Source organism: Zingiber officinale, chromosome 1A, assembly GCF_018446385.1.
Source record: "Zingiber officinale cultivar Zhangliang chromosome 1A, Zo_v1.1, whole genome shotgun sequence".
In the NCBI taxonomy this organism is placed as follows: domain Eukaryota; kingdom Viridiplantae; phylum Streptophyta; class Magnoliopsida; order Zingiberales; family Zingiberaceae; genus Zingiber; species Zingiber officinale.
In genome coordinates, this window is record NC_055987.1 from 36,916,825 (window position 1) to 36,988,913 (window position 72,089).

Genomic DNA, 72,089 nt, shown 5'->3' on the forward strand with positions numbered 1-72,089 from the left:
CGTTCAAAGTCATCAAGAAGCTCCGATCGGGAGCCTACTACTTGGAAGATGAGGATGGACGAAGGCTAGAGAGGCCGTGGAGCGCAAACCACCTCCAGCCCTATCGGGCTGGATGAAAGGTGCGCTGATGTAATATATTTTGAATATTTTGTTCGGATGTATTATTTGGTTGCAGGAATGAAAGCTATAAGAACAAAGCAAAGGCATAATTCGGGCGCACAAAGCGGGTAGCAGAATGATGTCGTGGCAGAGACCCCGTGCAGTTCGACCGGAGGTATATTATCCGAGTCATAGGCTCGATGGAGAAGACCTCGTGCCACTCGGTCGGCGGTATATTATCCGAGCTCAATGCTCGATGGCGAAGACCCCGAGTCGTTCGGCCGGGAGTGTATTATCCAAGCCAAATGCTTGATGGAGAGGAACCTGTGCCGTTAGGCCGGAAGTATATTATCCGAGCTATAAGCTCATCATTGAAGACCGTCGAGAGGCGACGTTAAACTCTAGAGTCGGACCGGCGACTATAAACCCCCTGGCTTGAAGACCGTCGAGCGGCGACGTTAAACTCTAGAGTCGGGCCGGTGACTATAAACCCCCCGTCTTGAAGACCGTCGAGCAGCAACATTAAACCCTAGAGTCGGACCGGCGACTATAAACCCCCCCGGCTTGAAGGTCGTCGAGCGGCGACGTTAAACTCTAGAGTCGAACCGGCGACTATAAACCCCCCGGCCGGAAGACTGTCTGGCATAGACGCGACAAGTCATGCGGGCCCCGGCTCAGCGATAAACACTAGCAATCGACAAGCCTTGTCCATAGGGACAAAAAAGTGATAACGTACTTCCGTCTGAATACATCGGCGAGAAGGTACTAAAGAGGTCGGCATGTGAACCGAGCGGCCAAGCGGCCGAGTTACCAAAGGTACTTCGCGACCATCTAACGAGAATTCCATTATAAGAAGTGGGGGTGTCCAGCCGAGCGGTCTAGTTATAAAGAATACTTCATTAAAAATTCCTTGGGAAGGCCGGGCAAGAAGAGAAACGATTAACGAAAAGAAAGAGGGAGGAGACATGAACGATTGTAGTTTGCGGTCTGATCGGAGGACACAAGTATTGATAGAGTAAGTTAATAACAAGACGGGATATATCCATTAAAAGTCCGGCCCTTAGGGCCGGTCGGAAGAGTTACAAAAAACACTACAAGAAAATCATAAATGCTCCTCACTCCAGGGGCTCGAAGATGGGCTCCGGAACGGCTTCCAGCAGGCCGGCCATGCCTCGGGGGGCGGGTTGGAGGTATCCTCTGGGAGATGGCCCTTGGCCTTCTAATAAACAATGGTTGCTCGGATAGCCTCTTCGAAGGACAGAACTAACCGATCACTAAACTTTCCACCAAATGCGTCCGATCGGAGGTAGTTCCATCTCATCACCTCGAAGCGGTCGGACTCTCCGTCCTGGTATTCCTTCAGCGCCGCTCGGGAGGTGTCGAGAGCGTCCTGAAGATCTTTCAGATCTACTTGCAGTTTAGCTTCAGTGGCAGATCGACTCTCTTTCTCAACAGATAGCAGGTCAGTCAATTCCATGACGCGTTGCTCCAGCGCCCGAACTTGCACCTTCATTGCGTCCAGATCAGCAATAGCCATATTTTTTCTGTTGGTGGCCACAGTGATCTGGTGGTCATGGGACTTGACTTGGACTTCGAGTCTAGCTACCCTGTTTTCCAGGCCGGAAGACTTGTGTCGCTCGGCCGCTAGCAGTTTTTCTATTTTGGCCAGCTCGGACTTGAGCATGGCGTACGAGGGCCCCTCAGCCGGCGCCCCTCCAGAAATTTGGAGTTTCTTCAACTCCTCCTCCAGTTCGACCAGACGATTGCTGACCGCAATGTTTTCCACCTATTGCTGCGTTCGGATGGGATAATGTCAGGAACCTTGTGAAGTTGTCATAATAGCGTGTTAGGAAACATACCCCGGTGGCTTGCTGCATATGGCTGTCGGCTAGCTGACCGGGAGTCATCAGGACGACCCGACCCCTCACATCTTCCCACGTCTTGGCGAGCGGGCCTCGAATAGTAACTTGATGCTCGGGAGCAGTGGGCTGATCCGTCGCCAAAAGAAACTCCTCGGTGGGAAGACGGAGGACGAATTGGATCACTCGACGACCGCTCGGATCCGATTGGGAAGAAACGGTTCGGCTGGACGATTCGCCGATCGACGCAGAAATAATGTCCGAGCGCTTGAGCCGAAGTCGGACCTGGGGCACAGAACTAACAGGTGGCGCTCCAGTCGAAGCTGCTGGCTGGTCGAGTTGGGAGGGAGTCCGATCAGAAGAAATGGCCTCATACGCGGCGGGTAGCGGGTCGGTCGTCTCTAAGGGGGCGTCGACTGGCCCAATCATCGGCTCAGCATGCGCAATGGTTGTCCGACGGCGCTTGCGTACTATCAGTGGGGAATCGCCTGCCAACCGCTCCGCGTCCTCAGATGTAGGCTGCTGATCGGCCGAAGAAATAGCATCCCCTGCCACTCCAGTTGCGGCGACCTGATCGGCAGACTCTCGGGCCTCAGTTGGGGTGCCTTCACCTTCGTCTTCATGCGAGCCGACCGACGCGATGCCTAGATCAACCATCTCCTTGGTTACCACCGCTTCCATTTCGGCGGCTTTCAACTTCAGCCGTTCGACAACCTTGGCGCGCCTCATGATGTCAGCTGCATAACAGAAGAATAAATTAGTTAGACCAAAAGGAAAAAAGACAAGGGAAGTGCTTACCCATACTGCTCGGGAGCTTCGTTCGGATCGGGCTCAAGCCAAATATATACAACACCCCTTCGTGGAGTAGCTTGTTGATGTTGAACCTCTGACCGGCTAATAGATTGGCCGCATGAAGATAATCCGGCTGGCTCTTATATTTGCTGAGGTCAGGCGGGCTCGGCACAGTGGTTTGCCATTGGGTACAAAAGGATGGCAGTTCGGGAAAGCGAAGGTAGAAATAACTTTCCTTCCAAGTGCTTGTTCGAGGTCGGCATCTTATCGAAGAAGACAAGGCCGACCCGCGATTGGAAGAGGAAAGTGCCCCACTCAGATTGTTTGGGATACTAGAAGTAATGGAAAATTCTAGGGGATAAGGGAATGTCGTGCAGCTTGAAAAGGATTACTATGCCGCACAACAATCTAAAGGAATTAGGGACAAGTTGTCCGAGCGGAATGCGGAAGTAATTACAAATCTCCCGGATAAAAGAGTGTAGAGGGAAGCGCAGACCGGCCACGAATTGGTCGCGAAAGAAGCATACAGTGTCGATCGGCGGATTATGGGGCCGATCGAAAGAGGTGGCTAAAACTAGTCTATGGTCAAGAGGCAGTTCAAATTCATTAAGGAAGTGTCCGACGTCAGTTTCGTCGAACCGGCTGACCATGGTCATATACCATAGGCCAGGAGAAGGATCAGAGGGCTGCGAGGTGCTAGCCATGGCCGGAATAGTAGCAAGGAAGAAAGAGCCGAGGAAAGGAAAATGAAAGGGTTGAAGAAGGAGACTGAAACTACAGTGAACGAATGCAAAGACCACCAGAAAATGGAAGAAAGCATAGATAGGAGAAGGCTTACTGGGAGCAAAGTGCAAAGGAGAAGGCCGAGAGTTCGTCGGAGCACCAAGGCAAGCGGACGCTGGGAAGATGGTCGTGAGAGGGATCACCAAAAACGCAAAGGCAAGAGTGATAGAAGGAGGCTCAGTGCCGGCGCTTCATAAACCCCAGACCCGGCCCACCGCAGTTGTCCGATCCAGGTTATCGAAATAGGCGTTAACATCGGACCGTCAGATTTGAACCGACGCCTGTTCAATCAAAGCTGAGGCCTCGCCGTATGATGACGGCGGATTTGCCAAGTGGCGACCAGCTATTGGGCAGCATTTAATAAAATCCATTACGTGTGCGTGGGCAGCTTAATGAGGATTGGCATGAATTCCGAGGGGGCGCGATGACTCTGACCGCCCCCAGCACGACAACGCAACAGGCGGCGAATGGAATTAAAACTACAAGGCATTACCATCAACTCACCGATCGTCCGAACTCAACCCAGCACGGCAGCTCGACGAGCAGCGAACGGTGGCGAACGGTAGCGCGGTGAGCCAATCGGAAATACACTTTCAGGAGCGGCAAAGTGAGTATCGCTCGACCAAATTCATAGTCCAATCAGTCGGACTTATAGCCTCCTTCGACTAGACTTGAGGGGGAGGCATGTGATCCGGTGATAAGGACGAAGGATCCTCGTTGGCAGAGGGTCAACGACACGTGGAGGTCAAAGGTCAAGGGATTCAACCCAGAGACCGGCCGACCGGACGAAACAGGCCTACCGACCGGGCACCGCATGCCGACCGACCGTGAATCCCCCGGACCGAATGAAAGACAACCCGACTAGAGGTCGGGTTTCCGATGCTTGAGGTAAAAAGGCTTCAAGGGTCGAGCGGGTTGTCCGTTCGGCCGGTGCACGAGGCAACAGGCAGGAGCAGTCTCATCCGAGCATATGACTGATGCAGAAGTAATATGTCTGCCGAGCGACCGACCCGCTCGGCCCTGGAATAGACAGGGAACGCAAGAGGACAAAGGAGACAGGGGATAACATCATCCTCGAGACGCCTGTCGCCGGCAAGTAGCAGAGTTGGCGCCGAGCCGTACACAGAATCATACGGTGGAAGCTTCCACCGTCACATCCGGGATATGCTCGGACGATTGCGGAGTGGTGACAGAGGTACTTTTTTGACACAGGCTTATTAAGGTATGTGTGGGGAAGCGTGCCCGCGCTTCCCCGGGGTCCTATATAAAGACCCCCAGACGTCGACGAAGGTATGCACACATCTCTACTGTAGCCTCGTTACGCTGCTTCTCTCGTTGCCTGACTTGAGCGTTAGAGGGTCGTCGCCGGGAAACCCCTCCCGGCTCGGCTTCCTTGCAGGTTCGTCGAAGAACTACACCACCAGTCGGAGACAGCAGAGCGTTCCACGTTCCCAGCGTCCGTCGACTCAGCGCTCGGACAGGATCACTATTGTTCTAAGTAATGGATTATTATGTTGGTTGCTACTCGGAAAACCTAATGGTTCCACTGTATAAAAATTTTATACAAAGGTCTGAACCTTTTCCTAGCTACCATGTGTTCTTTTAAATTAAACTTGGATAGCCTGCAGAACTTAACACGTTTGATCTAAAGTTTAATCTATTTGTTCTTTTAGGTTTAGACTTGGATCTCCTGCGGAACTTAACACGTTCGATCCAAATTACCTAGGTTATTAATTCCATTAAATACTAATTTCCAAAATTGGCTTCCAGGACTGCATGGCGAGGCACATGACCTTCTTGGATATGGGAACAACCACCACCACCTAGACAAAACCTTTTAAGGAAAGCTAATATTTAATTTCCTTAAATAACTTTAGGTCAACCGAAAAGAATAATCAAATCACAAGGAAAAGAAAAACAAAGAACACAACATCGAAAACAAATTCGAAATACTAGAATCGCATGCCTCTTGTATTTGGTATTTTTACATGAAGATAAAACTAGTATGATGCGGAAATAAAATACTAGTATACCTTTTCTTTTGCAAGCAAAAACCTCTAGATCTTCTACCGTATTCCTCTTCTAACCTCGGACGTTGTGTGGACAACAATCTTCCGAGATGAGAAACCACCAAAGCACCTTCTTCTCCTCCTTGCAAGGTTCGGCCAAATCAAGTGCACCTCCAAGGAAGAAGAGAAACCACCACCAATGCTCCAAGGGATGAAAGCTTTCTCTCCTTCTTCTCCAAGCTAGAAAATCGGCCACCACTTGATCTCCAAGAAGAAGAAGAGGTTCAACCACAACAAGGAGAAGAGAGATCTTGAAGGGGTCGGCCACACCAAGGAAGAAAAGAGGGAGAAGAATAATAAAGTTGTGTGTCATGAAGGCACCCCAACCCCCTCTTTTATATTCTTTAGCTTTGGTAAATAAGGAAATTTAATTACAATAAAATTTCCCTAATTTTCCTTGACATGAATTAATTAAGAAAAATTAAACAAAATTTCCTATTACTTCATGTCATGGTCGGCCACATCATTAAGAGCAAACAAGACTATTTCAATCAACAATTAAAATTCCTTATTTGTCTTTGGAAATTTAAAAAAATAAAATTTCCCTTTAAAATCCCTTCATGGTTGATAAAAAGAAATTTCTATAATTTTAATTTTTCAACATGTGAATAATTTACAAAGAAGAAAAATAAAATATCTTTCCAATCTACAAATAAAGAAAGAGATCTAATCTCTTTCTTTAATCTTTTGTAGATCCTTTTAAAAGAGATATTTTAATTTTTAATCTCTCCAATAAATTATATCTTTCACATAATAAAAATTTAAAATTAAAATTCTTTTAAATTTAATGGGGGTCGGTCACCTAAGCTTGGGTTCAAGTTAGGGTCGGCCACCCATGAACCAAGGCTTGGTCGGCCCTAGCTTGATCCACAAGCTAGCTTGGCCGGCCCCTACATCATGGGTATGAAGGTGGGTATAGGTGGGTATAGTACTCTATAAATAAGAGGCTACGATAGGGACCGAGAGGAGGAATTGGTTTTGGTCTCTCGATAAAATTAAGCATCCCGTGTTCGCCCCGAACACACAACTTAATTTTATCAATAATAATTCATTCCACTAGAGAACTATTATTGAACTACCGCACCAATCCCAAATTATATTTTTGGGCTCATTCTTATTATGAGTGTGTTAGTCTCCCTGTGTTTAAGATACCAAATGTCCACTAATTAAGTGAGTTACTGACAACTCATTTAATTAGTATCTTAGTCTAAGAATAGTACCACTTAACCTTATCGTCATGTCGAACTAAGTCCACCTGCAGGGTTTAACATGACAATCCTTATGAGCTCATCTTGGGGACATTATCAACCTAGATCACTAGGACACAGTTTCCTTTTATAATCAACAACACACACTATAAGTGATATCATTTCCCAACTTATCGGGCTTATTGATTTATCGAACTAAATCTCACCCATTGATAAATTAAAGAAATAAATATCAAATATATGTGCTTGTTATTATATTAGGATTAAGAGCACACACTTTCATAATAACTGAGGTCTTTGTTCCTTTATAAAGTTAGTATAAAAGAAACGACCTCTAATGGTCCTACTCAATACACTCTAAGTGTACTAGTGTAATTATATAGTTAAGATAAACCATTTCCTAATTACACTACGACCTTCCAATGGTTTGTTCCTTTCCATTTTGGTCGTGAGCTGCTGTTTATAATTTATAAGGTACTGATAACATCATCTTCTGTATGTGACACCACATACTATGTTATCTACAATATAAATTAATTGAACAACTACAAACAAATGTAGATTATTTGACTAAATGTGATTCTTTATTCAAAATAAATGTTTACAAAACCTTAGGCTTTCAGTATACACTCTAATATATTATTGGTGTATGGAGCAATCCTAGTTCTAGGGGGATGCCCTTGGCCATAATCCCTTGTCCCCATGGAACTTCTAGGATACTGTGTGGCTAATGGAGGTATATTTAAGGGTATTAGCCCAAATGGTCGAGATGTCCCTGATGACTCGGCGGGATTCATAAGATTTATTTGTGGGAGTTTTCTAGCAATTATATTCTGATCATCATCAAAATATAGCTCCCAATCCCATTCTAATCTATGTAATTTTTTTTCATTGTGTTCAAATTCTAACAGTTCTTCTATGTTTTTATGGGATGTTAATTCGGTAGGAGTATATATGTATTCGTCTAGGTCATCATAAAAACCTTGAAACTCTTGAGTATTGGTTTCTTCAAGTATACTTTCAATATTCATTAAATTAAAGTTTTCTCCTTTTTCTTCTTCTTTTTCATCTTGAGAAGTAGAGAGTTGATAGTCATTAAACCTGACTATTGTTCTTCCATGCCTATTTTTGTACATAATAGATTCTTTTGGTCTTAATGTTCTTTGTTGTGTATTGAGGTCTAGGTTCAGATTCCAATCTAATCCTGCTAGGCTTTCAGAAGAGAAATCCTTTGGTTCCAAAACGGATATCCCTTTTAATGTTAAGGCCTTTATAATAGAATTTATTTGGACTTTGTAACTATTATTAATTTGTGTCATTGTTTTTCCCAAGAAGATTATGTCAATTTGTATGTTGTTTCTTAGAAAATTTTCATATCCTTTTGTCTGAATGTTTATTTTGATATGTTTAATAAAATCTTCTATAGTTATATTAAAATTCAGACAGAAATATGTTATTCCAAGGTTGTTATTCATATCTACTTCTATAAGGCCAATAATTGCCTGTTCTGTTTCTGAAAAATGAGAGAAAGTAACCATATTACTTTCAACATCTATTAAGTCTTCTAATTGATATGTACTTGTTGAGGTACTATTTCTCCCTTGCGTTATGATATTTTCTAACCAGGAATTAGTATTTGCTTCCATTTGTCCTCTTATTGTTTGTGAGAAACCTGAAAACGGTTGTATTCTAGATTGTATTTGACTCATTGTAGGTTAAAAATTTATATTTTTCTGGTTTTTTTCGAGAGATTATGGCTCCAGTAGAGAGCTTACTTAAATTTTTTGTTATAGTATTGATACTTTCATATAAATCTGTGGTCTTGGGTGTATTTTTAATTTGAGCTTCTAATTGTAGTAGTTTGTTATCTATTATTGTGAGTCTATGATATAGGGATGTGAGTAAGGCTAATATTGTGTTATTTTGTTGAATAAGAACTTGGTCACCTGTTCCTACTACTTCAAGTTTACAATATCTTGTTTCTGTTGTCTTAGCAAATTGTTTGGAGAATTCTAAAGTCTCTTCGTAGTAATTATTTTCAAAGTGCAATTTGCTCATTTATATTGAACTTCCTCAAGGGTTTGTTGTAAGTTATTCAATTTGTTTGTGACTAAGTCGGTGTAGGTTATAAGTATCTCCTTAAGTTGCACTAGTGTGTCTAGCGAGTCAAAGCTACTTACTTCCTTATTCCTTAAATGTCTTTTAAATAAGTTATCTTGAGATTCTTTTAGAAAATCCAAGTTTTGTCTGATATTTTTAATCTGTTTATTTTGTTGTTTTAATATTTTCGTTATTGTTTCTAGGTGTAACTCTTGTTGCCTTATATGCTCTTGAATTGTTAAGAGAGACTCTTTGCTATCTTTTAATTCTTGATCATGATTATATATCAGGGGTAATTGTTGTTTAGGCATAAAAGATCCTTAAACGTAATCTTTAAGCTCTGATACCAAAATTTTTACAGTAACAGTCATTGTGAACAGTAATTCTAAACAGTAATTGGGAACGGTAAATTGTGAACAGTAATTTTGAACAGTACTTCTGAATGCCTAATTATAATGTGGATAGTTTATTTAAAACAGTGATTTTATTTTCTTAGTTTTCTATTATTCTTCCTCCCAGTGAGCCTCACCTGTAGCCTCACCTCCATTTACATATACTACACAAGTCAAGCTTATGTTGGCTTGTGCCGGATTACATAATTTTCTTCGCAAGGAGTGTCGTTCTGATGAATTTCTAGTTGAACCAGATAATGAAGCTTCATCATTCTTACTAAAATAAGTTCATGGTATCGATTGTTTTGATCAATTATTTGATACTCAAGAACAACAATGAGTAAATGTAAATGCATGGAGAGATATAATAGCGAATCGAATGTGGTGCGATGTTTATCATATTTGCAATAACGAAACTTAGAATTTTTATTTCTCATAAATCCACAAGTTTTCATAAAAAAGTTTATAAATGTTTGTAAAAGTCTTGCAAAAAAGTGTATAGAACTTTAGAGAATTCTTTTCACAACTACGCGAGATTCTATACAAGTCGATAAAAATCTATAAACTCCAAAAAAATCTATCATTAAAAAAAGTTAATGAAAGTCATTTAATCTTTTGATTGAATACACCCCCTAATTTTAATTAAATTAGAATAATTTTTTATCGATTTAAAATAATATTAATTAATATTATAATAACTTTAATTAATATTGGAGCAATTTTACTATATCAACATTATTACGAGATACTTTGCTCTACATTATTATAATAGAAATCATACTGAATTAAAAAATATTTTAGTATAAAAAAGATATATTTTCTTTAAGATGGAATCTTATTTTTGATAATAATCAAAATAAATCGAAGGCCAACTACTACTTGAAACATTTTCAATTAAAAATTTTTAAAAAAATACAAATATCATATATATTGCGTGACTGAGAGTTAGAGTGCTCGGAAGTGATTCAAACGCTCTGACGCCGACTCAATCGGGATGCTTGAATCACTTCTGGATGCCCCTAACTTACTCAGTCACACAACACAGGGGGCGGAAGCAAGGCGCACAACATGAATTTCATGATGAGCGATCGACCATGTATTTCATTTTTTTTTTATTATTTTTTTGGATTTACTGGTTATGCCAATAAAATTTTATCCATATATTTAAGGGTTGAGTTCTAGTATTAAGTATAGAAAAAATTTAAAACGAAAAAAATTTGAGATGCTCATAGAGTGTGCAGAATAAGGTGTGTGGAGAGAGAGTGAGATATGTTATGTTGGGCGCCAATACTGTGAGCCCAACATCCACGACTGTCACGTGGATCCCATTGTCACATGGAGGGCTCCTCTCAGTCTACGATGCTGGAAGTACAACATCAGTGCCTAACATAATAAATGTTTATATATATGTTTTCAGGATTTGATCCCTGTGCATCTATGTGCGCAACTGAGGGGATGCTAGTGTGGCGGGGTCAAACTCCTATTGCCACATCAACACCCCTTTGTTTGGATGGGGTGAGGAAAGATTCATTAATAGAAGGGGAGAGAGAGAGGAAAGAAGAGAAAGGGAGGGAAAAGTAAAATATTTAAGTTCCCCTTGTTTGAGAGGGAGTGAAGATTAATTAACATAATATGTGTTATCAAGGAAAGGAAATGAAAATTAAATATATAAAGTTACAAAATTATCTTTGAACAAATCATCACAAATTTGTTTTAAAATAAATGAAATCAAATTAATAATAATATTATTAATGATAATAATAATAAGTTATATATATATAAAATAATTCGATTAGGCTTTGAGAAAGTTTATCCGAACTATCACATTTAAGATAGAAATTGACTGAAATAATAAAATAAAATTTTAATTAAAAACTCAACTTTAATCATCGTGCCCATGCTCTCCTCTCCCCTCGCCTATGTGAGCACTTGTTGTCATTGCTCGTTGCTCCCCTCTTCCCATCGAGTAGTCAGAAAACAGTCGGCGATAACATTTTCTTGTCGTTAGCGCACCCTCCTCGAGTATGCTCATGTTGTCGTACGTCTCCTCTGTTTTTGTTGCCCTCCTCTTCTTCACCAAGCAATCGAAAAATAGGCTCCGACGGCGTCTCCTCATTTCAAATTTACCTATATGGTTATACTAAATGTTAGTATTGAAAGAATATTCTAGTTTTTTTATCCATATTCTCAAAAGGGATGATAGAACTTGGATAAAGAAAACTTTGAAAAAATACATCTCTAAAATGAAATAAATCTAGACAAAACTATCCCATCAAGAAGAGTTTATCTAGCTTCGATTAGTGTTGTTTTGAGATGAAATCTAAAGGAAGATTTTGGGTATAAAATTGTAAATGTAGTGTATTTAATAATTTCTAAAAGTGTAAGATCGTTTTTTTAAATAAAAATTATCATTTTTATATATTGTGAAATTTAAAATTTAGTTATATTAATTTTTTTACATTGAAAATAATTTTAAAAATTATCAATAATTTTTATTTTTATTTTTCTCAAATGACTTTTTCTCGCGTCTCATGTTCATTCTTTTTCTCCCGCCTCCCTCTTTAATTTTTATTATAACTTTCTTATTCTTATTTTTTTATATCATAACATACTAATTTATATATTTCTATTTTTTTATATATTAATATAATTATATCAATCCATATATATATATATATATATATATATATATATATATATATATATATATATATATCATTGATTCTTCAATAAAGAAAATCATAGCCACGTCGATTCTTCGGATAATATAAAATATTTTCACTAACTTGATTTCTATTTTATTTTCAGATTAAATTTTTTATAAAATAAATTATATTAAAATAATAGTATTTAATTATGTGACAGTCAATATGTTCGCCCATTTTAATTAAGAAACGTTATAAGATTTTACAGAACATTTGAGTCCGGAGTTTTCAAAATACTAAAACTTATCCATGCGTTTTTATTTCTTCATTAATCTACGCGCTGATAGGTTTAGAAGAGCTTTAATAACCGTTGGATGCCTCCTCGGCTCCCAGAGGACCGTACGATGATCCTACCTGCTCCTGTTAGCGTTTCCGTTCTATTTCCCGGCTGTCTTGTGAATAACAATTGCGATTAATCGCGGCGGCGGGCTCCCAGAGGACCGTCTAATGCACCTCTCTCGCTAGTCGCTCCGCGTTAGGGTTTCTTCTCGCTCTCTCATGGCGCTCGATTTCTGATGCTTTAGAGCTCGATTCAGGGCTTGTTCTTCACTGTTCTACTACGCCTGGAGTCCACCGTTGGGTTAATCATTCAATTCCTAGCACTTTGTTTCTCTCTGTGTTGATATTGCGATGGCCTCCATTGTCAATGTGGTCAAGATCAATAGCGGTCTCGCCAATCGGTACTTCATCGCCGGCAATGCGCGAGAAGGACCAGTGGCCGGCCACGAAGAAACTGCTAATGGACATGGATTTGGCCACCGATTTGGTGAATCTAGGGTTTTCATGGAACTCGATTCGTTGGAGCTCAACGAGGAGGCCGATGGCGTGGTCTTAGAACGTGAAGAAGCAGGCTTATCTGGATCTCCCATGGACGCTCACGGGAGTGAGGTAGTAATAGGTTCAGGTATAAATTCTGAATCTCATACTGCGGGGAGTTTCTCTTCTAGCGTCGATGCCTTAGCTGAATTTTCTGTTGCAGAAATTAAGGTTTGGGAGTACGATAATCTTTCTGACGCGGCCGGGTCTTGTGATGGGGTTAGGGATCTCCACGGGATAGTTGGAAACTGGAGGAACAGGTTCGAAGTGGGTGACATGGTGTGGGGGAAGGTGAAATCACACCCATGGTGGCCTGGCCAGATATTCAGTGAGGCTTTTGCTTTGTCTTCAGTACGGAGGACAAAAAGAGACGGTCATCTATTGGTCGCCTTCTTTGGGGATAGCAGCTACGGATGGTTTGACCCTTCTGAGCTCATCCCTTTTGATCCCTACTACGAGGAGAAATCTAAGCAGACCACCTTGCGGCCTTTTGTCAATGCGGTGGAAGAGGCAACGGACGAGAGAAGCAGGAGGGAGGCTCTTGCTCTGACTTGCTATTGTAGGAACAAATTCAACTTCAGGCCTGCACGTGTCCTAAGTTACTTTCATGTTGACGTTCCAGGATTTGAACGAGGGGGTATTTACTCATCAAATCAGATAGAAGAAGCCAGGAACAAGTTTGTACCTGACCAGGTGCTCTCCTATGTGAAGCAGATGGCTGCATGCCCTTTGGCAGATGATCTTTCCGCTATAAATTTGGTTAAGAAATTGGAAATGTTGGTTGCTTACCGGCGGGCGGTCTTCGAGGAGTTCGACGAGACATATGCACAAGCATTTGGGGTGGAGCCAGTAGGGTCGTCTTCACTGACTAGGGCTGTGTCAGATCATCCAGAAAGATTTTCTCCCCGAGGTATTAATCATTGCATGCCTTTCTATTACCATGCTTTTACATTGTCAGTGGGATATGATCAGTATTTAAATTTGTATAATTGCATCATACTAACACAATCAATCATTTGCAAACCAATTAACCTATATGTACGTTTCCTGCTCTTGGGTTTTATTAGAAGGTTTTGGGATTTGGTAGATGACCATCATGGATGTGCATTTTCATTCATTATCTTGCTCTTACTGTCATTCTTTCTTGTTTATGTTTACTTATAACTACACTCTCTTGACCGGGCATGTCATGGAATACTTGGAAAGAATGTGGTTATAATTGAGGGCAATGACCATATTAAGTCAGAAATAAAATGCTAAATTTTTGGTTCTATAACCTTTCTCAGACAATAATCTAGAAAATGCAATTATTTATTCTTGCAAACTCTTGATAGTGATATCCTAAAATATCTCGTTAAAGAATCATAACCTTAGTCAAATAATTTTCACTCTTCAATATCTTACATTCAGTGTTCTAAATGGCAGTAGGCGGTGGAAGGCGGTCAGTGATCGCTTACAACCTCGACTGCCTAGACAGTTGAATTTTTTTTATTATTTTTTTATACATAATATTATAAATAGTCATCATTCTTTATGATGTTTTGTATAAACAAGCTTCATACAATACAATACAATTTATATAAGGTACAAATAAATATATAAATGCATTTAATGGGATAATTAATAAAAATTCATCACCATATTAATGCTAAAAAAGTAATATCACTACTTATACTAAAAGTCTACATTTAAATTTAAAGTTCCAATCCAACATAGCAACAAGTCAACAACGACTAACTAAACGTAACTAATCTTCTAAATCATCTATACACACCATCAACTACATTCATAATCCACTCATCATCGGACTCAAAATCAACATCTTCTTCATTCTTCTCCTTCGATGTATCTAATTCCTTATCAAGTTCTCTAATGGGGTTGTTCCTTACCCTCCTCCTTGGTTGTAGCATTTCATCCGCTCCCAAGGTCTCCACCACCATTCTCCAAGTCCTGAACTCGATTCAACCTCATCTTCATCACCATGATTAACAAGCGAACCTTAAACTTCACTAGCTTGAGAGGATAGAAGTAAATCTTTGTCCATTTCTCTTTTACTCTATTTCTTCATAAGATTGACGTTGAATTTGACATATAGAAAATTATTCAATCTTGATGTCTCAAGCCTATTCTTCTTCTTAGTATGTATCTAAACAATTAGAAAATTATTAAAAATAAAAAGAAAAAAATAGATAACATAATTTATGAATTACTAATTACCCTTTCAAATTGACTCCAATTTCTTTTACATCCCCATAAACTACTTGTTAAAGAGAGGAATTGCATTGCCATTATTTATAAGTTTTAAGTGTCACCACCATAACTAGACTATCATCCAACTTAAAAATTTAAAGAAGCAAAAAAAAAAACCCCAAAAATAGATAAAAAGACATGTAGTGAATAGAAATAAAGGAAAGAGATGTACTTGGATCAAGGTCATGGTACACATTCACCTTCTCATATGTCGCGATCGTCGTTTTTCTTCCAAAGTTTCTGGATTTACTCTTATACTTCAACAATTCATCATTAGTTCTTGTTGGCGGGAAAAATTCTCTCAACACAATTCAAGAACTCATTCATAACATTGGTGTCATTTTATATGCTTGGAAACGAGATCCACAAGTAAGCGACATAATGCAAAGGACTATCAAGTCTACCCTTAAACTTCTCATCAATAATTTTCAAAATAGAGATGACATTTTCTTCTTTTTTAAAGCTTTCTAATCTCGTTCTTAGACTTGTTTTAGTGCACCCAAAAGGCATAAAGCTTTCACTAAAGAGGTGCAAACATTCAAATCCAAAGAAACACCATTCCAAAAAGTGATACTTGTTACTGTCGCCTCCGTTGCTTTCCTCGTCACACTACTCCTTAATTTTGTGTTGCTGCACTCCTCAGATGTAAACATAAATCTCAATTGATCTTTCTTGCATTTGAGACTTTCCAAGGTCAAAAATAGAGTAACAAATCTAGTCACCCCGGGCCTCACAATATCCTCCTTGGTATATTTCCACATAATAGCTAAAGTTTTATGATGTGCATAGATGAATATTGTTAGGGCATTTGTTTTTTCAAATATTCTACTAAACTTTTTCCAATTGCTTCAAGCATGAAGTTGATTGTATGAGTCACATAAGAGGTCTAGAAAATTTGAGGTTGTATAACCTTTAATAACTTCTCGCCCGCCATATTGTTTGTCGCATTGTCCGTCACTACTTGAACAATATGTTGAGAACCAATTTTATTGATGTATTTTCCCATAAACTCAAAGGTGTAAGTCCTAGTGCGTGTCTTAATGGATTCTTCAATAGAACAAAGAATGAAGTGCCTAATTTGCAATTAACACATAAATTTAGAATGTTTTTCCTCTTGCGATCCGTCCATGCATCAGTTATAATTGAACATCCATTTTTTATTCACTCTTCTTCATGCTTTTTTAGAGATAAGGTCATCTCAACTTCTTGTTTCTAAAGTGGCTCTCTTAGAAGATATTGACTTGGAGGTGTGTAGCCTGGACCGAATTTGTCAACTGCCTCTATAAGTTGCCTGAAGCTTTGATTGTCAATTGTATAAAAAGGAATCCACGCCTCATAAATCCATCTTGAAGGCACTCGTGCACATCATTTGTAAACTTTAACTTTAATGCATCATTTATGTTTTGTTGTTTTGCCTTTGTTGGATCGATTACGAATGCCCACTTATCAATAGGCCCGAGGTGCTTTGACATCTTGTTAGAAGAATCTTCCTCCACTTAACAATCTTCATCCTCTATATCAACGCCTATATTTACTTCCACCCTATCTTCTTTTATTTCTTCCACCCTTTCTTGCTTCTTATCTTGCTATTTTCAAGATAAGGTTACTCTTTTTTTTTTGTCTTCATTAGCTGTTTTATGACATGCTTCAAGCAATTACGATGCTTCATTCGTTAAACTCCTCCCTTAATAAGTTTCTTACATAATTTGCATGTGATCCAATCTATTTTTTTTGCAATACAATACTCCATAATCCCAAACAATATCACTGGACTTTCGCTTAAATTCAACTTCCCGTTGTTTCTCCTATTCCGCCATTAATTTTCAATAATCAAATAAAAGATAAAAAAATTACAAGTTATAAAAAAATTTATTATAAAACATATTAACTAAAAATTAAAAATTTAATCTAAATATATATTTTTTTAAATTATATATATATATATATATTAAATTAATAGGATAATTTTATTAGCTTTAATTAAATATATTTAAATTATCTCAATTATAACTAGGAGTTGATTTAAATTATTAATTTAAAAGTATTCGAGTAAACCCTAAGTTAAAAAAGGAAAAAGCTTTAGTTTCTACTTCTTGCTTCGGATGCCTCGTGCGACGGACGCTTCTTCGAGTTCGGGTGATGCGTTTGGTCTTATGCGACGGGTCCGGACCCATTAGCAGGCCCACACGATGGGTTAGGACTCGTCGGGCTCAGGTGATGTGTCTGAAGCCCGGCGACCAGTCCGATTGTGTCGCGGCGCACCGACGCCTTGTGTATGCCATTGGTTCGGGCAAAACGAGATGAGATTTCAATCCAAAATATATAAAATCCTAACCTACTGTTGGCAGTAGACGATGACGGCAGCGACAGGCGACGAGTGGCGATGGGGGCGACAGCAGCGACGGAGGTAAGTTTTTTGAAATCAAAGCACCGAATGTTTTTTTTTAACCTACGTTGCTTTAACCGCCTTAAAAGGCTGCCTTGACAAAAGTGGAGCGAGTGATGTCCGCCTCCCGCCTAGGTGGCCGCCTCAAATTCGGGGTGACAGCAACGATGGAAGTAAGTTTTTTGAAATCAAAGCGCCGAATGTTTTTTTTTAACCTACGTTGCTTCAACCGCCTTAAAAGGTTGCCTTGACAAAAGTGGAGCGGGTGATGTCCGCCTCCCGTGTAGGTGGCCACCTCAAATTCCATTTAGCACACTAGCTACATATTTGCAATATCAAACAATACAACAATAACAACAATCAAGCTTTATCTCGCTAGGTGAGGTCGTTTATATGGATTCTTTTTAACCATTGAGCTCTATCCCGTACTATATCATTATGTATATTTAAATAAAAATATATTTTATTTTATCGTTACTAACCAAGTCTTTTTTGGTCTTCCTCTTTTTCGTTTGATGTGTATATTTGTCATACTTTCACATTACTTAATTATAATATTTATTGGTCGTCCAAGTATATATCTATACCATCTTAGACACTTCTCCCGGAGTTCTTTTAATAAGTGTAATTTTAACTTTCTCTTTATTATTTTCATTTCTTATCTGTCCATCTTTATATGCTCGTACATTCACCTTAACATTTTCATCAATGCAACTCTCATTTGCTTATGTTTTGGAGTTATAGCCGAATATTTAACTCCATATAACATAGTAGACTTAATTGTCATTTTATAAAATTTTCCTTTAAGTTTTAGAGGTATTTTATAATAGCAAAGAACACTTGATATTCTTTTCTATTTCAACGTTAAATAATATTATATATAAAAGAATTTATGACAAAAATGGATTTGGAATGATTATTTCTTTCTTTTTGATGTTGGCTAAAATTCTGGCTAATTGACCACTATAATTAATGTAGCACAAACCAGAGGTTCTAGCTTATGATATACATGTTTGTGGCATATCATTTTCAATAAAGTCTATGATAATAATATGTCACTATCTTACACCTCTAGTCCTTGTTTCCTTTATGTTTATTTGACAATATAATTCATTTACACATTTTTATTGCTCGTTGTAGCTTGTAATAATCAACTAGCTTTAAATATTTAGAACTCTAGTTTTCATGTTTCATTGTAATGTTTTTTTTTGTTTGATTATTTTTTACAATTATTTGCATCCTTATTATAGACTACATGGGTTAGCTCTGTTGGAGTCCTAGAGGAAACTCCTTAACTATCTAAATAGAACAAGAATATTTATTTACTTGTTAGAATCATCTCCTATTATAAAACGAATCTTTATGAATTACAAAGACGTGCACAGTGAGCTTTAGTTTTAAATTTTATGAAACTTGGATAGTTTGTCAACTTGATTTTGGACATGCATAATAAACTTCTAGTTATATTGAAGCATTCCGTGTAAAATTTAACTTAGGTTTTGTCATGCTTAGCATTAGTTAGGCTTGTCCTGAATCTAACTTTGCTCATTGTACTTAAAACTATAATAATGTCAAAGCAAAAATACAGACAAATGGCTACCAAACTAACAAATGCATATATCTAAAGGAATTCCACAATACGATGCACAAATCTTACCAAATAATGTGCATGTTAAAAGCTTCAAAACATAAGCATAAAAATGCAAAGCCGACATAATAGAGTAGTGCATGATGTAAAATAGTAAATCTTATAATAATAACCAATGAATACTAAATAGTTTAGGTCATCAATTTTTGCACTCAAGCTCATTAATCTCTTATAAATGTCTCTTAAATTTGCTCTTATATGGTTTATCATTTCTCGTATTTCTTCTTTTATATTTGTCAAGGAATATGTTATACACATTATTTAGTGGCAAACGGGCAAACGACCCTTATGCTTTGTTTACCTGAAGGAGTGGACGATGGATGAATGAAATAAACCTATGGGCATGGGAAGAGAATGGAAAGGGAAATAAATCTCTTCCTCTGCATGCTTATTTACCTTGATTGAGGAAGGTGAGTACATGCAGTGTAATTTTTGTAATTGAAAAAAGGTACATACATCATTTTTTTTTTGGGTATATGGTGTAATTTTGTGAGTTAAAAAAGGGTACATGTGTCATTATATGGTGTAATTTTGTGAATGAAAAGGGGGTACATATCTTTTTTTTCCCATCCGTTGGTTTCCGCTCGATTTTGAGGTGATCAATTTTGACTTTAAAACCATTCGCTGATGGATTGTGTTTCTCTTTCCTCTTAAAATTTTAATGAAGTAAACGACGGAAGCTTTTTCACTGCGGATTGTCTATCTAGTAAGAATACATCACAAACATACATAGTGAATGACCAACAATCCAGTTTGTATATATATATATATATATATAATATTCATGCGTGAATGTCCCGCAATCCACTTAATATGAAAGACATCATGTAAATACATAAAGGGTGAACGATCTACAATCAAATTTAGAATTATACGTTGAACAATCCACAATTCACTTAGTGAGAAAGGTATCTTATGGAAAAAAGTTAAAGTGTAAAACGTGTAAAATAACCAAAGGATTCTTCGTGAGTGTAAAGTAGTTTATAATATAAATAATTTATTTGGTTTCTTATTGTATAAGTGAAGTATTCATTATTTTATTAATTTAGTAATTCACATAGTTAGGTTGCCAACCAGCGTTAATCGATAAATGTTCAATGAATGAATCGATTAAACTATTGAGCTAATGGTAGGTGCCCCCTTGAAGGAATGCGTTGCAGGGTCTGACTTAACGTCTCGACAAGCACTGCTACATCTCCAGAACTGAGGTACAGTGCAAAATATGCAAGAGTTCGCGTTGTAGGTCCGATTGTAACATATTGGCAAAAATTGCTACATTGCTATGAGAACTTGGGTGTACTGTTAAATATGTCTGATTCTCATACCATAAGTTGGATAAGAACAAATATTATATGAAAACTAATAGTTTAAGATTTAGAATATGAAACATAGGAACGCTCTTGTAAATCAATAGAGGTAGTAGATGCGATGATTTGGAGAAGAATTAGTATTTTGCGTGTACAAGAGACAAAATGAGTAAGCGAGAAGGCAAATATAATAGAGAACTCGGGTTTTAAGTTATAGTATACAGGAAAAAGTAAAACAAGAAATGGAGTAGGTATTGCTGTAGATAGTTCGTTAAAAGATTAAGCTGCAATAGTAGTTAGAAAAAGAGAATAAAATTATAACTCTTAAGATAATAGTGGCGAAAGAAATTATGAACGTAAGTAGCATATATGCAACACAAGTGGATTAGATGAAGTTACTAAATCAAGATTTTGGGACGACTTAGATGAAGTATAATAAAACATTTCGTCAAATGAAATGATTTTAATAGGAGGTGATCTAAATGAGCATATCAGAGTGAAAAATGAGGAATATAAGAGGGTACATGGGGTTATGGGTTTGAAATGAGAAATGAAGAAGGGAAAATTATATTGGATTTTGCGATAGCATATGACCTTATATTAGCTAATATATTTTTTAAGAAAAGAAAAGAACATTTGTTTACGTTCAAAAGTGAGAATAATAAATTGCAAATTGATTTTCTTATGGTTAGGGAGAGGAATAGAAATATTTGTAGATATTACAAGGTTATCCGAGAAAGCTTAACTACCTAATATAGGTTAGTAGTGTTAGATATACGCCTCAAGCATAATATCAATAGAAAGAAAATATATACAACTCCTAGAATTAAATGGTGTAAGTTAAAAGATAAGAAAGAAAATATATTTAAAGAGAAGGTAGGAGTACAAGCATTAGGTGAAATATACGGTGACTTTAATACGACATGGGATAAGATGATATTAAAGTTGAAAATAGTAGCTAAGAGGGTACTCGGTGAGTAAAAGGATATGCACCACTAAGTAAGAAATCTTGGTAGTGGAACGAGAAAGTACAAGAAAAGTGAAGGAAAAGCGAATAGCTTATAAGGAATTATATATTTGTAAGAATGAAGAAAATTTAAGAAAATATACAATAACAAAAAACGAGAGGCTAAGAAATTAGTGAATGAAAAAAGATTATATAAAAATTAGAGAAGAAAGTGACATTTATCGAATAACTAAAGTGAGAGAAAGGAAAACAAGATATCTTATTTAAATAAAATATATTAAAGATGCATGTAATAGAGTACTAGCAAACGATAGAGAAATAAAAGAGCGGTGGAATATGTATTTTTAGCAACTTTTTAATGAAGATTTAGGTGACTAATTTAACTTAGATAATTTAAGTAGGTTAAATGTGTATAAAATTTAAATTTTTATTGCCAAACTTCAGAAGTAGAATAAGTTTTAAATGGGATGCACAATGGAAAAGTTGTTGGACCAGATAAAGGTAAGAAAGTGTTTAGGAAAAAAAGATATTGAATGACTTGCAAAATTATTTAACGTGGTATTGAAAACGAAAAAAATGTCTGATCAACATAGGGTAAGTATATTAGTTCTCTTATATAAGAATAAGGGAGACGTAAATAATTGTGTAAACTATAAGGGTATTAACTAATGAGTCATACCATGAAACTTTAGGAAAGAGTAATAGAAAAAGATTAAAGGAGACCATGGTGACAAAAATCAATTTGGGTTTATTCCTGGAAGGTAGACAATAAAAGCTATACATCTTCTTTGACAACTAATTGAAAAATATTGGGAGTAAAAACAAGATGTACACATGATATTCATGACTTAGAAAAGTTTATGATAGAGTCTTAAGAGAAATTATATGAAGAATTCTAGAAAAGATAGGTGTTAGCATAACATAAATTGAAATGAGGATGTAATGATCAGTGTAAAAACTTCAGGCGGAGTAACTAAAATATTTTTAATAAAAATAGAGTTACATAAAAAATCAGCTCTAAGTCCCTATCTGTTTACACTAATTATAACGACACATTCAAGATATGGTATTGCGGTGTATGTTGTTTGTAGATGATATTGTTTTGGTAAATGAAACACGTGAAAGAGTAAATGCTAAACCCTAAATCCTAAATGTTAAACTTTAAACCTTAAACACTAGAAAGGAAATATTTTAGGCTTAGTAGAATAAAAACAGAATATATGAAATTTAAATCTAACAATATTAGACATAATGAGACAATTGTTAAGATAGAAGATGATGAGTTGCCGAAAACTAAGAGTTTTAAATATTTAGGATCATTTTTGCAAACAATGAAGAGATTGAGAGAGATGTCTTACATAGAATACAAGTAGGATGAATAAAATGGAGGAGAGCGTCGGATGTTTTATGTGATCGTAAAGTACCTTTAAAACTTCAAAGAAAGTTTTACAAAATCGCAGTTAGTTATGTTATATGCAGTTAAATGTTGGAATATGACTCGAGTACATGAGCAGAAGATGAGAGTTGTAGAGATAAAAATGTTTGGTAGATGTGTGGATATGAAGGGGAGCCTTGGCGCAACGGTAAAGTTGTTGCTTTGTGGCCAAAAGGCCACGGGTTCAAATCCTGGAAACAACCTCTTGCAAAAAGCAGAGTAAGGCTGCGTACAATATATCCTTCCCTGGGACCTCGCATGGCGGAAGCTTCGTGCACCGGGTTGTTTTTTTTTTTTTAAGATGTGTGGACATACGATAATGAACATAGAATATAAATTGGATGATTGAAATTGTGGAGAGCGTCTGATGTTTTATGTGATCGTAAAATATTTTAAAATTTATAAGAAAGTTCTACAAAACCACAATTAGCTATGTTATATGGAGTTAAATGCTGGATATGACTAGAGCACATGAGCAGAAGATGAGAGTTGTAGAGATGAAGATGTTAAGGTGGATGTGTGGACATACGATGATAAATAAAATAAGAAATAAGAGTATTAGAGAGAAAGTCAGAGTTGTATCTTTTGAGGGAAAATTCCGAGAGACACGTTTAAGATATACGAGTATGTACTTAGACGACTAATAATTGCTCAAGTTGAAATTATGACAAACATGCACATCAAACGAGGAAAAGAAAGACCAAAAAAGATTTATTAATAATAATAAAATAAGATAAAGTTTTTTAAGTATAAATGATGATATAGTAGAGGATAAAATCCAATGACGTAAAATGATCCATATAGCCGCCCTCATCTAGTGGGATAAGCCTTGGTTGTTGTTATTGTTGTAGTAATTGACGCAGTTCCTTTGGAGCGCAAATTTGTAGCTTGTGGTATAAGTATTGCATTTATTATTTTGTCAATTTAATTAATAACATAGCCTTTATGAGAGCGCGGAGTTGAAACTCTATTATGTAAGCATAATCGTCAATTTAGGTTGGGTGCGTCGGGTTGTCCAAATAATTTAAGTGGATTGAGTTGAAATTTTATCAATCCATCTTAAGGCAGGTCTAGGAGGGCCAACTTGCTTCGGTCGTGGGCCCAAGCGGCTCGGTTCGTAACGGGCTCGGGTTAGCCGATGGGTTGAGATTTTTTTTTTCTTCTAAATTTAGAACTAAAGTGGAAAACTCAATGTGCTTGTGAGCTTGACTTGCCTAATCCATAACCCAAACTTAAAATTTTCAACTTTTCTATATATATTTTTATTTTAGTTTTTGGCAGGCTCGTGGGCTAGTCCATCTAACTTGCAAACCGCCTTGAGTTTGGTGGGTTGGAGATTTCCTAGCCCGCGAGGATGGCGGGTTAGCTTGCCCGCCTTACCATATGATGTGTTTTTGGCGGGCTAACCCGCCCTACCATGAGTTGACTCGTTTAACAAGTAATTGGATAAAAATCAAAAGGACATCCCTTAATATCATTTTCCTTAAAAACACTCTTCCAAAAGAATTCAAAACAATGTCTCATCATATTTTTCATTTCAAAAATATTCTTATTTCAATATTGTTTAGTAGATATGACGTTACGTGTTAAATTAGTTATTATAGCATAAAGTTAAATGGCTCCAATTTGGTCCAAATTGCTACCCATAGAATACTATTATATTAAAATACTCTTTACCAAATTGGTAGAAATTCTCTACACAACAACCATCACATTCCTGCTTCTATAGTTGCTGCAATAGTATAGTACTTATGTCATAAGTTGTTGCAATATTTTTGAAGTGATTTTTATTTGGATCAATTTTAAGTCATTTTGACCAAGTTATTAAATATTATTTTGTCATAATAATATTCTATATGTAGAAATTTTGATTAAGTTGAAGCGATTTACTTTATAGTAGCTATTGTAGCTATGCCTACACTACCTATGCCATAAGTTGCTACAATAGCTACGCCGAAAGTGCTACAACAATGTTAGAATAAAGATATTTTCGGCATGAGAAACATGCTAGAGCGTTGTTTTGACTTTTTTTATCCTATGGGTGTCCTTTTGATGAAAATGTTTATGAGGGGCATCTTTTGATTTTTGCCCATTTTAATTCAAAATTCCAAGCGCATTATCCCTTGTAAATCAATTTATCATCAACAAGGGATCAAAATATGCCAAGATATATAGATATCTATACATGTGCACTTATGAAGCCACAAGAGTAAATTAGTTATGAAATAATTCTCTTTTTCTAACAACTATAATTATATCATATACTTTTATAAATTTAATCACGCACACATAAGGTAAATATAATAAAACAAGCTGGAAACACCCGCTTCAAATAAAAAAAAATATTTGATTTAACCAATTCGGCACATACATAACCTCAGAATTAGGGATGTAAATGAGCCGAACCGAGCCGAACAGTATCAGGCTCGAGCTCGGCTCGTTTAAGTTATATTCGGGCTCGAGCTCGAATCGAGCTTTTATCACAAGGCTCGAGCTCGGCTCGTTTTAGAATTATCAGGCTCGCGAACAGTTCGAGCTCGGCTCGTTATTAGCTCGATTATCAAAGTTAACGAGCCTAACTCGTTAAGCGAGCTCGGACTCGTTTTCGGGCTCGTTTAGAGCTCGTTTTTGGCTCGTTTTAGAGCTCGTTTTTGGCTCATTTTAAGGCTCGTTTTAGAGCTCATTTTTTTGGCTCGTTTTAAGGCTCGTTTTAAGGCTCGTTTTTTTGGCTCGCGAGCCTATAAACGAACATGTTCGCGAGCTCACGAGCCGAATATCCTTAAGCTCGAGCTCGGCTCGATAAAACTGTCAAGCTCGAAATCGAGCTCGAGCTCGGCTCGATAAGATAAACGAACGAACTCGAACGAACTTTTTACCGAATCGAGCTCCGAATAGCTCGCGAACCGTTTGGTTCATTTATATCCCTACTCAGAATGCACCCTGGTATACTATCGTACTCAATCCACATAATACAAATGCAGACTAACTCTCAACTACAACTTCAATTATCAAGATAAAATTATTGTTCGCACTGGCGTGCCCAGTTAGTTAGAGGGTGACATATTTGCTTCAATGGGTAGAGATTAATTTTTGGTAGGCGCGTGCCCTTGAGGAAAAACTCCTCCAACTCCCTAGTCATTTGATAGTCGATTATAAGCTGACTTTGTAATTTACCTCTCTTCATATAATCTGGGGGATGGACATAATCACCTTTGCTACAATCAAGATAAAATCATTGGATACAAAATGCTGGGACTTACCTCAGACACAAATACAACTCCATACAGGTGGGGAGAACCCCCCTGGTTAATTAGATACAATATACAGGAAATGTAGGTTGCCATGGCGCAACGGTAAAGTTGTTGCTATGTGATCAAAAAATAGGATAAGGTTGCGTACAATGGATCCTTCCTTGGGACCCCACATGACGGGAGCTTCGTGCACCGGGGCTGCCTTTTTATGCAGGAAATGTAGGTTACACAAAACTTCCCAATTTTTTTTTCTGTTTCAATGGTAACACTTCCAGATAGCTTAGTCTCAAATATATTGTTACACTTTTAGCATTGAGGCATTCACATCTTTATTTTTTAAAAAGACAACCATATAATCCATCATAATCCGAGTCAAAGATGTTGTATTCTGAGTAGAATATTCCAATAACTCTTCCAGCTTTTATGAGGTCCTTGTTTCACATTTGTGACAACTCCAACTATTGATATATCATTATCCGATAATCCTCTCAACTGCTATTTTGCTACGCGCATTGTTGTATATCTTTAGGGTGCGTTTTGTTCAAGTTATCATATATAACCTTGGTTATGTGATTACTAGGTAATCACATAACCAAGGTTATGGGGAATAAAATATAACCAAATGTTGTTTGGTTCAATCTAGGTAATGCAACAAAAACATATTTTTTTGAAGGTTTTAATGAATAACCTAGTTTAGTATTTTACTAGATTACCCTTAGTTACAAAACCAACTATACATAATAATAATAATGATAATATTATTATTATTATTATTATTATTATTATTTAAACTCTATTATATTTTACTATATTTTCATGTTTTTTTTTATATATATTTTTATTTTTTTATGTTTTTTTTTAATTTTTAAAATTTTAATTTTTTTTACTTTTTTATTTTTTTTATTTTTTATTTTTTAGGGTTTGTTACATTTTTCTATTTTTTAATATTTTAGTGTTTTAAAACATTTTTTATTATTTTTTACCTTTTTTAACATTTTTACGTTTTTTCTATTTTTTAATTTTTTTTGTATTTTTTTAAATTTTTTAATGTTTTTTCTATTTTTAAAGTTTTTTTACCATTTTTAATTTTTTTATTATTTTTAAATTTTTTTTATGTTTTTTTATTTTTTTAATTTTATTTTTTATATTTTTCATTTTTTTCTTTACATTTTACTTTTTTTTTCACATTTTTTTTTTATCTGATGGTATTTTGGGTAAAAAAAATTCGATAACCCCGGAATCAAGAAAAATCTCAGTTTTCCGATTCCTGGTTGCATGTCCCTTTTGCTAACGTGTCGGACATGGAATATTACTCGAGAATCATCGATTACCTAAACCAAACATGATTTTTGTTGATAACCTTGAATGGATAATTAAGATTATTAGGGATAACCCTGAACCAAACGCACCCTCACATATATGATCATCATCCTCTACAAAATATTCAATCTATAAAAAACAGTCAATCTGAATTAAATATTATTTCTGCAAGAACAATTTGAGCATCAACCCGATATTCTGCTTTCATGCCATTTGCCTTTTGGAATGGTGGCCAATAGGTCACTTCTCCTTGATCACCCGTGTCTTCTAAGTGAACATGGGAGATGAGGGTCTTGAAATTGTAGGTGAGCTTGGAAGTGGAAGAAGAGCTGCTTGTCGTCCACTTCTATTGGCCCTCCACGTCTGAGGGTACAGCAGCACCAAAAAGGAAGAAGGGCCAGGTGGAGGTCTTGTAGCAAAAGACAAAACCCTCGCCCTCAAGGCCCCCACCGACCGGACTCACGGTCATTGCGAGGGAAGTAAATCGTAGCACCCGAGCTAACATGGGACGGGCCAAGTGGAGGTCTTGGTTTCTACATGAGTGAGAGAGAGAGAGAGAGAGAGAGAGGGGGTAGGAGGAGGCAGTGGCAGCGCTGCCTATAACGAAGAGTGGAAGGAATAAAAGGACGGGAACGAAAAGCAATAGAATAGGTGTTAATTGACATTTTTCTAAATCAGTTCATTAATTTCGAAAATTACAATTGGGTCCCCTGGAGAACAAATACTATAACAGGTTTTATGTCACCCACCAAAGTGTTTTGAAATTATGAGTTTGTGGACAAGCTTGACAAACATTTAAATTTAGGATCATAGAAATTTGTATAGATTGAGATTTGAGGCCTCTGTAACTTTCTGAATAAAATGGTTTGAATAATTTCTTAGCCAGAAATTAATCATCTTTGTATTTAAGTGTCGGTTGCAAAAACCATGAAAAGCCTAACAAGAACATTTGTATCCGAGTGTTTCTCCTTACATCAGGAAGTGTAATTGGGCACGGAGAAAGTTTATAATAGATGTCAGTAAAATTTTCACAACCTTCATGTCAGTTATTTTTGGATTTTAAGGTATTTTGGAGTTGAAGGCACAGTTATCTTGATGTGACCCAATTTTAACTAGATGGAATTAATCACCTCAATCTATCAAATAATCTTGAATGATTATTAATAACGTGTTCAGGTTCTTTAATCCATTAAGGATCTTTAATTTTTAACATGTTCAGGTATCTTTTCAGAGAAGATACTAATCTACTGGCTCTTTTGCACAGCCACCTTTGCTCTATCCTTCACTAGGATCTACTGGCTCTTTTGCACAGCCACCTTTGCTCTATCCTTCACTAGGGGTTCTTCACTAAAGCTTCATATATATAACTATTCAAAGTTATCATTCCTCTTGATAAGTGGATGATTACTGGCAAGCTTTTCCAATGTTAATTAGAAGCATATTTTTTATACCTTCCTAAGTGGAGTTGAGAAAGAGTTGATGAGATCTATGAGAGTTTGGCATGCAGGTCACTAGTGAGATCAAAGAAATTGCGGTAGTGATGGGGAAGTCATTGGACTACTAATTGTGGTGAGATGAAAGCTGATAATAGCTAAGGCAGAATTGTTCAGGACAGTTGACGATGAGAGAGATGGGAGCCATGCATGAGAGAGAGACAGAGATGAGGGAAGGGTAACCATGTACATTAAAATACATGAGTAGCAAATATTTGACTTAATGATAAATCTTATTCTTAAGATAAATAGCTAGCCGAATCTGACCTATTTAGGTTGATTACACGAGTGAGTAGTCGTCAAGATAAATAGGTTTGAATTGCCAATTCTACTCTACAACCCATGGCTTATTTTTGTGTTTTATTGTCCTTCAACATTATAACACTTAATGCCAAATTACATTGTCGTATCTTAGTCTTTTATAGTGGTCGACCACTATAGTCGACTATAGTGTCGACTATATCTTACATTGAATGCTTTTGTACTTTGACTATTTATGTATTTATTTATTTTCATTTTTGGGGGGTTTATGCAGATTGGATAGTGCAAATTTCCTATAGAATACTGACTATTTACTTATTTTCAAATCAGCAATGTCGTGTTGCAGGCTGGTTCCCTGGCCACTAGTCCAACCCATGGCTTTGGAGGACATTAGGGTAGGCCTTCGCCCCTAATCTGGTGTAAGGCTCCTCCTGTGCAAGACATATGTTGTATATGGATATTTTTCCTCCTGTGTAAGGCGCCCCTTATACAATTTTTCCATTGATTTTATATGTGCCACTGTTTAGTTTTAGTAAATATTTTTATTGAGTTTAAACATGTGCGTGTCATATTTTTTAAATATATTTTTATATTAAATTATAAATGTTTTAATTTACTCTGTTAGTGTTTATTTTTTTCCAACCATATAATTTTATTTAGTTTAAGTGGTTTCTTTTTATTTAATTTATATTTTCCATGGCAGATACAAATATCTTCATTAGGTCCATTCAATTAGTTTAAATGGATATTTTTATTAATTTTTTACTTTATAATTTTTAATATCATTTTAAAGTTTAGTTTGGAATTTATGCACTATGCTTGTCATAGAGTGGTTTCCAATAGAGGTAAGCTAAGTTGAGTTAATATTTAGGGTGTTTAAATTTATTTGATAACTCTAGGATGTTTAAATTTATTTGATAAGGTAGTTAAGTTGAGTCTAAAATGAATTAAGTATTGATGGTTCAAATTTAACTCTCTGAGTTTGAACGTGATTTAAGTAAGTTTGGTTCGTTTAGATGTTCTCAAATTTTAATTTAAATTTTTTGATTGATTATTGAATTTGATAATTTAAATTTGTTTATTAATTTTAAAATTTTTTATTTGATATTGATAACAGTTTTATTAATAAATATAATTTATAAATATTATTTATGAATATTTTTCATGAATTTTATTTTTGAATTATGACTATTAATGAGTTGAATCTATGGAATTAAATTTATCTAATTTAATGAATTGTTCAATTTTATTTATTAACGAATATAAATAGATTTTTAACATCAAATTTATTCATTCATTTACCAACCTAACTTTTATAAATACTGTGCAGCGCATGCCCATGTTCATAACAAGGCATTTGTAATAATTTGTACTGCATAATATTTGTTTTTGATAGATACTTTAGTTTACAAAAGTCTTTATTTATGAATAGAGATATGGAATAAAAAATAATTTCTAACTATTTTAAGAGTAGAGTATGCTTAGGTTGGCTGGATCAAATTGGCTCTTTGGATAGTTTTGAATAGTTATTGTGCTCTCACAAGATGCCTTGGAATTGACTCTACGGGTCATCCGAGTTGATAAGTAATGATTCATTTATCACTTGAGAATGTGGGGTCGAATCATGGGGCTATCAGAGCGTAAATCTTTGGATTCTGTGTACCTCACTCCATCTACTATTTGTCTGTTTGACAATCGTGATTTATCTTCCTCGTGATGACTTCTATGATGGAGATGTTAGGGGCGAGCTATTTAGTCTTATGCCACAAGATGCCTTGGAATTGCATGCATGCATGTGGAAGCAAATAGTCATGGCTGGTTCATGCATTACACTATGAATTGGGATCTTGCAGAACAACCGATTGGATGCACCGTGTGTTTAGAGTATTCAGTCGTTACTGTGCATTCCTTAAGGTAGATTTTAAGGAAAATATGCACCTAAATTTTTTGCCCTTTTCACTTCTTGATAGAAATCTTTCACCTTATTAATAGAAACTTCACTTCTTCTTGCTTGCTTGAATAACTTTCAACTCATCTTGGAATTTCTGCTTGTTTTAGGCCTTTAAAAGTTTATGAGGATTTAAAATTTAAAGTGTTTCGCTTTTGGATAGAAAATCATTGTATTCTAGAGAACTATTGCTAATAAAATGTAAGTATTGAGTAGGGTAATTATATTTCATAGAAAGAGTCTAGCCCTTATGGTTTTGTTTATTTGGGAGGATGAAAATAAAAGTTATGAAAATAAATTACTTTTAATTATTTTTTTAAAATTCAAATTAAACGAAAAATAATTTTCTTCCTTCTAACTCTCAATTATACAGTTGAATTTTCTCACTCTATGTCGCCTCATGTAGTCATGCAGTCAGTGTGGCGATCCCGCATGAGGTAACCTTGTGCATCTGGTACGGTGGCCCCACAAGGTTGTCTCGTGAGACTACGTGCGACGACCCCACCAAGTCACCTTGCACGATTACGACACCTTATGTGGAGTTATATGAAAAAAGATGCATCTATCATGCTCAAATGAGTATTTAGATGTTTTATAATAGCATAGTTATTATTAATTATTATTATAAAGAGGTGTTTTGAAAAATTTAAATAGATATAATCTATATTGTCACGTTGGGGGTATTGATTTACCAATGATCCTATAGTTTTATAATTTTTTATCAAATCAAATCAATTAGAAAAGTTTTTGTAATATCTAGATCACGTATCCTAATTTTAAAATTATCAAATCACGTATCCAATTTTATTTTTGTCCCGGTTCACATTTGATTGCTATAATTGTAGCAGTTGAATCAATTTATTTTATATATTTTTTAAAAATGATTGATTCATGTTTAAAAAACACTGTTCTCAATATGATATGTTAAATTGATGATTGAGGGTATTTATATAATTAGGAGAACTAGACGAACATATATGAATTGATTTTATATCATTCTGAGCTTTTTAGGTCCATCAACATATTTTGAAACTAGATTTTATGTGTTCGTTTAATTTTTATGATTATATAAATGTTCTTAAACATTAATTTGACCTATTATATTGAGAGCCGTGATTTTTTAAATGCGGATGTGTTCGAAAAATCTAATTCGTGTTTAAAAAATCACTACTCTTAACATATTTGGTCAAATTGATATTTGATGGTATAAATATAATAATTAGACGAACTCACAAGACCTAGTTTCACGTCATTCCAATCTCTTTGATTGTTAGGACCAAAAGAATTCAAATATCTTTATAATGGTACGATATTGTCCACTTTAGATTTAAGTTCTTATGGTTTTGTTTTTGTGTTATACCTAAAATGTCTCATACTAATGGAAATATCTTTCGCTTATAAGTCTATGATTCTTTCCAGGTGTTTTTATTGTGAGACTTTGTTTACAATCATTGCAATCCAACAATCCCCCCTCAAATGAAGGACCTCCCTCTCAAGCCTATTCACTTGATGACATCTGATTCTTGATCCACCAGGATTTTCCTGCTTTCGATCCAACCGGCCTATTAGCACTTCCTTGCTCATTGGTCCATCCGACCTACTAGGATTTTCTTACTATTCGGTCCAATCGATTTACTAGGTCTTCCTTACCTAGCCGTAACTAGAATTTCTCTCTCTAGTGTTAGGTGTTCTTGATCTAGACATGGGGCTCTTACTTCTTTTGTTAGAGATCAATATTCCACCCACATGACTCAATTGAACTATGACTATTGTGCACAGTCAGCGGTTAGTCCTTTTGGCCGTCCGAGCTTTAATACCAATTGTTAAGATCAAAAGAATTCAGATATCTTCACAATAGTATGATATTGTCTACTTTGGACCTAAGCTCTCGTGATTTTATTTTTGGACTTTATCGAAAATACCTCATACTAATGGAGATATTTTTTCCTTATAAGTCCATAATCTTTTCCATGTATTTTCAATGTGGAACTTTGTTTATAATCATTGCAATCCAACAATTGGTTCATTAATCAATTTTTGGCCGAATGAACTTAAAGAATTTCGGTCAAAACCGACTGCTAGAACTAGAGAGGTCAGAATGATGTGAAACCAGATTCTATGTGTTCGTTTAGTTCTCTTGATTATATAAATGTTCTCAAATATCAATTTGTGTTCAAAAAATTTAATTCATGTTCAAAAAATCACTACTCTCAATATATTAGGTCAAATTGATGTTTGAGAGCATAGATATAATTATAAGAACTTGACGAACTCAGAAGACCTAGTTTCACGTCATTATGAGCCCTCTAGGTTCATCAACCGATTTTGCCCAAATAAACTTAAAGACTTTCAACCAAAATAAGTAAATAGACATAGAGAGTTTGGAATGATGTGAAACTAGATCCTATGAGTTCATTTAGTGTTTCTGATTATATTCATATTGTCAACATCAATCTGACCTAATATATTGAAAGTAAAATTTTTTTGAACATGAATTAATTTTTCGGACATATTCGTGTTCAAAAAATCACTATTTTCAATATTATGGATCAAATTGATATATGAGGAGAATTAGGCGAGCATGTAGGACATGATTTCATGTCATTCTAAGCTCACTAGATTCATCAGTCGATTTTGGTCGAAATTAGTTGATGGACCTAGAAAGATTGAAATGATATGAAATCAGTTTATATGTGTTTGTATAGTTATTCTGATTATATAAATGTTTTCAATTATTAATTTGATTAATTATATTGAAAATAATGATTTTTTTACATAAATTAATTATTTTTTTAAACCGTAAAATTAATTGATTCGACTGCTATAATTGTAGTAGTGGAACAGTTATAAGGGTAAAAATAGAATTGAATACTTGATTTATAATTTTAAAACTGGGCTACAGGATTGGATTATTTCTAAAACTTTTCAAAGTTCTATTGACCAAATTCATACTAATTAGACATACTTTGTTTAATATAATCAGATATCTTTATTCACCTTATGATTCTAATATCAAGGTTTTATTAATTTATTTCTTTGGGCTCAACAACTCTAGTTAATTATATTTAAAAAATCGTTCATAATAAATACCATGAGGGGGCTTTAATCCTGTTTCATGTATTTGGCTCAACTGCTCTTCCGTAGTTTTTCTCTGCAGCAAGATGTTATTTGTTTATTTATTAAATAATCTCTTTAATTTAATTTCACGATTATAATCTCCAAACGTTTATTTCTTTATTTAATGATTCTACGCCACAGCACCTCTTAGCGGTCAACTGGTTATTCCTGAGCACCGCCGCCACCCGAGAAGGTCCTCCCATGCCCTCCTCCCTCACAAGCTCTCGTCGGCCAAGGACAAATACGTGCTTAAGCGGAGGGATCCGCAGCTTCTCTTCTCCGGCGCCACCGTCACTAGCTCGTCCAAGCTTACGCCACTGGACTTCCCCTCTCCTATCCAACCCTTCAGCAGCTTCCACAACATCTTCCCCATCGCCCCACAGCCGCTCCCTCCCCGCCCGACAACTGCAGGGCAGGATGCCTCCGCTTCTGGAGACTACGTGCTTCAGAAGAGACCTCCTGCTGATTTCGCTGACGACAAGCCACCGCGGCAAGTCTCTCCTGCCCCTCTTGCAAAGGTGCGAGTGTCGGAGCAGAAACCTTCGCCGTCGGCGGTGGATGTTCCCGTTGCTACTGCTCCTCGAACGGATCCTCCTGTGCTCGGCGCAGTTGCTGATGCTAAAGATGGGGCTGCGTTAGCTCGGCCATCGGACGCATGGAAGCCGGGGGGTGTCGTCGTTTCCTGGGGAATCCCAACGAAGAAGAAGATCAAAAAGCGCCCGCGTGAAGATGGTGGCGTCTCCATGCTTGATGCCGCCGGTGAAATCGTGCAAAAGAAGAAGGAGAGCAAAGAACGGAGCAATGATGGGAAGTCGGCCTCCACTTTTGTTAGCGTCGGGCCCGAGCAGCCGAAGCTAGCTGAGCCCTTTCCGTCTGCTCCTCGTCCTCGGCAGGTCTCTGATCTGGTAGGCAACCTGCGAGAGCTTGCGCTTGATCCGTACTATGGCTCGGACCGAGACGTCCCAGCGGCCGTGCTCCATGCCTTCCTCAAGTTCCGGTCGCTGGTGTATAAAAAAAGCTTTGTCCTTCCGTCGCCCGCCGAGGCAGAAGCCGCTAAGGTCCAACCTGCCAAACCTCCACGACTGCTGCCGGAGGCTATTGCTGAATCCTCCAAGATTGCTCCGGCGAAGCCAGCCAAAGTGGGCAAGGTGCCACCTGTCGTCACCAAGCCACCTAAGCCCGGTTTTAGATCCAATGACCCTTCAATCGCCGGACGGAAACGTACCGCATCTGATCGCCTGGAGGAAATGAACGTGAAGAAGCAGAAGAAGATGGACATGGTCAAGACTCTGGTCGGTGAAAAGAAGGCGGTCATCAGCCAGAAAGGACCCGTCGGGCAGAAGGAAGCCGGCACTTCATCAACGGTGGTCGCTGCTTCTTTATCAACAACATCGCCCCCTGCTGCGTCGGCGAAGCCTTGCAACGCCAAGGCAGCGGAACCCGTCAAGAATCCAGAACTTCGCCTGTCCTCTCCGACCGCTCTCGTGATGAAGTTTCCACCACAGACGACGCTGCCGTCCATCGCCACATTGAAGGCAAGATTCGCCCGGTTCGGACCCCTCGAGCTCTCCAGCTTCCGCGTGTACTGGCAATCCTACACCTGCAAAGTGGTCTACAAGTTCAAGCCCGACGCAGAGGCCGCGCTCCAATACGCGCGGGAAAACAAGATGTTTGGCCAGCTGAAGGTTTATTTCCATCTGCGCGACTCCGACACGCAGGCGCCGGAGCCGTTCGCTGAAGCCGGCTGGCAGACACAGGAATCCCGCCCCGTCGAAGGTGCTCAGTTGGGACCGGGAAACAGCGCGAGCAGCAGAATCACCTCCTCGAGGCCGCTAATCAATTCCAACCAGAAGCCAAGTGGGCGGCTCAAATCCATTCTGAAGAAACCCGGCGAAGATGCTGCTCCGAGCAGCGGCAGAGAGGCGGCGCGTGTAAAATTCATGTTAGACAACGTCAACGGAAAGCCAGAGCGGCCGCCATCACCTCCTCCAGAGCTTGTCATCAGTAAGACCACAGAGCCCCCTACTAACCCCCCACCACCGCTTCCCTCTCGCCCGCTCTTTAGAACCATTGACACTGCTTCATTTCCACCACCACCACCATTGGCAGCTCCATTACAGCGACTGGCCAACAACCGGGTGGTTCCACCGCCACCCTTCTCCCATGGTAGTGCGGAGGGAAGAACAATCGTGAACAAGGACTTGGCGAAGCAGATGGTGAGCCTTATGGTTAGGTGCAGCGAGATAGTGAACAGTGTGAAGTCATTGCCAGGGTACGCTCCTTACCGCCCGCTGTAGAAGGGAGAAGCGCGTTATCGCGGTGTCATTTTGACAAAGACATTGTCATTTGCTTCTGGATCATTTTGATGCTCAGATTGTGTTGTAACAGGATTAGAAATTAGAACTCATGCTGTTTGTTTGATGATTTGCTCCTGGAATTATTAAAAAGAAGTTCAACTTGATTTTCAAAATACCATTTGTTATTAAGTTGCCGATGGAGGAGGAGATGAGGCATCAGACATTTGGCCCGCACCATGCGATTTCAGTCGCAACTGGCGCATCTCACGCAATTTTTTCACAGTTCAAAAGAGAAAAGAGAAAAAAAGAGAAAAGAGAAAGAATCCTGCAACTTGTGTAGCAGATATGCTCGTGATGCAGGTGTAAAGCTGAATGTTTGACCTATCAGCTGAACGTTTGGAAACCTCCGGCACGCTTTTCCTATATATCTCTTCATCAGTCAGTGTTTTTGTTTCTACAGAATAATGGAGATAAATATTCCACGAGGTTTCACTGTATGTACTGTAAATGTAATATTGTTCCTACCTTTTGTCATTTCCCTTTAATTTTCTCCTCTTTCTTATGTATTTATTTATTTATTTTATGGCCGGCCCAAAGAATGGCACAGTTTCCAATGCGCATTCTTCTCCTTCTTCGTATGACCGACCAGCCGTTGCTTTTGCCATTTAATATGCGCCATATCGATTGCTCCTTCTCTTCCTCTCACAGAGAAGCTTCCTTATGAATTAACCTGCCTCTTTCCTCCTCTGACGCTTTAAATCTCTCCTTTGCCTACAATAAAGCCAAAGGGAACTGGCGAAGTTTTGAACGAGATGCTCCTCTATCTTTAAATGCTGAATTTAGTTCAATTGCTCAAATCTAACTATTGGGATCGAAACAAACAATTATCGAATGACCTGGCTCGCAATAGACAACTCCAATTTAACTACTCTTAATTAAGCATCAGCTTAGTCACATAAAATAAACTAATAAACCTCTCACACATAAGAAAAGTTCTCAACTCGCTGAATCTATCAATGTGTCAAGCTTCCATTGTGACAACGACCTACTGAAATTACAGTCTCAACGTCATTATTGGATCTGTAACCAAACTTCTGATCCAAATGATGGTGATCAAACTGATCAGCAGTAGTGTTCATCATGCTTGCTGGGGCGAGGGTTTGACATGCTCTCTGCAACATGCTTTGCATGTACTTCTCATGCGCTTCAATCCTCATTTGAAGTATTTCTTGCACCTATTGCATTAACAATAGAATTGTGAGTTTCAACTATACTGTTTTAATCGACAATATTAACCGACTGGTTGTTTATATCTCGCCTCTAATTGTTCATACAGTCTCCTTTGCACTTCCATCTGCATCGTGTCCATGTTTCTTCTACACACATCGATTAACTTAAATTCGATATTTTTTTTATAAAAAAAGGGAGTAAATTTCAAGGTATAATTAACAAACTTACTCGTTCATGTTACTTCCAGGAAGTTCTAGGGACGATGAATCTACACAATCAAATCAGAACTTGATCATATATATAAACAAATTAAAAAAGAAGAAGTAATTAATCAACTCACCACGCTTGAAAAAGTTATGATCATGATTAAGATCCTTGTGAGGTTGCTTTCCGAGTCTAAATTTCTACAACAAAACATCACAAAATTGATAAATTAAGGATACGCATGGCACAAAGATGAACTAATTGTAGTACTTGGAGATGGCTCTTAAGGTGATAGAGAGTGAGGCCCTTGACACCCATAACTCTCATGATGGTCTTCGGCGTCGCCTCTACAAACAAATCAATTATGTTTGTAATGGTGTTTACTGATGAATATAGCAGACGATCAATCGAGAGACTAAACAAAGAAGAGATAAAAGGGCAGTTGCCTACTATCCGGTCCTCCGAGTTGCCTAACCGCATCGACAAACCGGTCATGGAGCTCGGTGGTCCATCGCAGGCGGGGCTTGTAATCAGTGGTGAGGACGAGCTCCGAATCGCCTTGGACAGATAAAGGAGGAGGTCTCTCATGGGAGGAAGAAGAACTCAAAGTTGTTGTTGCCTTGAACATTCTTTTCTTTTCTTCCAATCTTTTGATCAGTTAATCTTAATCTACAAATCTCTGCAGTAGCAATGAGACTAAACAGCTGCTGCTTCTGCTCCTCTCCCTCCACATCTCTCATGGCGATGAGTACTTATTCCTCCTCCTGCAGCAAATAACTTAAAGCCACCGACATGAAACCTATTGCTTTGCTAACATGGTGGTAAAAGACGAATACATTCGCCCCCAGTGCCCCCGCCAACTTGTCCCAGGGTCAACACGGAGGAGCTAAATCATGGATAGCTACTAGCCTTTGGAATAATGACTAACACATAAAGGAGACATGTATTTCGATTTTACTAAAAGATTATGTGCAAGTGAGAGAGAGAAGGGAGAGGAAGGGAATAAATAATGTTATTAGGGTGTTAATTACTGTTTTAAAAAATAAAATTAATAAAAGATTAATTGCCTTAAGATTTATATCAATAAGATCCTAAAAGTAGCCGCATCTTGCAGTCCTATTACCCTCTTGTTTACTGGTTTATTATGTGTAAGTGCAGCAACATGAATGATGCTCAATCTAATGGGGCTCTCTTTTGTTATCTTAATTCTGCCTTGTTTATATTTTAATAAGTTAAACTGGACACTAATAGCTAGCAAGGCCACTAACTGCATTGCTCTTGATCAATTTAATTTATCAATTCATTCTTTTGTGACTTCAGTTTTCCACCATTAGACGACCTTATTCGATCCAATTTTCGAAACACACGCTATGATTGATGATGATCACAGGGAACACATCTTAGTGAAAAAACATTGAAAACTTCTCTTTATATATATTGATCCGGTCTAAAATCGGGAAAAATGGACAGTTGACTAGGTGACTTCAATGTTGATCGTGAAAAGACTTTGGGCTGAAGGAAGATGACATCGAGCAGTCCTGAATGTCAAAAAACAATATAGAGGAAAGAAAATGTTAGCAACTAGACCAGAGAGGGATATCCGGTATAGACACTGAGACGTTCAAATCAGGCAAGTGGCCGAGATAAAAATGGAATACGATAAACAATAAAAATGGGCAATGAGATTCGAGTTTCTAATCTTGCGTACCTGCGCCTTTAGGAGTAGATCTCTTATATACCGCTAGTTTTCCTCTGTGAATGAATATCAATGTATTTCTAAAGAAGGATCAATTATTTTGGCATTCTAATAACTTTTCTAAAATAGACCCACCATTTCTGTATTTTGCAGGGTAAAAACTTCCTTCGTACGTGATCCTATCTGAAAGTGGTGGAGATGACACACTGGGCAAATGACTATGTCGTTGACTGAGAGAAGACTTTGGGATGGAGAAGAGACGACACCTGACACTCCTTCCTATACACATTGTAAAGAGGTCAAAAGGGAGCGTTAGAGCAAGAACCAGGGAGAGGGTCCCTGGCACAGACACTCTGACACTCATGTCAATACCATATCAGAGCGAAAAGTGGAGAAGATGAATAGTAGATGCGTGCGTCTTCTAACGTTGTAAAGCGTACCTAGAAAATAGAGAGGATCCCTTTTTTATATTGACCCTTAGAACTCCCATAATCATGAGATGTTAGAGAATGTCTAGTGTCATAATATATTGAGTAATAGAATGTGTACAATACCTTTCGAGGAAGATTCCATTTTATCCATATGAACTGTCTTTTGTAACCCTCATATTAATGAGGGGGTTCAGAATGTCAGATGTTAGAATATGCTAAGTAACGTCAAACAATGGAAGCTGTACAAACACCCTCCATGGAAGGTTCCATTTCCTATATATGCCTTGGTAGCAAAATATTTTTTGTCAATTAACTATTATTCTCTAACAAGTTATGATTTCCTGATAGTGTTGTCTTCTAGAGGTAGTCTGACCAGCCGCATAATGAGAGTTGTGTTGTAAAAGTGGGGAGTTGGATTCACTAGACCTGAGTCTTGTTCCCACTTGATTTTTTGATCCGTTAGTTTGACCAACTGGCCCTGCATCTGATCATCCACTAATGCTACAATCAACTTTATCTTCTTGGAAAAATGCATGTCAGACCCTTGATATGCTAAGTAATGTGCCGTTGATATGCGGGAGGGTCTCTTTATTGAAATGATTTGGTTGTCTTGTCCATCATAACTGTTGTTTCCTATGTACTCATCACGTGTCCCACGAACTCCTCGTTCTCTGCTATAACAGTTGATGCACACCTTTTTATACCGATCGATTAATTTCCTGCTCTATGATTTGACGACTACCTTAAATTAGGGCGTTGTGATCGAACGATTGAGCTTAAAGAATCTCTTACGGCCTATGTTTAAATATCCAAGAAAAGCCATCCATGCTTCATCTTCTTCCATCTTCCCCTTCGGAAACTTCTGTCAACCACGCTCTCTCTCTCGCGATCCATGCTAGTAAGTGTCTTCTCCAATCTTCCTTTATTTCTCTCTTATCCATCCATGGCCGAAGAAATATTCACTCCTTTATATACTTTCACTCGATCAGACTTCGACAACTATGAGAGATTTCACATTCGTATCCCAACTCAGGATCGTCTTCATCGTCCTTTGCCTAGCTATGTCACCTTCTTCAATGATTAACGTTTCGCAGGTATACGCTTTCCAATCCCCCACTTTTTGTCTGAAATAAGCCACTACTTTGATATTCTACTCCAACAACTCACACCCAATTCCTTCCACTCCATGTGCGGAATGACCATTCTGTTCCACCTATATAGCATCCCTCTGACCCTGTACAATTTTCATTACTTTTCTTATCCTAAAAAAAAAAAAATTCAAAATCTAGTGTCTTCTTATTCCAATCTCGTCCTAAGGCAGCCTTCTTCAAGAAGTTGCCTTCCTCTATTAAGGGATAGAAATCTCATTTCTTTTCCATTTAGATGCTTGATCCTGTGTCTTGGCCAACCAAATGACAGTCTTATCTTCCTCCTATTCCTTATTTAGGTGACTACAAACATAATCCCACCTTTGTTTTTTTTGTTTCAGAGAGGCTGGTTGGCTTACAATTCAACGTTCCCCACTTGCTGTAGGAGGACCTCCTCTACCTGTTCGAACTAAACTCCATCCGAGTGACGCTTTCCTGTTCCTTCGGTAAGGATTGATAACTTAGCCTTCCTGTTATTTCTAATTAAGGTATTTTTTTATTTATGCAGTCGACACCCTTTTCCTGGCGTTAGCTTTTGAGTCCCTACAATTAGAGGAAATCGAGTTAGATTGACAAGAGCAGCTTCTTTTAGCCGAATGGGAAAACCAACTGGATGATCCTTCTGGAGAAGCATCCAGTAGCTAAGTAGGCGATATAGTGAAGTACCAGCTATAGAAGGGCTATCTTCCGATCTTCCAATAATACTAGAAGAAATTCTTCCCATTGAAGCAGAAGCACCAATGAAACCTAGACACAAGATGCACCGACTTGCCCCTACTACACAATTATCCCCTGAGCGGACATCTTGTCCTGCTGTGACTTCCCCCCAATCGACGCCAACTAGGGATAACACTCCAACCCCACCTTTCGAGTGGATGCCTTCAACCCTAGCTTTCGACAGCTTGGTTCAAGGAGGAGCAATCTTCATGATGAGAGGGTGTTATATCGTGCCTACTCCTCAATTATCATCCCTTCTTCCAATCGCTTCGCTGGTCGATGCTTCCTCCAGCAAGCCGAAGGATTGTTACAAATTTTTAGCTATCTACGACGTACCCTCTAATCAAGTGGTAGCCTCTCCCTTGGATCCACTGGCAGTTTGTGTTGAATATTACAAAAGGGCCATTTAATAGAGGTCTGAGAGTTGTCCATGACCTGGTCAGAAGATTACATGATAACGGAGATGACTGATGGGTTTACCCAAGACTTAACCATGGTAAGTTTAAGCTAGCCTACCTTCTCTTATCCTAAACACTTTTGATGATGACTTTTCTATAGATTTGGGGAGTCAGGATGAGTATAACCTAAACCTTAGTAGACTTGGCCTGATAGAACATGGCATTGAAAAGGTGACTATTAGAATTGGAGTCATTGCCAGCTACCAGCCCGACCAGTCAACTGACCGAACTAGAAAGGAAAATCTAGGAGGCTCAGGAGCTGGGGAGGAATGAAGCGGTGAAGACCCAGGAATTGGAGACCACCCTGAAGACAAGCTTTGGTCCGAAATGGCCAGGTAGACCCAAGTGGTAGCTAACTTGGATGAACAAATTGATGAAACTCAGAGTCTTACCGCCAAGTTAGAGGAGCTGAAAACCACCCATGCCTTGGAATTGGATGCCAAGGAAGCCGAGTTGATGGCCAAAGCCCTGCTGATGTCTAAGGAGCAGAAGAGCATGGACGGCCAAAGAACAGAGCTAGAGTCCTTGCGGGCAGAGTTGGAGACTGCGCAGTTTGAATTGACTGCCTCCAAATCTAAGTTGACAAGAACCATATTTGAGTTAGTTGCCTCTTGGGCAGAGCTTAAAGCCTACTGGGTGGGGGAGGATGAGCGCTTTGAGACCAAGAAGCTGGCCTACCTTCAATACCGCGATTTCAACTTTTAGCTTGACACTTCCATCAACAAGATTTTTCTTTATGGAGCAGATGGAGCTAGTAAACAACTCTGGGAGGCCAACTATTTGGCGTCTAAACCCCTGCTCGCTTCTTGAATCATCAAAGGCTTCTAACTGAGCTCACTCAGGTGCCATACCAAATTTTAAATGATGCAGCCTATATTTGAAATTTTCCTACAATGAGAAAAAACTTCACGCATATAACTTAACTTTATTCAAACTTTACTTGTCCTATGACTTTAAGCTGCTATTTTATTAAGTGTGTATAAGTACTTTGCATGTCTAAGTGATGGGATGACCTAGTCTTATCTCGTTGTATAACGAGCAACTCATAAAACCAAGCACACTTGTAGGGGCTGCAGAACCTTAGAGCTCTGACTAGTTTTGAGGCTGATTGGGCGTACACCATGAGCCATACTCATGAGACACAAAAGTCAAAGTTCCAAAGGTCCGACCGGCCTTAAGGCCGATCGGCCTTAGATGCTCACCAAACTCCATAAATGAGAGAAGAAGGATCCTTATCAGTATACATGTTGGTGCATCAGATAATGATTTGCCTACCACATCCTTCATAAAGGCTATCTCTCTATTGTCGCCACATGTCTATCCACCTCCTTTCCACTGATGTGATAGCTAGGTCATAATTTTTTGTATGAAAAACCACGCCTCTCTCTCCTTATCCGATAGCTATAAAATCCATCCTGCCTTTTCACCTTCTCCATCCAACGGTCCTTCTTGAAGAGACATGCGGGGTTTCACTTTATAAAGCCCTAGCGACTTCCTCATGTCGGTCCGCATAGGGTCAACTAGAGGGGGATGAATAGTCTTGAAAATAGAGTTATAAAAATCTCTTTCTTTTCAAACTAGCAAGGATAAATAATTAAACAACTATAAATAAATTAATCAATAACATAAAAAAGAGGTAGGATTTATTTGGTTACAATGTAAGTGGTTGTTAATCCAAGACAAATAAAAGCTCTTTAAGAATATACTTTGTTGAAGGCAGAGAAGTTTCTTACAATCATTGACAACTCTGTAAGGAGTATAAAAATTGATGACAAGTTGTTGTGCTTAACTCCTAGCCCCAGGATGCTATTTATAGCATTCTAGATAGCTGTTGCCGTTGGTTTCCATGGGTTGGAGGCACCTCCAATGACATCCAGGGTACCTTCAGTGGATAACAACGGTTTCCACAAAAAGGTGCCTTCCACAAAAAGGTGCGAGGGCACCTCCAACATTATTGGAGGCACCTTCCACTGGGCTGCTCGACTAGTTAACCTTCAAAACTGGTTAACTCTTTGTCGCTCTTCTTTGGGTGATGCTCATGCCTTCCGGAGTTGAGCTCACCTGAACCCAACTCTGACTTTCTTTTCGAGCAGTCTTCCTCCATGACTTCTCATCCCTTGAATGTCGCACATATCCTTCTTGTCCATCGGTGTACTCTTTCGCAGCACTTCGTCCCTTACATACACCGAGCATGTCGACTCGCTTCCTATTGTTAGAGTGTATACTAAAAACCTAACTTTTGTAAACATTTATTTTTGAAATAAAAGAATCACATTGGTCAAATATCTACATTTTATTTGTTAAGTGTAGTGTTCAATTAATATATAGATAACATGGTGTGTGGTGTCACTCACAGAAGATCATGTTATCAGTTCTTTATAAATTATAAACAGTTGCTCACAACTAAGATGGAAAGGAACAAACCATTGATATAGTCGTAGTATAATTAGGTATTAGTTTATCTTGAGTAATAAATTACACTAGTACACTCTAAGTGTATTGAGAAGGACCATTTTAGGTAAGTTCTTTTTATAATGACTTAATAAAAGAATTGTACCTTAGTTATTATGAAAGTGTGTGCTCTTAATCCTAATATAATAACAAGCACATATATTTAGTATTTATTTCTTTAACTTATCAAAGGGTGAGATTTAGTTCGATAAATCAATAGGCCCGATAAGTTGGGAAATGATATTACTTATAGTGTGTGTTGTTGATTGTAGAAGGAATCTGTGTCCTAGTTATCTAGGTTGAGAATGTCCCCAAGAGGAGCTCATAAGGATTGTCATGTTAAATCCTGCAAATGGACTTAGTCTAACATGACAATGAAGTTGAGTGGTACTACTTTTGGAGCTAGATATTAATTAAGTGAAGTTGTTAGTGACTTACTTAATTAGTGGATGATCCGGTGATAAGGACGGGAGACCCTCGTTGCGGAAAGTCAACGACACGTGGAGGTCAAAGGTCAAGAGATGCAACCCTGAGACCCGACCGACCGGACTTAGAGGGCCGACCGGCATCAACCGACCGTAATGAGATGGCCGACCGGCGGGAATCCCCCGAGCCAAATGAAAGACAACCCGACTAGGGGTCGGGTTTCCGATGCTCAAGGTAGAAAGGTTTCAGGGCCGAGCGGGATGTCCGTTCGGCCGGGGTATAAGGCAACAAAGAGTTAGGAGCAATCTCATCCGAGTATACGATCGAGGCAGAGTGATATGCCTGCCGAGCGGCTGAACCGCTCGGCCCTGAACAGACAAGAAGCGCAAGAGGACAAAGGAGATAGGGGATAACATCATCCTCGAGACGTCTGCCGCCGACAAACAGCAGAGTTGGCGGCCGAGTCGTACACAGGATCATACGGTGGAAGCTTCCATCGTCACATCCGGGATATGCTCGGACGATTGCGGAATGGCGCCAGAGGTACTTTTCTGACAGGGGCTCGTTAAGGTATGTTTGGGGAAGCGTGCACGCATAGAGAAGCGTGCCCACGCCTCCCCGGGGTCTTATATAAGGACCCCAAACGTCGACAAAGGTATGCGCAAATTTTTACTGTAGCCACATTACGCTGCCTCTCTCGTTGCTTGATTTGAGCGTCGGAGGGCCGTCACCAGGAAACCCCTCCCGGCTCGGCTTCTTTGCAGGTTCGCCAGAAATCTATGCCACCAGTCGGAGACAGCGGAGCGTGCCAGGTCCCCAGCGTCTGTCAACTCAGCGCTCGGACAGGATCAAATTGGCGCCGTCTGTGGGAACGCACCTATATTTGAGCCTAGAAGATGGAAGAAGCTGGACGTCAACTTTTGGTAACGCTATCTCCCAAGGAGCTCGAAGCACTCGTCTAAGCGCGAGCAGCAAAAATCATGGAGCAGCAGCAGAAAGCTCAGGCCGAGCGGGCAGCGCAGCAGGCGACATCAGCCTCGGGGGGCCGAGCGCCACCCGAAGACAGGCAGGAGCAGCTCTTAATATGGGGGCAGAATAAGGGACCGACCGGCACCCAGATGGGGGCGCCGCCCGCCCCGATACCTTTTCATCGGGCTTTGTTCCAGACGCCCTCGGAGGTAGCGCAAGCTAATCAAGACAAGGGATCTTCATCGGACGAAGCACCCGTCCAAGACGTCAGAAAAGGAAAAGCGCCCCGAACGGACGCGTCACCCGAGCGGATCAACTGGCAGTTTTCAGATGCCATCCTGCGTGATCCACTGCCGAAGCATTATGCGCCCCCTGCGATTGGGGAATACAATGGAACAACCGACCCAGACGACCATCTGGGTAAGTTCGACAGCACTGCCACTCTGCATCAATACACAGATGGTGTGAAATGCCGAGTGTTCCTCACCACGCTTTCGGGATCGGCACATCGGTGGTTTCGGAGACTGCCGGACGGATCTATTACAAGTTTCAGGGAATTCCGAACGGCGTTCCTCCATCATTTTGCAAGCAGCAGACACTACCAGAAGACAAGCGTCAACCTGTTTGCCATCAAGCAAGGCGCGAGGGAGCCGCTCCGAGCGTACATTCAGGGCTTCAACCAGGTGGCCATAGACATTCCAACGGTCACCTCGGAAACAATGATGAACGCGTTCACGCAAGGGCTCGTGGATGGTGACTTCTTCCGCTTGCTCATCCGGAAGCCGCCTCGGGACTACAACCACATGCTACACAAGGCCAACGAATACATCAATGTGGAGGAAGCCCAGGCGGCAAGAAGGAAAGAAGCCCTGAGTGACCAACCAGCTTTCGCCGAGCGGAAGTAGCCCGTCAGTCACCAGCCACCCAGAGGACAAAGAGCCGAAGCCGCCCGTCCTCATCAGCACACTTTGTCGCACGCCGTCCAGCAAGTCGCGGCTGATCGGCCCAAGCCCAAGGGGAAGGTATGGACCCCGATGTTTTGTTCACTCCATCAGTCGGCTACTCACAACACCCGCAACTGTCGGAGCCTCCCCCCCATCGCTCATCCTGCGCCGAGGAGCTACCGCCGCCAATCGCCTTCACCAGACCGGCGACATCGACAACGGAGCCCCGTTCAAAGGATAGAAAGGAGATCCTCCGAGCGGCAGCATCGTCAGCAGCACGGAGCCCACCATCGGGCGTCGCATGAACGACCTCGACCATCTGCTCGGGAGGAGGAGAATAAGGGCAACACATCTCGGGGCGAGATCAACATCATTGCCGAAGGCCCGACCGGAGGAGATTCCAATAGAGCCAGGATGGCACACGCAAGGCAGCTGAGGATACATGCAGTCGGCTGCAGCTAGGAGAGGGACCTCGAAGGAGTCGAAGTCCCACACGATGACGCCCTGATCATTCGAGCGGTAATAGCTAACTATACTATTCACCATATTTTCATTGACACAGGCAGCTCGGTCAACATAATATTCAAGAAGGCCTTCGACCAGCTGCAAATAGACCGAGCTGAACTCCTGCCAATGACGATCCCCCTCTACGGGTTCACTGGGAACGAAGTCTTGCCGGTCGGCCAGGTCCGGCTAGCTATCTCGTTGGGCGAGGAGCCGCTCAGAAGGACAAGGACCACCACCTTCATCGTGGTCTATGCTCCTTCGGCGTACAATGTTATCTTGGGACGACCGGCTCTCAATGAGTTCCGGGCGATCGTCTCTACCTTCTTCCAGAAGATCAAGTTCTCGGTGGAAGATCAAGTAGGGGAAATGCGAGGAGATCAACTGGCCGCTCGAAGATTCTATGTGGAGATGGTCCGAGCCGAGGCCAAGTCCGCTCGGAAAGTACCGCAGTTCGAGGTAAATACTATAACCGAGAAACCACCTTCTTTGGTTTATGAAGAAAAGGAGGAGGTGCAGATTGATTCTTCCCAACTGGAGGCCACCACTTTTATAGCATCCGACCTGGAGGCGAGGCAGAAGGAAAAGCTGATCAAATGCCTACAGCGAAACTGTGACGTCTTCGCTTGGTCGACCCATGAGCTGCCAGGGGTCTCACCGAGCGTAGCGCAGCACGAGCTTCACGTCCGGCCGGACCGTCGGCCAGTGAAGCAAAGGAAGAGGGACTTTAGCGTTGAGAAAAATGTAATCATCTGGGCGGAGGTAGAGAAGCTTCTGGAGGCCGGCCACATAAGGGAAGTGCAATTCCCGAGTTGGCTCGCAAATGTGATTCTGGTCTCCAAGCCGGGCAACAAGTGGAGAGTCTGCATCGACTTCCGGGACTTGAACAAGGCATGCCCGAAGGACTTCTACCCCCTACCCCGGATCGATCAACTGGTGGACTCCACGGCCGGGTGCGAGCTGATATGCATGCTGGATGCATACCAAGACTACCACCAAGTGCCGCTCGCCCGAGAAGACCAGGAGAAGGTCAGCTTCGTCACGGCGGACGTCACCTACTGCTACAATGTAATGCCGTTCTGGCTAAAGAATGCAGGAGCCACCTACCAGCGTCTGATGAACAAGGTCTTCAGGGAGCAGATCGGACGCAACTTGGAAGTGTACGTGGACGACATACTTATCAAGTCCTTCCGGGCGGCCGATCTCTATGCGGATATGGAGGAGACCTTCCAAACATTAAGAAGATATGACGTCAAACTTAACCCTCAGAAGTGCCTGTTCAGAGCAAAAGGCGGGCGCTTCCTGGGTTACATTGTGACCGAGCGGGGCATAGAGGCGAACCCCAGCAAGATAAAGGCATTACAAGACATGCCGCCTCCCAGAAATCTCCGAGAGGTACAACGTCTCACCGGTCGGATAACGGCGCTGTCAAGGTTTATCTCTAAGACCGCCGATCGGAGCCTGCTATTCTTTAAGATTTTCGTAAAGCCACCAAGTTTCAATGGGACGAGGAGTGCGATCGGGCATTCGAGGAACTGAAGACTTACCTGAATTCCTTACCCATGTTGGCAAAATCGGCCGTAGGTGAGCCACTCCACATTTATTTATCTTCAACTGAGCATGCTGTGGGCTCAGCATTAGTAAGGCCGAGCGGCGAAGAACAACCAGTGTACTTTTTAAGCCATATCTTAAAGGATGCTGAGTCTCGTTACACCGGTCTTGAGAAGTAGGCTTTCGCCTTGGTCCTTACCGCTCGGAGGTTGCGCCCTTACTTTTTGGCGCACACCATTATTGTGATGATGAATAGCCCGCTGGCAAGGGTACTCCTGAACCCTGAAGCATCCGGACGACTCATCAAGTGAACGACGGAGCTAAGCGAATTTGACATCCAATACCAACCCTGCTCGGCGATCAAAGCACAGTCCTTGGCAGATTTCGTGACCAAGGTACAAAAGCCCGAGCCCGAAGCTACATGGAAAATATATGTGGACGGATCGTCCACTCGGCTCGGAAGCGGAATTGGGATCCTGCTACTTTCACCTCAGGGAGAGCGGATGCATTTGTCCGTCCGGCTGGACTATCGGGCAACAAATAATGAGGCAGAGTACGAAGCCCTCATAGCCGGATTGCAGGCCGCTCGGCATGTTGGAGCCAGCCAGGTGGTGATTCACTCAGATTCCCAACTAGTCGCTCAACAACTCGTGGGGGCCTTTGAGATAAACAATGCAAGACTCAGGTTGTACGCGGACGCCTTTGAAAAACTCAAGACTAGATTCACCGAGGTGGTGGTCCAGAAGATACCCCGAGCGGAGAACCAGGCGGCAGATGAATTAGCCAAGCTCGCAAGCTTGATATCGCCGGTCGTCATCCAGCAACCAATCGAGCAAGTATCCTTGGTAGCGCACATAGACCGGATGGAAGGCCTCACATTCCTGAGCGATTGGAGAACAACCATCATGGAGTTTCTACGCTCAGGGGCCACGTCATCCGATCGGGACGAAGCTCAGCTACTAAGGAGGAGAGCCGGCCGGTTCACGCTCATCGGAGATCAACTTTACAAAAAGGCGTTCTCCCGACCTTTGCTGAAGTGTGTCAGTTTGGAAGACGCCGAGTACATTCTCCAGGAGGTACACCAAGGATCTTGCGGAGGTCATCCGAGCGGTCGGTCTTTGGCTAGGAAGATCCTGCTGGCCGGATACTTCTGGCCAACGCTACACGAGGATGTCGCTCGAACCGTCGCAACGTGTCTTTCCTGTCAGAAGTACCACAATTGTTCTCATAGGCCGACGGAAGAAATGAAAGCGTCCACAGTTTCCTGCCCGTTCGACCAGTGGGGCATGGACATCATAGGACCCTTCCCTATGGCGACCGGACAACGGAAGTTTCTATTGGTGGCAATAGATTACTTCTCCAAGTGGGTGGAGGCCGAGCCATTGGCCAAGATAACCGAGCAGGTGGTCAAGAAATTCATCTGGCAACACATCATCTGTCGGTTCGGCATCCCGCGTCGGCTCGTGTCGGACAACGGGTGACAGTTTGTCGGAAAGCAGCTCGAGGAATGGTGCAAGGGATATGGCATTGAGCAACACTTCACGTCTGTGGCATATCCCCAAAGCAATGGTCGAGCAACACAACATTCTTTTCTTACGATCCCTTATAACTTTGATCCCAAGAATGTGTGCACATTCTCCTAAGTCCTTCATATCAAATTGTTTGGACAATCATACCCTTACGTCCGATAATACCTTGACATTGTTGCCAATTAACAAAATATCATCTACGTATAGTATAAGAAATACCATCACGTTTCCGTTACACTTCTTGTATACACAAGACTCATCTGGACACTAAATAAATCCATATGACTGGCTTACTTCATTAAACCGGATGTTCCAAGACCTTGAAGCTTGCTTTAGTCCATAAATGGACCGATTGAGCTTGCACACTAGATGCTCTTTGCCTTTTTCAATAAACCCTTCTAGTTGCTTCATATGGATGTTCTCTTCAAGACTTCCATTAAGGAAAGCTGTCTTGACATCCATTTGCCAAATCTCATAATCCATATGAGCAGCAATGGATAAAAGTATCCGGATAGACTTAAGCATGGCTACCGGTGAAAAGGTCTCCTCATAGTCGATTCCCTCTTTCTGAGTGTACCCTTTCGCAATAAGCCTAGCTTTGAAGGTTTCTACCTTCCCGTCTTTCCCTCTTTTCCTTTTGTAGATCCACTTGCATCCAACGTCTTTTACACCATCAGGTGGTTCTACAAGCTCCCAGACCTTATTAGAGTACATAGACTCTATTTCATAATTCATTGCCTTTTGCCAAGATGCTGCATCTATATCTTGGAGTGCTTCGTCATATGTTTGGGGATCAGGTTCATGTTTACCCGGGATCAAGTCCGAAGACTCTCCCAAAAACATGAATCTTTCAGGCTGCCTTACAACCCTCCCACTACAACGAGGCACTGTCTGTGGTTATGTATCATGTGTGACACGTGTTGCAGTCTCTTGTGGTACTTCATCTTGTACTGTTGGTACTAAAGTAGACGTATCCTCTCTAAGTTCTTCTAAAATAACTTTGCTACTGGGCTTGTGATCCATTATATAGTCTTCTTCTAAAAACTGGGCATTGGTGCTAACAATGACCTTCTGGTCTTTAGGACTATAAAATAAACCATCTTTCGTTCCTTTGGGAAACCCCACAAACAATCAAACTTCTGTACGAGATTCTAACTTATCAGCATCTGGTTTCAGCACATGTGCTGGACTACCCCAAATTCGAATATGTCTTAGACTGGGCTTTCGCCCATTCCACAATTCTGTGGGAGTAGAAGAAACTGATTTAGAAGGTACTAAGTTCAGAATGTACACTGCTGTTTCCAGAGCGTATCCCCAAAACGAATTTGGTAATTCTGAATAACTCATCATCGATCTAACCATTTCCATAAGAGTCCTATTCCTTCGTTCTGCCACTCCATTCTGTTGGGGTGTACCAGGTGCAGACAGATGGGATTGAATCCCGGCTTCTGATAAGTAATTCCTAAACTCTCCTAAGAGGTATTCGCCACCACGATCAGACCGTAGTGTATTGATACTTTTACCTAGTCGTTTCTCCACATCAGCCTTGTACTCTTTGAACTTATCAAAACACTCGGACTTGCGACGCATTAGGTAAATGTATCCGTATCTTGAATAATCGTCTATAAAAGAGACAAAATATTCAAAACCTCCTCTTGCTTGGACAGACATAGGACAACACAAATCAGAATGAACCAATTCTAACACTTCTTTGGCTCTATACCCCTTGGCCTTAAAAGGCCTCTTGGTCATTTTACCTTCCAAGCAAGATTCACAAGTTGAAAAATTTTCCAACTCTAATGAACCCAAAAGTCCATCGGCTATAAGCCTCTGAATCCTACTTAAGTTAATATGACCAAGCCTTAGATGCCAAAGATATGCTTGATTCATTTCCGAAGGTTCTTTTCTCTTATTAGAGTTAGAAGATGAGTTATAAATTTCCTTGTTTTGCTTTGTGGGAGAAATTGGATTTAAAGTATACAAATTGCCAACTAATGCACCAGAACAGATAATCACTTTATTTCTCTTAATAACTACATCGTTACTAAAGTAAACTGAATACCCATCTAAAAACAGTTTAGAAACTGAAATTAAATTCTTTCTAAAACTGGGTACATAAAGACAATTTCTTAAAACCAAATTTCTATTTCTATTAAAAGATAAGTAGACGTCTCCCACTGCAACAACCACCACCTTAGTAGCATTGCCCATGTAGATGGTAATTTCTCCTTCAGTTAGTCGTCGGGTTTCTTTGAGCCCTTGCAAGGAATTGCAGACATGATCAGTGACTCTCGTATCTACACACCAGGTGCTGGTAGATAACACCGCTAAACATGTTTCAACAACTAGAGCATGAGATATACCTTTGTTGTTCTGATTCCTACGAGGACAGTCCGCCTTCCAATGCCCTGACTGCTTGCAAATGAAGCACTTGCCCTTCGGCTTCTTCATTCCAGCTTTAGGTCCTGTACTATGAGATTTATTCACTTTCTTTGCTGAACCAACTTGTTTCTTCTTCTTCTTTCCTTTCGGTTTAGAAGTAGAACCATTTTCAGTATAGTGAATATGAGAATTGTGACGAAACAAACCTTTTACTGCCTGAAGTTCTGTCAGTAGTTCCGCCAATGAATATACCCTTTTGTTCATATTGTAATTCAGGCGAAATTGCTCAAAACTTCTAGGCAGTGTTTGGAGAATCATATCGATCTGGGTTTCCCCATCAATTTCTCCTCCAAGAATCTGTATTTCGTTTAGATAAGCCATCATCTTTAGGATATGATCCCTCACAGGAGTACCCTCTTGCATGGTGGCTGTCATTATCTTTCTCATGGCTTCTTGTCTAGAAGCCTGATCCTGATGACCAAAGAGTTCCTTGAGATTGCTCATAATATCATAAGCTATTGGTAAATCTTGATGCTGATGTTGCAATACATTTGACATTGAAGCCAAAATGTAACACTGCGCCATCTCATCTGCCTTTACCCATTTCCTATGATATTCAATCTCCTCTTGGGTAGATTCACCAGTGGGTACATCAGGACAAGGCTCAATCAGTACAAACTTATAGCTTTCAGCCGTAAGAACAATGTCCAGGTTCCTTTTCCAATCTATGTAGTTAGGACCAGTAAGTCTATTTTGTTGTAGTATGATGGACAGTGGGTTGAAAGTCATCCTAAGAATCACAAATAACTTTTGGTCAGAACTCTAAATTTAGAATAATATTGATTCCTCAAACAATACTATTTTAAATTAACCAACACCTCGAAACGCCGTGAATTTTGTATGCCACGATAGTGTGGACGTATACAAATTCAACATTTGTAAAAGGAGGGTTTCAACCCATTAATTTTATTATCTTGTTAACTTAACTTTTTGACAAATAAAATTAATAGTTGGTATCCTTTGGTCACACGAATAATAGCAGTGACTCCGATGGGGAGGATACTATTAAACACGCCTAAGTGTATACCATTACTTGACACTAAGTCCATTAATAATATTGTGCCCCTTCCGATGGGGAAAATCACACGCTCTTAATTAACTTCCTATAGTCATCCAAAATAGAAGTTTGTTCTAGTGATTCACAAACAAGCTTATCCGATATGGAGGAAGACACTCAGAGCCAACGCGCAAGCATGTTTGCATCACTTACAAACCAGTAATGGAGACCATGGAAGTTATTTAAAATCCCTCTCCCACTTAGTTATTTATAAATGAGGAATTTTAACTATGCTATCCTACTAAAACTGTATACTAACATACACACACAGCATAATATAAAAGCAATAAATAGAAAATCTAATTTTCAACTATTATGACTTTTATCTATGGTTGTCCCCCGTGTGTTGTCATCCCAAGCTGCTACCATATTTGGCCACCGCCACCGGGTTTAGATGTCACATCCATCTTGCTCCTTGTTTCGCTGCGCCTCTGGTCCTCAAAAGGTTCCACACCTTGCAAGATTCGATCTGCGACATAAATAGAATTTTATATTTTTCGATCCTATATTCCTCGAAGGAATGTACATGTAAACTAGATCGAACATAAAATACTAATAAAAACTAAATATAGCTCCTGCTGTATTTTATAATACAATCATGCACACACATATAATTGCCCTTGACATGTCCAAGGGTCCAATCACACACATAAAGAAAACTATAAGCCATAATAGTTGGATCCTGCATTCACAAAGTTAGCACGTCCTACTATTAACCTGCCTAAATTATGTATGACATGTGCATAATTAAACTAATACCAAATACACAGAGGCAAAACCCTAGCTCTGATACCAATTGTTGGTTGCTACTCGGAAAACCTAATGGTTCCACTGTACAAAAATTTTGTACAAAGGTCTGAACCTTTTTCCTAGCTACCATGTGTTCTTTTAAATTAAACTTGGATCGCCTGCGGAACTTAACACGTTTGATCCAAATTTAATCTATTTGTTCTTTTAGGTTTTGACTTGGATTTCCTGCGGAACTTAACACGTTCGATCCAAATCACCTAGGTTATTAATTCCATTAAATATTAATTTCCAAAATTAGTTTCCAGTATTGACGTGGCGAGGCACATGACCTTCTTGGATATGGGAGCAACCACCACCGACTAGACAAAACCTTTTAAGGAAAACTAATATTTAATTTCCTAAAATAACTTTAGGTCAATCAAAAAGAACAATCAAATCACAAGGAAAAGAAAAACAAAAGAACATTACATCGAAAACAAATTCGAAACACTAAAAATCGTATGCCTCTTGTATTTGGTATTATTTCCAAAAATAACTAGTATGATGCGAAAAGGAAAAATACTAGTTATACCTTCTAGAAAGACCTCTTGATCTTCTACCGTATTCCTCTTCTAACCTCGGACGTTGTGTGGGCAACGATCTTCCAAGATGAGGACCACCAAAACACCTTCTTCTCCTCCTTGCTAGGTTCAGCCAAATCAAAAGCTACACCAAGGATGAAGAAAAACACCAACCAAACTCCAAGGGATGAAAGCTTTCTCTCCTTCTTCTTCTTCTTCTCCAAGTAGTATCCGGCCACCACAAAGAGCTCCAAGCAAGAGAGGGTTTCGGCCACCACAAAGAGGAAGAGATGGAGAGAGGATGGCTAACCACAACACCAAGGAAAAGAGGGAGAGAATAATAGAGGTCGTGTCTCATGAAGGCACCCCAACCCCCTCTTTTATATTCCTTAGCTTTGGTAAATAAGGAAATTTAATTATAATAAAATTTCCTTAACTTTCCTTGACATGAATTAATTGAGAAAAATAAAATAAAATTTCCCAATTAAACTTGTAATGGCCGGCCACCTCATGGAGAGCAAACAAGACAATTTTCAATCAACAATTAAAAATTCCTTACTTGTCTTCAGAAATTTTAAAAAATAAAATTTCCCTTTAAAATCCCTTCATGGTTGATAAAAAGAAATTTCTATAATTTTAATTTTTCAACATGTGAATAATTTCAAAGAGAAAAAATAAAATATCTTTCCTATCTACAAATAAGGAAAGAGATCTAATCTCTTTTCTTAATCTTTTGTATAAGAGATATTTTAATTTTAATTCTCTTCAATAAATTATATCTTCCACATAAGAAAAATTTAAAATTAAAAATCTTTTAAATTAATGGGCTGGGTTCAAGCTAGGGCCGGCCACCCATGAACCAAGGCTTGGCCGGCCCTAGCTTGAACCATAAGCTAGCTTGGCCGACCCCCTTATCATGGGTATGAAGGTGGGTATAGGTGGGTATAGTACTCTATAAATAAGAGGCTACGATAGGGACCGAGAGGAGGAATTAGTTTTGGTCTCCAGATAAAATTAAGCATCCCGTGTTCGCCCCGAACACACAACTTAATTTTATCAATAATAATTCATTCCACTAGAGAACTATTATTGAACTACCGCACCAATCCCAAATTACATTTTTGGGCTCCTTCTTATTATGAGTGTGTTAGTCTCCCTGTGTTTAAGATGTCGAATGCCCACTAATTAAGTGAGTTACTGACAACTCATTTAATTAATATCTTAATCCAAGAATAGTACCAGTCAACCTTATCGTCATGTCGGACTAAGTCCACCTGCAGGGTTTAACATGACAATCTTTATGAGCTCATCTTGGGGACATTATCAACCTAGATTACTAGGACACAGTTTCCTTCTATAATCAACAACACACACTATAAGTGATATCATTTCTCAACTTATCGGGCTTATTGATTCATCGAACTAAATCTCACCCATTGATAAATTAAAGAAATAAATATTAAATATATGTGCTTGTTATTATATTAGGATTAAGAGCACACACTTTCATAATAACTGAGGTATTTGTTCCTTTATAAAGTCAGTATAAAAAAAACAACCTCAAATGGTCCTACTCAATACACTCTAAGTGTACTAGTGTAATTATATAGTTAAGATAAACTAATTCCTAATTACACTACGACCTTCAAATGGTTTGTTCCTTTCCATTTTGGTCGTGAGCTACTGTTTATAATTTATAAGGTACTGATAACATCCTCTTCTGTATGTGGCACCATATACTATGTTATCTACAATATAAATTAATTGAACAACTACAACTAAATGTAGACAATTTGACCAAATGTGATTCTTTATTCAAAATAAATGTTTACAAAAGCTTAGGCTTTCAGTATACACTCTAACACCTCTCTCGTCGGAGGGCCGTCGCCGGGAAACCCCTCCCGGCTAGGCTTCTTTGCAGGTTCGTCGGAAATCTACGCCACCAGTCGGAGACAGCAGAGCGTGCCACGTCCCCAGCGTCCGTCGACTCAGCGCTCGGACAGGATCAGTGGACATTTGTTATCTTAAACACGGGGAGACTAACACACTCATATATGAAGAAGCCCATAATATAATTTGGGATTGGTGAGGTAGTGCAATAATAACTCTCTAGTGGAATGAGTTATTATTGATGAACTTGAGTTGTGTGTTCGGGGTGAACACGGGATACTCAAGCTCATCGGAAGGCCAAAATCAATTTCTCCTCTAGGTCCCTGTCGTAGCCTCATTAAAGCCTTAAGTCCATTCAAATAAAAACCCTTTTTGGTGTCCAAGAAGGAGGCCAGCCCAAGGCTTGGTGACCAAGCAAGGGCCGACCACCATCTCCTCTTTAGGGGCCGACCCTTTGCTTGGTGTCCAAGCAATGAAGGGCCGACCACAATTTGTTAAATAAGGAGGGGTGTTTTGAATTTTTAAAATCTTCTCTTTGTAGAAAACTATAAGTTTTAAAAGAGAAATTTTAAAATATAAAACTTTCCTTGTTTGAATTAGGCCACATGGTTTAATAGAGAGTTTTATAAGTTTTAAAACTTTCTTTTTTTAACCATCCTCATGGTTTTAAAAAAAAGGAAGAGAAGTTTTAAAATTAAAATTTTCTATTTTTTTAACCATGTTAAAAAAGGAAATTTTTAGAAGAGAAGTTTTAAATTTTAAAACATGTTTTTAATTTTTAAAACTTTCCTTTTTTAACATCCACTTTAGGAAAAAGAGCTTGTAAAATTTTATAAGAGGATTTCTTCTTTTATAAAATTTTATAAAATTTTTTCTTCCCCATGATGATGTGGCCGACCACCCTTGCTTGGTGCCCAAGCAAGGGGCCAGCCAAATTAAATCTCGAATCAATCCATGATTGGTGATTGATTCAATCAAGAGGAAAGAAAAGGAAAAATAAAAGGGGAAAAGGAAAAACAAGAGGAAGATTTTAATTTTTGTAAAAAGTCTTTCCTTATTTTCCTTGGGCAAGTATTATAAAAGAAGGGGAGGAGAGACCACATGACATAACAATTCTTATTCTCTTGCTTGGTGATCCTCTTGTGGCCGGCCCTCTCTCCCTCTCTTTTCCCCTTGCTTTCTTTTGCTCCTTGGTGGTGGTGGTGGCCGAATTCTAGAGGAGGAGGAAGAAGGCTTTGGGTGGTGTTCATCTTGGAGGATCGTCGCCCACACGACGTCCAAGGTGAGACGAGGAATACGACAGAAGATCTCGAGGTCATTAGTATACAAAGAGAAGATATAATTAGCAATTATTTTCCGCATCATGCTAGTTATTTTTCTTTGTAAGCATTCCAAACACAAGAGGCATTAGATTCTAATTTTTCGGATTTGTTTTGAAGTTGTGTTTTCTTTGTTTTGTTTTTCGAATTTATGATTCGATTGTTCCTTTTGGTTAAACCTAGAGTTATATAAGGAAATTAAATATTAGCTTTCTTTAAAAGGCTTTGCCTAGGCAGTGGTGGATGCTCCCATACCCAAGAAGGCCATGTGCCTCGCCATGTAGTCTTGGAAGCCAATTTTAGAAATTAATATTTAATGGAATTTATAACATAGGTGGATTTGGATCAATAGTGTTAAGTTCCGTTTGCGATCCAAATCTAAACCATTAAGAACAAATAAATTAAATTTGGAATCAATGATGTTAAGTTCCGTCTGCGATTCCTAATTTAACTTCTAAAGAACACAATAAGTCATTTAGGAAAGGTTTGACACTTGTACAAAATTTTTGTACAGTGGAACCGGTACGATCTTCTTAGGACTAACCAACACCTGTGCCATCCTTCTCTCTAGTCGCATCTTTTGCTTAACTTCCTATGTTCCTAAGCTCCTGCACACTTTGACACAAGACATCAAACACAACATGACCTAACTTGACTTGGTTGACCACATCAAAACTAACTTGGGGTGCTTACACCTCAGACCGTTTATCTTCCACTTTCAACGCCAACAACCTGTTGGTCCCTTTGGAGGTTGGCTAGAAGGGGGGGGGGAGTTGAATAGCCTGAAAATAAAAACGCAACCCTTCTCAAACTTTTAAACTAACACTTGCATAAATAAAGTAAAAATAAAATATAAAAGGAAGTAAAAGGCAGACAGAGATTTACTTGGTTACAATCGGGGAGGTTGTTAATCCAAGGAAGATGAAGCACTAGTATCTCCTTCAGGCGGAGAAGCTTTTTACAATGTTTAAGCACAGAAATAGAAGCTCAACTCTAAACTAAAGCACACAAGCGTTGGAATTATAATTCTTGAGTTCGTTGAAAAGCTTCTGGACCAAAGCTATATTTATACCTTTGGTTGGGGCGCTCCGAAGGGTTTCGGGCGCCCTGGGAGGGATAAAACTTTATCCCTAATGTTTAGATTGAGTCAAATCTCGATATGATCAAATATCGACTTCCGGGCGCCCCGGTACGGTCCGGGCGCCCCGGTCTGTTCTGGGCGCCTCGGGCGAGAAAGTCAACCTCGTTGACTTTTTTCAGCCCGGGTCTTCTGCTCCGGCTTCGTTCGCCTCAGACCAAGTCTTCCGCTCGCTTGGGTGATCTCTGCCATCCAGAATAGGGCTCACCCGAACCCAACTTCCGGTCTTCTCGAGCAGGTTTCTGCTCCGGCTTCTCGTCCCTCGGAATCGCCGCGTGGTTCCTTCTCGTCCGCCAACGTACTCATCCGCAGTTTTTGTCCCTCAGTCGCACCCCGTGCCGACCTTCTCTCTAGCTGCGTCTCTTGCTCCTCGAGCAATCTTCCACTTCGGCTTCTCGTCCCTCGGAACCACCGCACACTTCCTTCTCATCCGTCGGTGTACTCTTCCGTAGTGCCTCGTCCCTCGGACGTATCGCGTGTCATCCTTCTCGCTAGCTGCGTCTTCCGCTCGACTACCTATGCTCCTAAGCTCCTGCACACTTAAACACAAGGTTAGAAACACACAAGACCTAACTTAACTTATTGATCATACTAAAACAACCTTGGGGTTCCAATAATCTCCCCCTTTTTGATGTGATCAACCTAAGTTAAGCTAGGGTTAAAATAGACATAAAATAAACAATTTATATTGTAATAACGTGCAACAAGATAGAAAAATTAAATTTCAAAAAAATTTTAATTTCTACCTCCCCCTAGACTTATACTTTTTCTTCTCCCCCTTTGATCACATAAAAAATTGGGGTTGCAAGAAAAATCTAAGGGTTGACACTTAGAAAAATTATAAAAATCTATTCCAATGATTTTCTTGAAAATATTTTTAAGTCAAGGAAAATTTCTAAGTCAAAAATAACTTTTGAAAAAATTTCTTAAGTTTTTGTCATCAAGAATTAAGAACTTTCTAAGCTGAAAACTTTATGTAAGAAAATTTAAAAAAGAAATTTGAGAACATTTATAAAAAAATTTTCTATGTATTTATTTTATTTTATTTTAATTCTAATGCTTTTATCAGAAAGTTTTAAAATTTCATTTTAATTTACCATAACTTCTTAAATCACACTTTTACAGATTTAAAGCAACCAATATTAAACATGCAAAAAATTATATCATGTTAATTTATATTATTAGTTTGTCGAGATTCTTTAATCGACAAACTATTTCTTTTGACTTAATATTTTTTGTTATATTTTGAATTTCTAATTCATAAAAATATTTCGATAATATAAATTCTAACTTGATAGAGTTTTTCGACAGTATTTCTAATTTACAAAATTCGTTCGACAAAATATTTTGTAATTTGCAAAATTTATTTGACAGAAGATTTTCTAATCCGAAAAACTTTTTCGATGATTCAATTTCTAATTCGCAGAATTCTTTTGGCGACTTTTCGATTGATTTAACTAATTGTTCAGAAGGTGGAGACCATACCTGACTTACCTTGTCAGCAGTTGATTCTCCCCCTGTCGAGTTACTTTTGTTAGGACCAAAATGTAGCTAGAGGGGGGGGGGTTGAATAGCTCAGTGCGATCTTCGTGCTTGACGTTTCTTGTTTCTTCAAAGATGTGCAGCGGAAATACAAGAAACATTACAACAATGCTAACAAATGGATTTTACTTGGTATCCACCTCACAAGAGGTAACTAATCCAAGGATCCACACACTCACGCACCCTCCACTATGAAAACACTCCTTCTCGGTAACTACCGAAGGCGGAGAAGCCTTACAACCTCACAATACAACAATGAGAAAGAAAGAAGCAAAATACAAATGAATCTTACAAGATTACAATGAAAACCCTAGCTTCTTCTTCTTCTTGTTGCAAATCGCCTCTTGACTTGGATGAGCCTCCAAGAACCTTCAAGAACTGGCGGTGAGAAAGTAAAGATCGCTGTGGAGAAGTTCTGTGTTCATCTGTCAAGAAGAGAGGAAGTCGTGTCGAAGAAAACGCTCGCCAACATCTATATTTGCGTCAACGGTCGAATCCCAATCGATTGAATTGCTCCCAATCGATTGGGGAGGCTTTGGATCGATTGATCAATAGATCCAAAGCGCCTCTGTGCTATCTGGAATCGCCTTGAATCGATTGCCCGATCGATTCAAGGCTTCTCGAGCGATTTCCAACGCTCCAATCAATCGCCCGATCGATTGGAGGCTTCAATCGATCAATTGATCGATTTAGAAGCTTGCTATTCACTCAGAAACTCTCTCAATCGATCGACCGATTGATTGGGGAAGTTTCAATCGATTACCCAATCGATTCAGCCCATTTCTGCATGAATTCACGTCAACCAATCGATCCACTGATCGATTGAACCCCCCAATCGATCAGCCAATCGATTGGGAAGCAGAAATCTGTGCAGAGCTTGAAATTAGCTTCGTTTCGCATCCGAGATCACCTCATTCCGATATCTGAGTCAAAAGTTATGGTTTTCGGAAGTTTACTACGTCCGAACTTCCTAGTTCCATGCCAACTCCCTATTGGACTTACGGTCGTTAAGACTTCGGTCAACTTTTGGCTCATCTGGACTTTCTTTTTGTGCCAAGTGTCCGGTCCTCCATTACCCACTTGGACTTCCACCAGATGTTTGGTCAACCTTGACCCATCTGGATTTTCCCCGTGCCTGGCTTCACTCACCAGGACTTCCATTCTGCCTAGCTTCACTCACTATGACTTCTCTTCTGCCTGGCTTCACTCACCAGGACTTTCACCTAGCTTCACTCACTAGGATTTTTCTTTTGCCTAGCTTCACTCACTAGGTCTTTCACCTGGCTTCACTCACCAGGACTTTCACCTAGCTTCACTCACTAGGATTTTTCTTCTGCCTAGCTTCACTCACTAGGTCTTTCACCTGGCTTCATTCACCAGGATTTCCCTTCTGCCTAACATCCCAGTTAGGACTTCCCAGTCAAGTATCTGGTCAACCTTGACCTTCTTGACTCTTCTTCAACCAACCTGATCAGACCCTGATCAGAGGGGAATTGCACCAAACAATCTCCCCAAATGAACAACTGCATTGTCAAACATCGAAACCCAAACCAAGACTCAAGCTCGGTCAACTAGGTCAGCCTTGACCTGAGGGATATTGCGCCAACAATCTCCCCCTTTTTGATATTTGACAATACCACATTTAAGTTAGGCTAATCCCATAGCCTCAACCTCCTTCATGCCACTAGGTAATGAAGGCATAAGTTAAACCCTTCATTCTCCTCCTAAGAGGGCAAACTCCCTCTAGGTAATGGAGTCCTAACTTAACCATGCATTCTCCCCCTATTGACACACATCACAAACATGCCCCCATATTTGGGCACACATCAAAAACAACACCTCCCCCTGAAGAGTTGCTTATCGTTGTTCACAACTTCACTCGTTGTGATCACCATGATAATGAAGATCCCATACCCTTCATTATCATCAACGCTCACCCTTGAGCATTAACCACTTGAATAACCCAAATGAAGGTCCCATACCCTTCATTTTTATCAAATGCTCATCCATGAGCAAACTCCACTTAAACAATGAGGATACCTACTCCTCATTAATTTCAATGCCCAACCTTGAGCATTTTCTGAAAAGAAGGTTAACCACCTTCCAAGGTTCATGAAAAATAGTTTTCATGTCTTAAAGAGTCCCTTCCCTTAAAGACATGGTGGTAACTTCTGTCATTGCACCAACAATGACATGGAATCCCTAAACCTTTAGAAAACCTAAATTTAGAAGTTTTGAGGTTCAAATATTCAATATTTGAAGCAAACCTCAACCTAAACTTCTACTTAGTCTCCCAATCCATCCTTGTTTTCAACATGAAAACACCATTTTTATGTATACAAATGCACTTTTAAGGGTTTGGAATGGTTACCTAGACTAACCATGGTTCAAAAATGCTGAAATCAGGCTTAACCAGCCAAAATCAACAACTTTGATCGATTGGGGTTGGGTCCCAATCGATCGGACCATGCTGAATCGATCCACTGATAGATTCAGGAGGGCTGGATTGATCGGTGGATCGATCCAGACGGCTTCTATTTGCGAGAAGCCTGTTCTCAATCGATCGTCCGATCGATTGAGACCCTTTAATCGATCACCCGATCGATTGAGGTCTGATAGTTGCTGAAAGTTCATTTTAGTCAACTTCAGAAACCCCTAGAAAATTCTACAAAATTCTAAAAATCGTGAAAATTTGTGTAGACATTATTTAGGGTATATATTTTCAAGAAAAAAATAGTTTTCTAAGAAAATACATCATATTTTCAAAGATTGACACAAACTTGAAAACTTACAAAAACTTTAGTATTTTCTTCAAGTTTGTGTCTTACTATTCAATGATGATTACTATCAAAAGATAGCCTTCACCAAGGTTTTCCAAAATTATTTTAAAACCATTTTCAAAACCAATATCCCACCATGTTCCTTGGGTTTAATGCATATGACTTGTACACTAGCTTTCCCAATGATGGGAACACACATAACTATGTGTTTTGATGAACTTAAAACTCAAAAGAATGCACCAAATCAACATCTTGAGTTTTGTTCATCATCCTAACATCTCACTTGAATCTACTGTGCACTAAAACACATACAAGTCACCTTATAGGTCTTTGTGAGATGTAGATTTTGGTTTTGTCCTAATCTAGGGATCATGCATCTCTATCTAGGCATTTTGAGTGGCAAACATCCACCAAGGATGTTACTTGTTTATATCACCTGTTGATAAATGTCATTTGTCCTTAATTTTAAGGAAATAAACATAATGCATGATAATGTTATGGCATACATCAAAAAGAAATAATTTTCAAAAGAAAATTTCCTATAACTAGATGATGTATGTATGTCATGACATGGTATTTTTGTGTTTTTCATCATAAGGTACGAATGCAAAAATAATCATGATGTCATGGCATATAGTGAGCAAACAATCATGGCAAGGTTTAGCATAGATAAAATACCTAGATTACCTATCTAAGTGTCCTTAAACCTTAGCTAACTTAAAATCTAACCTAGATTGCCCTCTAAACGCTCCAAGAAAATGCCAAAATCTAAATTGACATTTTTAATTCTCTTGACAAAATTTATGCCGATTGAAATTAAGCATATTCCTCAAGTGTTGACATATTTCATTTTTCCACAAGAGTAGCACATTTAATTAAGGCTTAGATTTGCCTTAAATTACTAAGAAAATACCAACGTCCCAACTTGGTATTTCTTATGCTTTCCCAAATTGTGCTAATTAAAAATAAAATCAATACTTATCAAATTTGGCACATTTTACTCTTTCAAAGAGTAAATCATAAATCCATTTCATTTTCAAAGGGTTAATAATAACCTTGAAAATGCTCCTTGAGTGTCAATTTCTTCAAAGTTGGGTTAACTACCCTTTTTCTTAGAGTTGACACTCTCTAACCCATCTATGGGGTAGAGAAGATGCTCCTAGGAATCCAAAATCTATTGGTGCTCCTTGGATGCTCTAGGTACTCACTAGGGATAACTTCCCTAGATACCTTCCTAGTGACCTTGTTTGACTTCTTAGAAGCCTTGGTCACCTTTTCTAGGTCAACCCTAGGGATTGCTTCCCTTGTGACCTTCTTTGTGACTCTCTTAGACATCTTAGAAGTCTTAGACACGTTTGTTGCAAAAATACTCTTAGGGATGACCTCCCTAGTATTCTTGACTTGACCACTAGACCTAGGGTTTGTTCCATAACTATATGGAACTCTATGATAAGTAGGTACATCCTTTTTGGTTTTAGGTTTGTATCCCAAACCTCTATGGCCCTTGGATGACCCTCGTTGCCCTAAACCTAGATTTTGCTCATTTTGCCCTTTAAGAATATTTTCCATCCTTTTTAGGGTCTTTTCTAGTTTGTCAAGTCTTGATCTCAAGACTTGATTCTCCATTGCTAAGTTCTTAGTTTTTGGTTTCCCATTAAGTCCATGAGCATTTTGGTTTCTAGGCTTGTAGCTAAAATCCTTAGTGTTATTGCCTAGACTTTTACCTATCTTCCTAGACCTAGGTTTGGTTGTCTTAGCATGGAGAGCCACATGATTTTCTTTGATAACATCATGCCTCCTATTTTCATGGTAAATAGCATTAAAATGATATAGATTAGAACTATCATGCTTTTTACCATTGTTTAAGGGGGTAGGTTCAATGAATGATACCTTCCTTTTTTACCTTGGAGGCTCCCCCTTGAGTTGTGCTTCCTCCTTGAGCATTGACCGCCTTCTTCCCCTTAGGGCATTGACTTCGGTAATGCCCCTTTTGATTGCAAGAGAAGCACACAATGTGCTCCTTGCTCTTCTTTGTGTTGGGGATGGTCTCCTTGGGCTTCTCCTTGCCCTTTTGTGCCACTTGGCCCTTCTTCTTGACCAATTTAGGGCATTTACTTTTGTAATGCCCTTTTTCCCTACATTCAAAACATATAATATGATTTTTATTTTTAAATGAACTATTTATACCTTCTTGTGTAGGGGTGACTTCTTCTCCTTTGGATCCGGATGTGGAGGCTTCCTCTTGATCCGATGATGATTCTCCTCCAATAGATATGACTTGATTTGTGGAGGTGGAAGCTTCTTCATCCTCTTCTCTTCTTGACCCGGATGTGGAGACTTCTCCTTCTTCTTGATCCGGTGTCACCAAAAGTTGCTCCCCCTCAATCCTAAAGGTGGAGACTTCTTCATCTTCATCTTGTACATGGAACAAGGAGTATGCTCCCTCCTTGTTCCCTTCATTGCATTCCCTCGAAGATGAAGCTTCGTCTTGGACTTCTTCTTCGGAAGTTGAGCATCTCTCAACTTCGAAGTCCTCCTCTTGGTATTGCTCCAATGAGTCACCCTCTTTAGATTCCTCTTGATTCGGTATAGTGGAGGGGATCTCATGGATTGATGCCAATTTGCTCCAAAGCTCCTTTGCATCTTCAAATTCTCCAATTTTGCAAAGAATGGTGCTTGGCAATAAATTAACCAATAATTTGGTTACCTTGTTATTCGCCTCACACCTTTGAATTTGTTCTTAGCTCCATTTGCTCTTCTTGAGGATTTTGCCCTTTGAGTTTCTTGGAGCCTCGAAGCCTTCCAATAGAGCAAACCATTGCTCTATCTCCATCATCAAGAAATTTTCAATTCTTGATCTCCAAGAATCGAAGCTTGTAGATACATATGGTGGAGGCACCCTTGTGTCGAATCCAAGTCCGTCTTGAAATTCCATGTTGAAGATGAGCTTGAAGAAATCTTTGACTTGAAGAATTTTGCTCCAACTTCTTCACCCTCTAGCTCTTTGCCCCTTCCGGCGATGATTCCGGTGAAGAGCGGCCTTGCTCTGATACCACTTGCTAGAGGGGGGGAGGGTGAATAGCTCGGTGCGATCTTCGAACTTGACGTTACTTGTTTCTTCAAAGATGTGCAGCGGAAATACAAGAAACACTACAACAATGCTAACAAATGGATTTTACTTGGTATCCACCTCACAAGGGGTGACTAATCCAAGGATTCACACACTCACGCATCCTTCACTATGAAAACACTCCTTCTCGGTAACTACCGAAGGCGGAGAAGCCTTACAACCTCACAATACAACAATGAGAAAGAAAGAAGCAAAATACAAATGAATCTACAAGATTACAATGAAAATCCTAGCTTCTTCTTCTTCTTGTTGCAAATCGCCTCTTGACTTGGATGAGCCTCCAAGAACCTTCAAGAACCGGCGGTGAGGAAGTAAAGATCGCTGTGGAGAAGTTCTGTGTTCGTCTGTCGAGAAGAGAGGAAGCCGTGTCGAAGAAAACGCTCGCTAACGTCTATATTTACGTCAACGGTCGAATCCCAATCGATTAGATTGCTCCCAATCGATTGGGGAGGCTTTGGATCGATCGACCGATCGATCCAGAGAGCCTCTGTGCTCTCTGGAATCGCCTTGAATCGATTGCCTGATCGATTCAAGGCTTCTCGAGCGATTTCCAGCGCTCCAATCGATCGCCCGATCGATTGGAGGCTTCAATCGATCAATTGATCGATTTAGAATCTTATTGTTCACTCAGAAACTCTCCCAATTGATCGACTGATCGATTGGGGAAGTTTCAATCGATTACCCAATCGATTCAGGCCATTTCTGCATGAATTCATGTCAACCAATCGATCCACTGATCGATTGAACCCCCCAATCGATCAGCCAATCGATTGGGAAGCAGAAATCTGTGCAGAGCTTGAAATTAGCTTCGTTTCGCATCCGAGATCACCTCATTCCGATATCTGAGTCAAAATTTATGGTTTTCGGAAGTTTACTACGTCCGAACTTCCTACTTCCATGCCAACTCCCTATTGGACTTACGACCGTTAAGACTTCGGTCAACTTTTGACTCATCTGGACTTTCTCTTTGTGCCAAGTGTTCGGTCCTCCATTACCCACTTGGACTTCCACCAGATGTCTGGTCAACCTTGACCCATCTGGATTTTCCCCGTGCCTGACTTCACTCACCAGGACTTCCATTCTGCCTAGCTTCACTCACTAGGACTTCTCTTCTGCCTGACTTCATTCACTAGGACTTTCACTTAGCTTTAATCACTAGGATTTTTCTTCTGCCTAGCTTCACTCACTAGGTCTTTCACTTGGCTTCACTCACCAGACTTTCACCTAGCTTCACTCACTAGGATTTTTCTTCTGCCTACCTTCACTCACTAGGTCTTTCACCTGGCTTCACTCACCAGGATTTCCCTTCTGCCTAACATCCCAGTTAGGACTTCCCAGTCAAGTATCTGGTCAACCTTGACCTTCTTGACTCTTCTTCAACCAACCTGATCAGACCCTGATCAGAGGGGAATTGCACCAAACAATCTCCCCAAATGAACAACTGCATTGTCAAACATCGAAACCCAAACCAAGACTCAAGCTCGGTCAACCAGGTCAGCCTTGACCTGAGGGATATTGCACCAACAGCTTTCTTCCCAAGTCTCTCTCCCTTCATCGATGCTCATCTAGGATGAGCTTTTTGTAGCTTCGGGATGGAGTTCGGCTGTCTCGGCAGTTTCCTCATTCTCGGACTGTTCTGACAGTGACTTGGTGTCCATCGAGGAGTTGGATTCAACTTCAGCTTGTACTTCATAGATCTTGAAGAACTTTTCCCAAAGTTCTTTTGCACTTTTATATTCTTCGACTGTGTCGAGATCTTCATTTGGTATTACGCTTAGCAGGTGAACTTCTGCCTGAGCGTTTGCCATACTCTCCTCACGTTGCTTCTCGGTCCAGAGATATTTCTTGATTTCTTCTCCATTCGTTGTCTTTGGTGCTTCATAACCAAATTTCATTATTAAAGAAATACCAAAATCTGTGTTTAGATATACCTCCATTTGTTGCTTCCAAAAAGCAAACTCCCCCTCGAATGCTGGTGGGTAGACGCTAGCTCCGACTATCGTTTTATTGCTTCGATCGGCAGTTAGTCCTGTTGAAGCGCCTTGGCTCTGATACCACTTGTTGGTCCCTTTAGAGGCCGGCTAGAAGGGGGGTTGAATAGCCTGAAAATAAAAACGCAATCCTTCTCGAACTCTTAAACTAACACTTGCATAAATAAAGTAAACAATAAAACATAAAGGAAGTAAAAGGCAGACAGAGATTTACTTGGTTACAACCAGGGAGGTTGTTAATCCAAGGAAGATGAAATACTAGTATCTCCTTCAGGCGGAGAAGCCTTTTACAGTGTTTAAGCATAGAAACAGAAGCTCAACTCTAAACTAAAGCACACAAGTGTGTGCTCTTAATCCTAATATAATAACAAGCATATATATTTAGTATTTATTTCTTTAACTTATCAAAAGGTGAGATTTAGCTTGATAAATCAATATGCCCGATAAATTGGGAAATGATATTACTTATAGTGTGTATTGTTGATTATAGAAGGAAACTATGTCCTAGTAATCTAGGTTGAGAATGTCCCCAAGAGGAGCTCATAAGGATTGTCATGTTAAACCCTGCAGATGGACTTAGTCCGACATGACAATGAGGTTGAGTGGTATTACTCTTGGAGCTAGATATAAATTAAGTGAGTTGTCAGTAACTTACTTAATTAGTGGACATTTGTTATCTTAAACATAGGGAGACTAACACACTCATGATAAGAAGGAGCTCATAATGTAATTTGGGATTGGTGCGGTAGTGCAATAATAACTCTATAGTGGAATGGGCTATTATTGACGAACTTGAGTTGTGTGTTCAGGGCGAACACGGGATACTCAAGCTCATCGGAAGGCCAAAACCAATTTCTCCTCTAGGTCCCTGTCGTAGCCTCATTAAAGCCTCAAGTCCATCCAAATAAAAGCCCTTCTTGATGTCCAAGAAAAGGCCGGCCTAAGGCTTGGTGACCAAGCCAAGGGCCGACCACCATCTTCTCTTAAGGGGCGGGTCGGCCCCTTGCTTGGTGCCCAAGCAAGAAGGGGCCGACCACAATAATTCAAAGATGAGGGTGTGTTTTGAATTTTTAAAATCTTCTCTTTGTAGATATCTACAAGTTTTAAAAGAGATATTTTAAATTTAAAAACTTTCCTTATTTGAATTAGGCCACATGGTTTAAAAGAAAGTTTAAAAAATTTTAAAACTTTCCTTTTTTAACCATCCTCATGGTTTTAAGGAAAAACGAAGAGAAGTTTTAAATTTGAAAATTTTCTATTTTTGTAACCATGTTAAAAAAGGAAATTTTTAGAAGAGAAGTTTTAAATTTTAAAACATGGTTTTAATTTTTAAAACTTTTCTTTTTTAACATTCACTTTAGGAAATTAAAAGAGAGCTTGTAAAATTTTATAAGGGTTTTTTCTTTACTTATAAAATTTTTACAAGGATTATTTCTTTCCTTTTAATTGTGGCCGGCCACCTTTGCTTGGTGCCCAAGCAAGGGGGCAGCCAATCATCCTTTAAAAGATTCAATCAATTAAATCAATCAATGATTGGTGATTGAATCAATCAAGAGGAAAGAAAAGGAAAAATAAAAGGGGAAAAGGAAAAACAAGAGGAAGATTTTAATTTTTGTAAAAATTCTTTCCTTATTTGCCTTGGGCAAGTAATATAAAAGAAGGGGAGAGGAGGCCTCATGGGATAACAATTCTTATTCTCAAGTTGGTGCTTCCTCTTGTGGTCGGCCCTCTCCCTCTTCTTATCCCCTTGCTCTCTTTTGTTCCCTTGAGGTGGTGGTGGCCGAAACATAGAGAAGGAGAAGAAGGTTTTTGGGTGGTGTTCATCTTGGAGGATCGTCACCCACACGACGTCCAAGGTAAAGCGAGGAATACGGTAGAAGATCTCGAGGTCATTAGCATACAAAGAGAAGGTATAACTAGTAATTTTCTTCCGCATCATGCTAGTTATTTTTCTTTGTATGAATTCCAAACACAAGAGACAATAGATTCTATTTTTTCGGATTTGTTATTCGAGTTTGTGTTTTTGTTTTTCGAATTTGTGATTCGATTATTTCTTTTGGTTAAACCTAGAGTTATATAAGGAAATTAAATATTAGCTTTCCTTAAAAGGCTTTGTCTAGGAAGTGGTGGTTGCTCCCATATCTAAGAAGTCCTAGTGTCTCGCCATGTTTAACCTGGAAGCCAATTTTGGAAATTAATATTTAATTGAATTTATAACATAGGTGGATTTGGATCAATAGTGTTAAGTTCCGCTTGCGATCCAAGTCTAAACCATTAAGAACAGATAAGTTAAATTTGGAATCAATAATGTTAAGTTCCGTTTGCGATTCCTAATTTAACTTCTAAAGAACACAATAGGTTATTTAGAAAAGGTTCGACGTTTGTACAAAATTTTTGTACAGTGGAACCGGTACGATCTTCCTAGGACTAACCAACAAATCTTACTTATACTTGGTTTTTGAGTCTTTCCCTATTTTTGATGTGTGTCAAAGGGGGAGTTGTTTAACTCAGGGGGAGAGTTAAAATTTAAAATTGCTTGTTTATTCAATTATTGCATATTTTAACTTTACTTTGAACATTGGTTGCCAAACATCAAAAAGGGGGAGATTATTGATGCAAGTTGCACCAGAATCAAACCTAAGTTTTGATGTTGTCAAAGGTTCAAATTAAGTCTTGTTATGATCTAACAAGTTGACTGAGTGTGTAGGATGTTTACTCAACCAGGAAAG

The 72,089-nt window shown here is 39.4% G+C and overlaps 2 protein-coding genes across 2 annotated transcripts; one reads left to right on the forward strand and one right to left on the reverse strand.

Annotated features, from left to right (window-relative positions):
• Positions 1–12,417: 12,417 nt before the first annotated feature.
• On the forward strand, positions 12,418–36,676 carry LOC122023333. Its single transcript, XM_042581388.1, has 3 exons — positions 12,418–12,911; positions 12,987–13,733; positions 34,348–36,676. The coding sequence occupies exons 1-3, from the start codon at positions 12,638–12,640 to the stop codon at positions 36,501–36,503; spliced, it is 3,177 nt and encodes a 1,058-aa protein (XP_042437322.1). The 5' UTR covers positions 12,418–12,637; the 3' UTR covers positions 36,504–36,676.
• A 731-nt stretch (positions 36,677–37,407) lies between these two features.
• On the reverse strand, positions 37,408–38,701 carry LOC122002258 (myb family transcription factor APL-like). Its single transcript, XM_042557370.1, has 6 exons — positions 38,388–38,701; positions 38,208–38,284; positions 38,074–38,137; positions 37,962–38,001; positions 37,822–37,879; positions 37,408–37,738 (listed from the first exon to the last, which is right to left on the reverse strand). The coding sequence occupies exons 1-6, from the start codon at positions 38,563–38,565 to the stop codon at positions 37,517–37,519; spliced, it is 639 nt and encodes a 212-aa protein (XP_042413304.1). The 5' UTR covers positions 38,566–38,701; the 3' UTR covers positions 37,408–37,516.
• Between the last annotated feature and the right edge of the window lie 33,388 nt (positions 38,702–72,089).

What these genes read in the sequence shown, in the direction of transcription:
- LOC122023333 (XM_042581388.1), top strand. Translation starts at nt 12,638, where the DNA reads ATGGCCTCCATTGTCAATGTGGTCAAGATCAATAGCGGTCTCGCCAAT. An exon ending in TGAGGTAGTAATAGGTTCAG is followed by an intron (nt 12,912 to 12,986) that starts GTATAAATTCTG and finishes TTTCTGTTGCAG; the next exon opens with AAATTAAGGTTTGGGAGTAC. An exon ending in AGAAAGATTTTCTCCCCGAG is followed by an intron (nt 13,734 to 34,347) that starts GTATTAATCATT and finishes TCTACGCCACAG; the next exon opens with CACCTCTTAGCGGTCAACTG.
- LOC122002258 (XM_042557370.1), bottom strand. Translation starts at nt 38,565, where the DNA reads ATGTTCAAGGCAACAACAACTTTGAGTTCTTCTTCCTCCCATGAGAGA. An exon ending in CCTGGAAGTAACATGAACGA is followed by an intron (nt 37,880 to 37,961) that starts GTAAGTTTGTTA and finishes CGATGTGTGTAG; the next exon opens with AAGAAACATGGACACGATGC. An exon ending in GACTGTATGAACAATTAGAG is followed by an intron (nt 37,739 to 37,821) that starts GCGAGATATAAA and finishes TTAATGCAATAG; the next exon opens with GTGCAAGAAATACTTCAAAT.